General features: G+C 43.8%; 1 protein-coding gene across 1 annotated transcript; it reads left to right on the forward strand.

Annotated features, from left to right (window-relative positions):
• Positions 1-19645: 19645 nt before the first annotated feature.
• LOC120930716 (olfactory receptor 154-like) lies at positions 19646-32569 on the forward strand. Its single transcript, XM_040341892.1, has 2 exons — positions 19646-20215; positions 32438-32569. Exons 1-2 carry the CDS (start codon positions 19670-19672, stop codon positions 32567-32569), a joined length of 678 nt encoding a protein of 225 aa, XP_040197826.1. The 5' UTR covers positions 19646-19669.
• The last annotated feature ends 39520 nt before the right edge of the window (positions 32570-72089 follow it).

Consider the following 72089-nt stretch of genomic DNA (forward strand, 5'->3'; position numbering starts at 1 on the left):
TGGCGCCATTGGATTTGACCTTCCCCTTTATAGTGCCATTGTACGTGGTTTAAGTGTCCGCGTTCTGACATGATCGCTTATTTAACCAATGGTGTGTAGGCGCGACCGACCATCAGTCAGCTTCATCGGTTAACCGATGAAAACGGTCCATCGGTCCGTTGTCATCGGATGGACTGATCGTGTGTACGCGGCATAAGTCCATGAACATTATTCCCCATTATATATTCTTACTTAAAGCGGGGGTTCACCCTATTAAAAAAAATATATATATTTTTTTTATTCTAGCATAAAATTCGGCATCGTAGCGCGAGCTACAGTATGCCGGTCTTACATTTTTTATCCCCGTACTCACTGTTTAATCCTACCTAGACGATTCCGACTGCCCACGGGTGTTTCCCTGGGTGAATTGTTAATGTCTAATCGCCATTATTGTACATAGGTATAAATATATATTACGATAACAGTATATGTGTGGTGGGGGAGAAGTTCTGATATTTTAAATAGGCTGACAGTTAGGGATTGAATATATCTAATTAACACCCTCCGTTTGATATGCATGAAGGCAAATGGATAATGTCGCAAGAGACGGCCCATCCACCTCACCTTTGTGATATACAAACAACCCAGGAAGAGAGATAACAGCAGGAGGCTAGATGACACCTAGACACCGTAAATGACTCTTCCTGTACATGAATGGCCATGGAAGGGATGTTAATGAAACATGAGTTAATTAACTTGTCTTCAAATCTATTTCATTCCTCAATTTAAGGTGGAAGGAAGCTGTGACCATATTAGGAAAGGATAGTAATGTCCAATCAGAGTGGGCCTCAGGGACAAAGTTAAGGTGGAAGGAAGCTGTGACCATAAAAGGAAAGGCTATTTCAGCCAATCAGAAGTGACATCAGGATTATAAAGTCAGGGGGTCTCATCAATAGAATTAGAGAGAGATGATGAGAACTTCCCGGGCCCGGGATGTCAAGGTAACATCAGAATCTATCTTCTCCCCTGCACTTATATACTTTGTCATAATTTGTTTTCTTAATACTTTTAGTGTGATGTGCTTATCTTGTATTTGAAACTAACTTTTATTTCCCTTACTTTAAAACTGTAAATGTAGGCAGTATGTTAGATAGCTAATATCTTTTCTCTAAATAAATGTGTTATGTTAAAGCTTTTCACTCTAGTCACAGAACCCTTATTTTAACCATATATCGTATATATTAGATATTAAATCATAAATAATTATGATATAAAGTTACTTGGTAACAGTGGCGACCACGACGTTGTGAACAAGACTGAAAGTATTTAATAATAACAAATATCTAAGGAAAAGATAAGTAAAATATTTTTGTTTTTTTTAGTGGGTATTAGGAGAGATAATACACCAAGTTTTTTTTTTAATTAAGGGATTCAAGCTGAGTCAGCTTACCCACAAGTTATTTTTTTTAAGGTTAGTAGGAGTTCAAACTGAGTCAGTTTATCCTATCCTAGCTAGGGAAAATATATGTTAATATTTTCTAAGGTTATTTGATTATTTTTTTTTTTTTTTGTGTTTCATTAATATCCCAAAATCATAATTGATAAAAAATCTCGGATGTACCATTATAACCGGTCAATGTAATGGGGAGAGATAAGGAAGGGATCACACATTTTTGTTTAAATATCATTTATATTGACACACTGAAAGGGTTGTCAATTGGTTTTTGTGGAAAAAAATAAATGTTTATTGTTTTTTTGCAAATTACACAATTTTTGCTGTTAAGATTTTTTTTTTTGTTCTTGTTTTTTTTTGTATTAGTTTTAGCTTTTATTTTTATGGATTGTTTTTTTTTATATACAAAAAAACGTGCTTATTTTCTGTTGTCTGCAGAAAGACACTGAAAAAAAAGAAAAAGCTGACTAGACTTTGATGTTCAAAAAGTTCAATGAGTTTTTGTTAGTTGAATTATATGTCCACTAACATTGAAATCAAATCTACAAAAGAGTTGGTTCTAATTTTATGTAGTTTTATTTGACTTTTTTTATTATGAGGAAATTTTACAAGTAGTAACATTCTCATTATTGTTAGTTCAGTACAACACAGTGGATGTTTAATACTGAAAGTGATATCTTGCATTTTTGGTTTATTTTTATTTATTTTATTTGATTTTTGGGTAGGTCAGTTTTTACTGAATTGAGTGTTACACAGTGTAAACACTCCGTTATTTACCTTTGCTATTGATAGCTTAGAGGTGTTCATCCTAATTGATCCTTGGGGGCTTCTATTGTTTCCTTTGTCTACTATTCAGACAAGATAGGCACAATGCTTTTTTAAGGATAATTAGGTTTCCACTCTAATCTAAAAAAATAAAAAAATAAAAAAGACTGTGTTAGGGACAGCTGAAAATATTATTTTTTTTTAAACTGTATTTTTGGGGAATATATTTTATTTGGTTGTTTTTCTCTTGGCCTTTTTCTCCTTTACTGTAAATGACTTTATAGTAGAAGGTCACAATTAATTTAATTCAGCTCACAAATTGTGCATACTAGCTGTTCGTAATGGATTCCTGGCTAGAAAGTGTTGTAGCAACGTTTACGCATAAACATGAGAACAAGGGGCCAAATTCTCAAAAGAGATACGCAGACTTAACTCCATTTTTCTAATTTTACACGGCGCGTATATTTGCGCGCGATCGTCAAAACGACTTAAGCAAAGATTTCCGTATTTTCAGCCGTACTTAAATTAGTTACGCCTGCGCATTCCCGGGCGCAAATTACGCTAGGCTCGCCGCTGTTTTTGATAGGCAAAGATGCAAATGAGGGAGTTAGGGCGATTCTCAGAATTAAGTGTGTGTGTCGTATTTTCCGCCCTGTGCGCACCTGTTAGTTTTTCTGACTAAATTTCCACATTATAAAACCAGCCCTAATTTTACACATGCTGTGGAAGGGTTTGCAGAAGGGAGTTACAGCTCTAGTTGTGAAGGTTGTTGTTGAAAAATGCCAGGACCAGCAATGATTTTGACGGCACTTGCTGCCTTACAGGCACAAAGGAGGAGGAGGGCACAGAGGAGGAGGATGAGGGCACAGGCGCGTGTTTATCGGCCACGCCGTGATATTTGGCAAATGCCAGTTTATGAGGTCATCGGCAACTACCGATTTGATAGGGAGGCCATCCTGGAGATCACCCAACTCCTTCATGAGGATCTAATCGCCCCAACCCTACGTTCCCATGCCCTGACACCTCTTGAAAAAGTTATGGCAACCCTCCATTTTTTATCGAGTGGCTCATTCCAGCGAGCATCTGGAGGTGTGGCTGGCATGGTGCAGTCAACCATGAGTAAATGCCTACATCAGGTGGTCCCTGCCATACTGCGGCGCATGAGCCACCAGTTTGTCATGCCCACCCAGGAGGACCAGCGTGTGCAAGCAATGACAGACTTTTACAATATTGCTGGCTTTCCTAAGATCATCGGGGCGATTGACTGCACCCATGTGGCACTCCAGCCCCCCCATGATACTGAACACCTGTTCAGAAACAGGAAAGGCTGGCATTCGATCAATGTCCAGATGATCGTAGATGCACATGGCCTCATCTGGCACGTTTGTGCCAAGTTTCCCGGCTCGTGCCATGATAGTTTCATACTAAGGCAGACCAAGATCTACAGAGACTTTGAGATGAACGTGTATGGAGACAGCTGGCTGATTGGTGAGTGACATTGGTGTCAGGTATGCCCCCCCCATGATGGAGACATCACAAGGGGCACATGCATGACTAATATCCTCCTGTCTTTTCCCTTACAGGTGACTCAGGATATGCATTGGGACCCCACCTGATGACCCCCTTTAGGAACCCCCAAACACCCGGAGAACGAAAATACAATGAGGTGCACAGCCAGACCCGGGCTATAGTAGAGCGGACTTTTGGCATGCTAAAGTCACGATTCAGATGCCTGGACAAGACTGGGGGTACACTATTGTATTCCCCAGACTTTGTATGCAAAATTATTGGTGCATGTTGCATACTGCACAATTTTGCATTAAGAAGGGGCATGCATGTGGAGATATCTCCTGACCTAACCCCCCACCCAGGCAACCCCCCCCCCCCCAAACCCCTCTACCCGGTCTGCTGAGGGCCAGGCAATCAGGAGACAACTGTCTGAAGGCATCTTTGCCCAGTAAATGCATCCTAATACTATTTTTGTTTTTGATTTGCCAAGACCAAATCACAGAGATTATGTGACGTTTAAATCTTTATTTTGGTAAATAAATGCACATTACTTATATGCCAAAGAGAATGTTTATTTTTATTTACAAAACGCACATTAATTATCTCACAATGAGAATGCATGAATGCACGTCACTGTGGTCCCTAGCACAGACACATCACATGCACATCGAATTGGATTAGATCCAAGTACCCCCCCCCCCCCTTTGGTACTTGGGAGCAGTAACGCCCCGCCACGGCTCCAATTATGTCACTGTGCATTCATACACCATTCAGGAACCTAGGATGACTTCTCCCTGGTCCTGGGGATCCCTACTCCACCAAAACTGAGGGTGACACCCTTATGTTTTCAGGAATGCCATCCCCCCACATTCACACATCATTCACACACATATACCAAATCATAAGTACAGTGTAAAAAAAAAAAAAAAAAGTACCCCTGCAAATTAGGGATGTTGCCGAGTGCTCCTTCTGGGCTGCCCACGGGCACGGGCACGGTCACGGGGACGGGCACGGGGACGGCCACGGCCGACTGGGGGATCTTCACGGGGGGGGGTCTGTGCAGGGGAGGGAGTATTTTCAGGGGGGGGGACTGTGCAGGGGAGGGAGTATTTTCAGGGGGGGGGGACTGTGCTGGGGAGGGAGTATTTTCAGGGCGGGGGGACTGTACAGGGGAGGAAGCAGCCTCCCCTGGTGTCTGTCCTCCTGCTGGCCTTCCCTCCAAGGCAACGGCTATCCTTGTCAGACAGGAAGTTATGTCAGCCGTATTGGCCTGCACAGCCCGGGTATTGGCCTGCACAGCCTGGGTGAGGGCAGTCACCTCCTGGGCCACACCTGTTGTGGCATTCCTCAGGTCCCACAAACAGGTGATGACCCCCACGGAGTTGGTGGCCACGTCACCCAGTGACTCCCTCATTGCACCCAGGCTGCGCTCCACCTTGCTCATTGTTTTTTGTATTGCAGACAGACTGCGGGTCTGCCGGACATTGTCCCTCAACAGACTGACCGGCAGACGCACCAACCCCCCCCTGTTTTCAGGGGTCGGCATCCTACTTGCCCCTGAGGCTTGTGGCCTTGGAGGAGGAGTTGGAGTGAGCCATGGGTGCTGCTGCATGTTGGAGGAGGGTTGGAAGGGGCGACCCATGATGGTGGCCTGACTTCTGGGCGCCTGTGGGGTTCCCTCAGGGGATGATTCAAAGGTCATATCTTGGCCCATCATTATTTCCTGCCCAATCAGAATATTGTCATCTTCCTCCCCCTCATCCTCCTCCCACTCAACATCCAAATTAGGGGAGTTGTGGGCACTCCCCTCCCATGGCGAATCCTGCCCTTCTTGGGACTCTGCATGAGCCTGTCTTGGGGGTGGTGCAGCAGCCTGCCCTGATGGGCCTGCAACCTCCTGACCTGATGGGCCAGCAACCTCCTGACCTGATGGGCCAGCAACCTCCTGACCTGATGGGGCTGCCACCTCCTGGGCTGATGGGGCTGCCACATCCTGGGCTGATGGGGCTGCCACCTCCTGGGCTGATGGGGCTGCCACCTCCTGGGCTGATGGGGCTGCCACCTCCTGGGCTGATGGGCCAGCAACCTCCTGGCCATCTGGGGAGGACACAAAACAATCACAGGTTGTTGGATCCATACACTTGGCACATCTTCCCTTCCCCCACCCACACATGCTAATCACCAGATAGAAATTCAAAAAAATTACCTGTCCTCATAAGAGGATCATTGTCAAAGCCAGGCAGGCCCACCACCTGCTGTGGGTGGAAACACTGGGCCACTGCCCATTCCTCCTCACTCATCCTGACTGGGCAGGGTCCCCCTCCTCCAGTGCCCCTGGTATGGGCATGCAGCGTTGCCAGCTTGTTCCGGGACACGCTCCTCAAGTCATTTATTTTTTTTTGAACTCCAGCGATGGTCCTGGTCTCCCCCCCCCCCCGCCGCATTGATCCGATCGGTGATCTTTTGAAGGATCTCCTTCCTCCTGGCCGGGGTGGTGGTGTGGCTCTCAGGGCCATGGAGAAATCGCCCAAATTTAATGACGCCCTGAGCAAGTATATGCTTCTCTGCCGGTGAAAAATGTAGCTTCCTGCGCTTGGGAGCCATGACAGACAACACCCAGCAACAGGGAACTCACCCAACAAACAAACAACAATACACACACACACCAAAGAAACTACAAACAAGCCTAAATAAAAAATAGACAGACAGCTACCATTAATTCGAAAACAAACAGGCAAAAAAGGAAAACAAAAAATATAAACAAAACCCAAAAAAAACTATTAGGAAAAACAAACAGGCAAACAATCAAAACAAAAAACAAATTAGCAAAAACAAACACCAACTATACCCTCCAACTCCACAAACACTTTTCTCACAAAACAATCTTACCAACAAACACTGACAAACGTTCAAAGCAGAAGCAACTTGCTTTAGGAAGGGAACACAGGGAAATACTTTTGCAATTGAAGTGTGTTTGACTGGGGCTATTTAGACACAGGGCGATCTTCAAACTAAGTACGCTTGGCCTTTTACCTATCTCACTGATTGCGCTGACCAAAGTTCTGCACATGCGCATTGAGGTCCAGATTCGTGCGCGCATGCGCAGTACGGCCGGCACTTCATTTGCATGGGGTCACGGCTCATTACAATGAAGCACGCCCACTTCATTCCCACTTGCCATAACCACGCCTTACGCATTGAAACTTAAGTTAAGGATGGCGCAGTTTTGTGCGCAAATGCACTGAGAATACGGTAGTTACGACACCAACTTAGGGCGCCGTAACTTAAATGACATAAGTTAGATAATCCTAAATTTACACATGGTTTTGAGAATTTGGCCCAAGGATTTTGCCTGTGATACTAAAGTATTGGAAGAACAAGCAAAAGCAACCAAAAATAACAAAAAACTTAAAAATCTAGCCTTAGCAGGCATGTATGCGGCTTGCATGTCTATGCATACTAAAATAAAGAAATTGGAAGGTATAGTCTGTAATAAAAATATTACAATTTCTGAAAGAGAAAAGGAGAATACAGCTTTAAAAAGCCAAGTACAATCCTTATCTACCCTTAATCAAATACTTAATGCCTCACAGGAGGAAAATTTAAAAAAGTACCAATTGGCCCAAAAAGAACTGGTACAATACAAAAGCATGCTAATTAAAGTTGAAACACAACTGGACCATGTAACTATTGCATACAAAGTGTTGCAAGATCAGTTACATGAACCTAACAAAGAAAAATTTAAAGGACAGGCTGTGGCTAGCATACGAGAACACAGTAATACCTGTGCCTTTGAAATTGAGGAAGATATGGATCTTAGTTCAACTTTGCCTGTGGCGAGGGGAGAAATCGCAAAGCCACAGGAAAATCGAGAAGGCCCCATTGTCATGGACTCACCAGACCATGGGGACCAGCTATCCAGAAATGAGGAGAAGGACAAGCTCCCCAGCATGGGTACTCCCCAGATCCTATCTTCCAATGAAGGAAATCAAACATTTTTAGGGTTTGATAGTGAAGGGAATGAGATGATTTCCAATGTATACCCCATTCAACCGGTACAAATCATTATGAGTATGGCTGATGTCATTAGCAAAATTAGATCCCATGACCACAGTACTTCACATGTAACCATGATAGATATTTTAACTGATTTTTCTGCTACTAAGAATCTTTTTCAGTACAATGACAATTTGCTTATAGCCACATGCGACAAAGAAAAGCATTTGCGGCTATTGGAGGAACTCCGACGAATCCTAGGAAAAACGGGACAGACGTGTAACCCCATTAACGCACAATTGTCGCAGGAATCTGTGTCTTTTGTGGGGATTACAGTGGCAGCAAACAGTAGTAAGATAGCCACGGAGAAGGTAAAAATCATCCTACAATTCCCTCTAACAGTGAGTATGCCCACTCTCAGATCTTTCCGAGGAGTGGTAAATTATTTGTGGGATATCATCCCTGATGGGGCACATAAGTCCGCACCACTGTATGTTTGGGGGAAAAAGGAGCAACACACCAATCCAGTGCAGAAGCTTAAAGAAGCGTTAGCACAAGTGCCAGTATTAGCCAACCCAGAGTACCAACTGCCCTTTCACATTGAGACTGCCATATCAGAGACAGCCCTGTCAGCTGTTCTGGCACAGGAAATCCATGGGCAACAAAAACCCATATTATATGCTTCTAAAGCATTATTTCCTGTGGAAAGGAAGTACTCTCTATGTGAAAAACACCTTCTTGTCACGTTGTGGGCAGTGAAATACTACACATACATCATAAGACTTAACACAGTCATTCTGCACATGCCCACTAAGTGTCTACTCACAGACAGAGTGGAAGATGGCAATGTATTCAATGCCAGACAGGCCCATTGGGCTCTGTTGCTCCAAAATCAAGACATTAAAGTCAAACAAACAAATATTCGTTCCACTATTGCCCATGGCCTCCTTTTCCAAGGAACACCGCATGAATGTGCTATCACCCCACAATCAGCGGCACAACATTTCTCTAGACCTTTGTCAGCAAATGAAAAGGTCCCGGAAAAGGCAGTCCCAATTTTCACAGATAGATCATGTTTTTACGTGGAGGGTTCCCCACATGCAGGATTGGGAATATACATTATCGATCCGCATGCAAACACCCAAACATCAATCTTTCGGTCATGTCAAGTCAAATCAGCAAAATTCACTGAGATGGCTGCGATTGCTCATGCCCTAGAAATTATGAAAGGGGATCAAGAAATTGTTTTATACACAGATTCTGCATGGGTCTGTAAGGCTCTTACAGAATTTCGGCCCTTCTGGCACACCCACCAGTACATGTCCTCAGATGGGTCTCCACGTAAACACGTATTCCTGGTGAAATATATTGCAACATTGGTGCAAAAGTTGCCAGTCAAAACATGGGGGTGCAAAGTAAAAGGTCATATAGGCACTGCCCCATACTGGGAACAAAATGACGTAGCAGATTGCTTGGCCAAACAAGGAGCACAAGGGGGGGAGATCTGGGAAATTCCTTTGAATTTACTGGGCTCAGTTTTGTGCCCCATTGTTTGTGCCTTCACAAAATTCTGCAACTAAAATGTTTTGCTTTCTTCCCTTTTAGAGCCATGAAGTCGATGTGGATTGTGATCCTGCCCCATCTGATCGAACATACCAAGGGAGAGAAGACTGGACCGCTCATCAGCGTGATCGTTGACCAGAATACGGTCTACTGTCTAGAGGGGGAATCCGTCTTATTGCCTGTGGCCATTGTAGGGACTGTAGGGAAGCAAGTTTATTGGTGGAGTCCCATTGATAATCATCTAGTTTGGATGAATGGCGTGGCTGGGAAGATCACGGACTACCAGAACAGAGCCATGAGCTTTCACAACGGATCTTTATTGTTTATTGATTCAAGAGACACGGTTGAGGGATGCCGGAGAGTGGAAATATTCTTTCGTTATCTCCATCCTCTTGTCCAGCAACACTCATGCATCCACTCTTCAGTACGTCCCAGGGAAAATTACCTTGCAGGTGTCCCCAAAGACTAACACCCCTACTCCTACAACTTTGTCCAAAAATACAGCTGCAATCCCCTATTACAAACCAACCTCCTTGGAATGCCCAACACTGCAAGAGGAACCACCAAGTAGCCTAACGGAAAACTCAATCCCTGGAATATTGTTTAATAACGTTAAGTTTATTCATGTGCAGGTGGTACTTAATTTGTCCCAGTGGAACATGGCCGAATTCGGCTCATGTGCCCGGACAAATGTATCTTTGTTTTACTCTTCCTTGCTAGTAGATTTGTATTACCTCCCAGGCAAGCAAACTCAGGATCCATTGGCAGAACCACAGGGGCATTTTCAGATCCAGAAAGTTAAAGGGCACGGACAGCATACTAGCATCCAACCCATAACTTTGTGAAACTGACATGTCAATTTGGAACCAAGCCGATTTGACAGCGATTCGCCGGCATATCGGAAATGGTGAATAGGAAAAAGGTTCGGCAAGTGCTGAAACCAGTTCTGCAGGGTGTTGAGGGGCTTGCAGGGGAGGAAAGGTTTTTGTTATTTTATTTTTTTTTACGGTTTATAACATAAAGCTAGAGAGGATGGTATGGGCCAAGAGGTGATATGCACCGCGTATGGAAATTTTATCTTAAAAGACACAGATCTTACACAATGGTATTGTACTCACACTAATACTAGTGGTGGAATGAATGTACATTTTGGAGACACGTGCAAACCTTTGCCAGTTTCCACAATTTGAAGCATAGGGATAGTGACACCACACCCAAATAGAGGGCCATTTTCTTGCAAGAAAAGCCAGTCACTGTGCACCTACCGTGACCTAATGTACATATCCTTCACAATGTCGCTGCCCTTGTTCCATCCACAAGAGGACTACTTTTTACACAATGGCGTCCATACACTCCCTCGGATACCTCGAGAATGACGTGTACATGGAAAGGCTGCACCTCCCCGAAATGCTCATTCAAGTTCAAGGGCGATCGAAAACACCGCACACTGCCTGCTGCACTGTCAAAGACAATAGATACGTATGCCGTTGTGATGTGTTTGAAACTGACACCCCAGTCTGTGGTCTAAACAATGACCCGGATCCCACAGCCAACGTAGCAAGGGACCCCCAACTGGAAAGTCCACGCCAACCACCTCAAGAAACCATTCCACGTGAAATGGAGGCTAACTGCCCAGTGAAGTGGTCAAAATGGAGAACACCAAGCACAAGGGTCACCTACCACATGGATGGACTGTACTGTGTCGTTACCAATCACCAGACATTCCTCTATGGGGGTCAGTCGTGTCCAAATACCCTATCCAAATTTTTGCTTCATTCCACATGAGTACAGTACTATTGGGCAAACTATAGAAACCCCATACCAGTGTTGACATCATTGAGAGGACCCCTGAGGTCCCAGATCCTAGCACATACATACCCCATGTTGATGTAAAAATGTATACTTTGTCAGTAAACCTCCACAATCAAATTAGTAATGATATGGTTAAAACCGAGGAAAGGTTAAATGAACTTTTACATGATGGGGATTTTAGCTTAGTCACCACTAGAACCTGGAGGGAAATGGGATGAAAAGGTTTTCTCATATTGCAATGTGGGGTATTGATTTTTATGACGGGCATGGTGATATATCTTGGCTGACTTCTAAAAAAAAAAAAAAAAAAAATGGCAGAGGGAGAAACTTAACATTCTAATGGATATCAGACATAAACAATTACTCCCTTAAAGTGTGGCCTAGTCTCATCTGTCTCAACTGGCCACAAGGGGTCATCTGTTGCCCTGGGTGAATTGTTAATGTCTAATCGCCATTATTGTACATAGGTATAAATATATATTACGATAACAGTATATGTGTGGTGGGGGAGAAGTTCTGATATTTTAAATAGGCTGACAGTTAGGGATTGAATATATCTAATTAACACCCTCCGTTTGATATGCATGAAGGCAAATGGATAATGTCGCAAGAGACGGCCCATCCACCTCACCTTTGTGATATACAAACAACCCAGGAAGAGAGATAACAGCAGGAGGCTAGATGACACCTAGACACCGTAAATGACTCTTCCTGTACATGAATGGCCATGGAAGGGATGTTAATGAAACATGAGTTAATTAACTTGTCTTCAAATCTATTTCATTCCTCAATTTAAGGTGGAAGGAAGCTGTGACCATATTAGGAAAGGATAGTAATGTCCAATCAGAGTGGGCCTCAGGGACAAAGTTAAGGTGGAAGGAAGCTGTGACCATAAAAGGAAAGGCTATTTCAGCCAATCAGAAGTGACATCAGGATTATAAAGTCAGGGGGTCTCATCAATAGAATTAGAGAGAGATGATGAGAACTTCCCGGGCCCGGGATGTCAAGGTAACATCAGAATCTATCTTCTCCCCTGCACTTATATACTTTGTCATAATTTGTTTTCTTAATACTTTTAGTGTGATGTGCTTATCTTGTATTTGAAACTAACTTTTATTTCCCTTACTTTAAAACTGTAAATGTAGGCAGTATGTTAGATAGCTAATATCTTTTCTCTAAATAAATGTGTTATGTTAAAGCTTTTCACTCTAGTCACAGAACCCTTATTTTAACCATATATCGTATATATTAGATATTAAATCATAAATAATTATGATATAAAGTTACTTGGTAACACGGGGAATGGGCGTTCCAATCCAGACGGAAAGTGATTGACGGCCGGCTCTGGTGCGCCACGCTTCTCCGGAAATAGCCGAAATAGGCTTGGCTCTTCACGGCGCCTGCGCATAGCCTGTGCGCAGGCGCCGTGAAGAGCCGAGACCTACTCCGGCTGTCTTCGGGGAGCGTGACGTGCCAGAGTCGGCCGTCAATCACCCTCCCTCTTGCTAGGAACGCCCATTCCCCGCGGCAGACGGAATCGTCTAGGTACGATTAAACAGTGAGTACGGGGATAAAAAATGTAAGACCGGCATACTGTAGCTCGCGCTACGATGCCGAATTGTATGCTGAAATGTTGTTCAGCAGGGTGAACCACCGCTTTAAGTCCATCAAAAAAAGGGGGTGCAACCTGTGTACAAAACTTAATAAGGTGCAAATTGTGCAAAGTGTAAATAGGTACCCACCCTGCCTTAATCCTAGCCAAGCCATACCTTATATAAATACCAATACATACCTCCATACATTTAAATACCTCTATACATACAATGGGCCAAATTCCCAAAAACGTAGCCTAACCTAACTTTCAGCAGTTAAGTTACACAGGCGTTAAATTTCTACCTAAGTGCCCGATCTTCAAAGCACTTACCTAGAAATTACACGCCGTGTAACTTAAGTGCCTCCGTCGCAAGGCGGTCCTCCTCTCCGGGGGGCGATTACAATTTAAATGAGGCGCGCTCCCGCGCCGGCCGTACTGCGCATGCATGTGACGTAATTTTCCCGACATGCAGCGCGCGAACGTAATTTACGCCGGGCTTTGTGGATTGCGATGGGACAATAAAGTTGCGACGGGTGAAAAAAAAATACGCGCCGGGAAAAAAAATTCTAATTAAAAAAAAAATTGCGGCGATCGAAAAAAAGGTCTGGTTTTACATGGTGTACTAACTTTCCACATTGTAAAACCAGCCCTAATTTTGCGCAAGCAAATCGGAACTTACGCAGAAACCACAATGCTTAAAAGCTTTGTGGATCTGCTTAAGTCCTCATTTGCATACGCAAAGCGGCATTTCAATGAGAAATGCCCCCAGCGGCGGATGCGGTACTGCATCCTAAGATCTGAGGGCCTGATTCCCAAAAGAGATACGCAGACTTAACTGCTGTTCAGTCTGTGCCTAACTTTGGAAACAATTCTCAAAAGGCTTTTTCCAAAGTTAGGCAGAAAATCTGACATGTGTAAGACACTTACACGGTCAGATCTTAGGATGCAGTACCGCATCCGCCGCTGGGGGCATTTCTCATGGAAATGCAGCTTTGAGTATGCAAATGAGGACTTAAGCAGATTCTCAAAGCATTTCAGCATTGTGATTTCTGCGTAAGTTCCGATAGGGCTGGTTTTACAATGTGTAAAGTTAGTCACACCTTGTAAAGGCCCATTCAAGCGACGGCATTTGGTATGCATTCCTGAGGGAGAACTCCACGGCAATTTTTAAATTCAAAACCGGCATGGGTTTCCCCCCAGGAGCATACCAGGCCCTTAGGTCTGGTATGGGTTGTAAGGAGACCCGCCCTACGCCGAAAAATCGACGTAGGGGGTCCCCCTACAATCCATACCAGACCCGTATCCAAAGCACGCTACCCAGCCGGTCAGGAATGGGAGTGGGGACGAGCGAGCGCCCCCCCCCTCCTGAGCCGTGCCAGGCCGCATGCCCTCAACATGGGGGGGTTGGGTGCTCTGGGGCGCACTGCGGGCCCCCCCACCCCAGAGCACCCTGTCCCCATGTTGATGAGGACAGGACCTCTTCCCGACAACCCTTGCCGTTGGTTGTCGGGGTCTGCGGGCGGGGGCTTATCGGAATCTGGGAGTCCCCTCAAATAAGGGGGCCCCCAGATACCGGCCCCCCACCCTAAGTGAATGGATATGGAGTACATCGTACCCCTACCCATTCACCTGGAGGCAAAAAGTAAAAGTTAGTAAACACACAACACAAGGGTTTTTAAAATAATTTATTATTCTGCTCCGGAGGCCCCCCCTGTCTTCTTTATTAGCTCTATTACCAGGGGGGCTTCTTCTTCCACTCTCCGGGGGTCTTCTTCCACTCTCCGGGGGTCTTCTTCCACTCTCCGGGGGGGTTCTTCTTCCGCTCTCCGGGGGTCTTCTTCTATCTTCGCCGCTCTCAGCTGTTGACTCGGCGAACCCCGGTTCTTCTGCAGATGTCCGGTGCCTTCTTCTTCAGCGCTGGCTGCCTGCTATCTTTGTGTGTTAGCTCAATTAGTAACAGGCAGCCAGCGCGGTCTTCTGTGACGTCAGGTTCTTCTCTTCTGTTCTTCTCCCCTCTTCCGATGTTGACTCGTCGCCTCTTGACACTGCAATGATGGAAGCGCGCCTTGCATCCCATTTATATAGGCATCACCGTCCCATCATGCTCCGGCAGGTACCCACGTGGTGGGTGCCTACCCACGTGCACCCACCACGTGGGTACCTACCGGAGCATGATGGGACGGTGATGCCTATATAAATGGGATGCAAGGCGCGCTTCCATCATTGCAGTGACAAGATGCGACGAGTCAACATCGGAAGAGGGGAGAAGAACAGAAGAGAAGAACCTGACGTCACAGAAAACCGCGATGGCTGCCTGCTCGTAATTGAGCTAACACACAAAGAAAGCAGGCAGCCAGCGCTGAAGAAGAAGGCACCGGACATCTGCAGAAGAACCGGGGTTCGCCGAGTCAACAGCGGAGAGCGGCGAAGATAGAAGAAGACCGCCGGAGAGCGGAGAAGCCCCCCCCGGAGAGCGGAAGAAGAAACCCCCCCCGGAGAGTGGAAGAAGACCCCTGGAGAGTGGAAGAAGACCCCCGGAGAGTGGAAGAAGAAGCCCCCCCTGGTAATAGAGCTAATAAAGAAGACAGGGGGGCCTCCGGAGCAGAATAATAAATTATTTTAAAAACCCTTGTGTTGTGTGTTTACTAACTTTTACTTTTTGCCTCCAGGTGAATGGGTAGGGGTACGATGTACCCCATATCCATTCACTTAGGGTGGGGGGGCGGTATCTGGGGGCCCCCTTATTTGAGGTGACTCCCAGATTCCGATAAGCCCCCGCCCGCAGACCCCGACAACCAACGGCAAGGGTTGTCGGGAAGAGGTCCTGTCCTCATCAACATGGGGACAGGGTGCTCTGGGGTGGGGGGGCCCGCAGTGCGCCCCCCTGCCCCAGAGCACCCAACCCCCCCATGTTGAGGGCATGCGGCCTGGCACGGCTCAGGAGGGGGGGGGGGGCGCTCGCTCGTCCCCACTCCCTTCCTGACCGGCCGGGTAGCGTGCTTTGGATAGGGGTCTGGTATGGATTGTAGGGGGACCCCCTACGTCGATTTTTCGGCGTAGGGGGGTCTCCTTACAACCCATACCAGACCTAAGGGCCTGGTATGCTCCTGGGGGGGGGAACCCATGCCGTTTTTTTCTTTGAAAATTGGCATGGAGTTCTCCCTCTCAGGAATGCATGCTGAGCGACGCTGTCATTTTTTTTATAATTATTTGTTTTCCCGGCGCGTATATTTTTTTAATTACGTTCGCGCGCTGCACGTCGGGAAAATTACGTCACAGGCATGCGCAGTACGGCCGGCGCGGGAGCGCGCCTCATTTAAATTTTAAACGCCCCCCGGAGAGGAGGACTGCCTTGCGACGGCGGCACTTAAGTTACACGGCCTGAAATTTCTAGGTAAGTGCTTTGAAGATCGGGCACTTAGGTAGAGATTTTAAGTCAGTGTAACTTAACTGCTGAAAGTTAAGTTAGGCATCTTTTTTGAGAATTTGGCCCTGACAGTGTAAGTGTCTTACAGATGTCAGATCTTCTGCCTAACTTTGGAAAAATCCTTTTGAGGATCGTTTCCAAAGTTAGGCACAGAGATACGCAGGCTGAACAGCAGTTCCGCCTGCGTATCTCTTTTGAAGATTTGGCCCAATATTCATAACATTTACCAATCTGGAGTACCCAAAAGTAATCAAAAACAAAGATAAACAATCCATAACGTGAAAAAAATTTAGCTAAACAGTGTCACATCTATATTTATATACCCATATTCCCCACAAAAGAAAAAAAATTCCTGGGCCAAATCCTCAAAGATCCTGCCTAACTTATCTTTTCCCATTTAAGTTACACTGCCTTAAAATTTCTACCTAAGTGCCCGATCCACAAAGCACTTACCTAGAAATTTCAGGCCGTGTAACTTAAATTCTCCCGGCGCAAGGCGGTCCTCTTCTCCAGGGGGCGATGACAATTTAAATGAGGCGCGCTCCCGCGCCGGCCATACTGCGCATGCTCGTGACGTCATTTTCCCGATGGGCAGCGCGCAAAATTACGTTACGCCGGGCTTTGTGGATTGCGACGGGACAATAAAGTTGCGTCGGGTAAAAAAAAAGTTACGCGCCGAAAAATAAAATTCAAAATTTAAAAAAAACTGCGGCGATCGAAAAAAGGTCTGTTTTTACAAGGTGTAACTAGTTTACACTTTGTAAAAGCAGAACTAATTTTACGTATGCAAACGTAAACTTACGCAGAAAACACAAAGCTGAAAAGCTTTGTGGATCTCCGTAAGTCCTCATTTGCATACGCTAGGCGGAATTTCGACACAAAATGCCCCCAGCGGCGGATGCGGTACTGCATCCTAAGATCCGACAGTGTAAGTCTCTTACAGATGTCGGATCTTCTGCCTATCTTTGGAAAACTGCTTCTGAGGATCAGTTCCAAAGATAGGCACAGGGATACGCAGGCTGAACAGCAGTTCCGCCTGCGTATCCCTTTTGAGGATTTGGCCCCCTAAAAAAATATTTGGCCATGCAAATTGACTGCGAAAAAAAAAAAAAGTGTAAAAAAAAGGGAGGATTGCATAGCCAAGCCAATTATTACTGTGCAAAAAAAGTAGTATACATATCTGTTATACATTGACTCACATGGTCGACTGTGTGGGTTGTTATAAAATCACTGGGGTAGAGAAGCTAAAACCATATTTTTGAATTATAGGGTGACATTATGTAACTAGAACAGGGTGATTCTATAATTTTCGCAACTCCCATCCTGTCCCTTAAATATTAGAACCTGTCTTGACACATTTCAGGGTGATTGGATTAAGGCATCCCTTCTACCTATATGGATATAAATTCTGGGGATTCATATCACTCATTACAGCTGAAGAAGTGGCTTGGAAACATGAAACAAAAAAGATCTTCAATGGTACAGAACAATTCCAATGAAATGTCACTAACTACTACTAGCTTTACTATGACTTGGATCAACGAGAACCTTCACAGACAATGTTGATGGTACTAACAAACCGATAACCCATAGCAAAAAGAAATAACTACATTCCATATCTATAGAGGAAATTTAAATATTAAAACATGATACAGTAAACAATCGATATTGTCCTTGTAGTTTCTGCATGTAGTAATGTGCAGAAACAATGGTAGAAAATAGGTGATTGGATAAAAGTTGAAATAACAAAAATGGAGTTTCCTACTGCTTTCAAATTAAGATTAATAAAGGGTGTGTGTCAGGAGAAATACAATCTAAAAAAATAATTCCTAAAAGATTATAGCAATCAGATAAATTAGCAATGCAAAAAACAGCCCACCAAGGAGGAGTAAATGTATAAAAGGGTTTCATATCAACTCAATAAATAACAGAGACTAATAATTCCCTGTAAGTGATATATTATTTCCACTAAAACATTTGATGGCTGATCTTACACTGTTTGCCGGGGATTTTCAAAGTGAACGGTCACATCCAGATGTCATCTCTAAAAATGCACATGGAAATGAGGTGCAGTATGTTTGTAGATAAATGAAATTATAGACACATCATAGAATTCCTGTTTTGTGTTTCCATACAGATGAAGAACTGTAGATGTACAAGTATAGGATTTATAACAGTTTTATCTGCTTCAGAGCCTCTCTCCATTACCTAATTTAACCAGAGATTTTCCAATATTTATACTGCAATTTGCAACTCAACTCAACTCAACTCAGTAAAAGCCTACACACAACGTGAAAAACGACGTGAAAATTTAGAGCATGTTCTAAATTTTTAATGCCCATTTTTCACGTCGAGAAAAATGCTCTTGACTTGAGCCCACACACAATCATTTTTAATGATAATTTAAAAAAATTGAATTTTTCACGTCATGAAAAGCGGTCGCGTGTACGCGGCATTAGGCATTGTGTGCTTTTTGACTACTGTTGGGAAGTGTTCTCTAGTAGATAGAGCAAAAGTTTAAATGTTAGGGGTTCTGAGTATTTACTTCACCCAGCAATTTACTAGGGGGGTTGTTGACAATCATGAGGGCTGAAGAAGGAGATACATATATACAGAGAGTAATTCTAGAAGAGCCTTTGCCTCTCAGTCTTGGCCTGAAGATGATGTCGGTATAAGAGCTCTTTCCATAGCTTCCCAGGTCTGATGCCTGGAGAGGGTGTGAGGAGTTCAAAGTCGGTTTACCTTCCAGACCTGTTGCCTGTGGAGGAAACGGTTCCAGTGTCATATCTCTCTGCAGATGTCTAATATGTCCACTGCTGTGACATACGGTACATATAGCTCCACATTCATCAAAACTCAAGCTCCTTTCTGGCTAAAAAGCACCAGCCCTAGCATAAACCTATTATGAACAGGTCTATACTAGGGCCTGGAAAACAAGAAGGTAGGAGCATGTTCAGGAATCAAAGATTGCCCAGTCCATTGCCAGTTTTGTGTGATAGTGCACTAAGATAAAGGTTGGGGGAGTCTGTCAAATCCAAAGGCTCATTAGGGTGTCTTCAGTATAGTACAAAAGCTCAGCCAACCAGCCAAATCTCAGCTGGGTAGTAACATATTGAAGAAGGATCCTAACAAAATGTAATAGATGAATGTCAGACTTTTTGTTATGCCATACATTTTCTTATTCTTGCAACCTAAATGATTATGCATTTTTATATTCTCTTACCAGATGGGCTATCACAATAACATCACCTATATTGTACTAACAGGTTTCCCAAATATAAAAAGCATAAAAATGATATTCTTCTTGGTGCTGTGTTTCATATACTGTGTTACTATTTCTGGAAATCTCTTCATTGTGATTTTATATCATCTGAGTAAAACACTCCAGTCTCCCATGTACCTCTTCATCACCCAACTATCATTGCTTGATATCATTCTGTCTACAGATATTCTTCCCAACTTTCTTTATATCATCTTACATGATGGATGTACCATGTCTCTTGCTGGATGTATCATCCAGTTCTTCTTCTTTTCCCATGCTGAGGCCTCAGAGTTTTTTCTACTGGCTGTGATGTCCTATGACCGGTATTTGGCTATTTGTAAGCCTCTGCATTACAACTCTATAATGAACCAATCAAATTGCATTAAATCAGTGATTATCATTTGGTTACTGGGTTTTACAATGACATTGATTGATTCTATATCTTTGTGCACTCTATACTACTGTGGACCAAACACCATTCATCACTTCTTCTGTGACTTAGAACCCATACTTGAGCTTTCCTGCTCTGATACTTCATGGATCCATATTCAGACCTATGTAATAGGTTTCTTCTGTGTCGTAGCACCTTTTATATTAATTGTTATATCGTATATCTATATTGTTATAACCATCCTCAAAATTAAATCAATTACAGGAAGAAAAAAAGCCTTCACCACCTGCAGCTCTCACTTGACCGTAGTTTGCATTTTTTACGGGTCTATAGCCGCTGTGTATTTGTTTCCAACAAAAGGACAACTAGATATTCTGAACAAGGTCCTCTCTCTCTTTTACACTGTAATGACTCCATTGCTTAATCCAATCATATACACAATCAGGAACCAGGATTTTAAAAAAGCCACAAAAAAAAAAAAAAAAAAAAATTAAATAAAAAATGCAATTGTAAGAGAAAAAAAATCTGCGCATAAGCATATCATTGGTGTCAGAAGAATACATACCGTAGGTGGTATACACTGAATCATATAGCTAAAGGTCTACATTTCAAAATAACAGGGACAGAGATGTTGAAACCATGTTATGGGGTTATAGGATGGCATTAACGTGGTTGTAAACCCTTACAGACCACTTAGACCTACAGGTGAGCCTAGATTAAGGCTTACCTGTACTGTAGGTGCAAGAAATATCTCCTTAACCTACACGGAGATATTTGCAAGAAAGACGGCACCGATGTCTATGGCGCATGTGCGCCATAGACAACGGCGCAGGTGCACTGAGCGTGCCCTTTCTGAATGGGACCCTGCCATCCCTGACGGCTCCATTGCACATGCACAGGAGTGAGGTCATAGCAGCTCCAGCCAGTCACAGCGTCAAAGCTGCGATACAAGGAAGTAAGATGGCGGTGGTGGAGGAGAGGAACGAGGGCCGCTGTATATATCTTTTAATGAATACTGTATTTCTAATAAAATATTTTTTCTACTTTCATTTCATTGGATTTCCAGTCACTTATAAAGTCCCATCTGTAACAGAATAGCCCGTGACACCCAGAGACTTTTGAAGGATGAGGGGTACTCCTGTGCCAGCGTCACTAATGACTCTTGGGTCTAGGGTCATCCTGTGCCCCTTTTGGGCAAAGGGTGACTGAGAAATATTAATTATAAATTACATGAGATGGGACATTACTGATAATTCATGTTTTGCAGGATATCTTGGAATTTTACAGGTTGTTAAAGTCTGACTCCAAATTGAGTGGTTTCATTCAATGGGGGGGACATGCTTTTGAGGTGTTAATTGCATCTGCTCCTAGACATTCCATTGTGTGATGCTAATGACACTGTTTTGTATGTGGAATGTGACTTGTCAAGCTGTAGTAATTACCTCCTCTAATTGCGGAGACGGTACGTCTGGGGGGATGACTAATGATTAGCTCAACTGGATGTCATTGTCTAAGAGAAGGTGTATTGAAGCCCCCATTGTGTGATGTGTGGGTGGAGAGTTTATTTGTCCCTGTGATTAACTTTAACATGCTTGTACTGTATATAAGAAAGCTAAGATACCATTAAAAGTGTTCATACATTTTGAAACCAGAGCTAGAGCTTGTGTCTCGGTTATTCTGGGAAATGGGATGGATCGTGTCTGCTGGCTTGTCGGACTGTTGTATAAGCTGACGTGGGCAATGAAATGGGAATATTGTAAACGGTGGTGACCGTTACACCATCATATACACATTCAGGAAAAAGGACTTTAAGAAAGCTATTAAAAAAATAAAACCATTTTCTGAAATAAAAAAATGCAAATGTGATAGAAAAGTAAATATTTAAAAAAAAAATGTGCATAAGCATATCCTTGATGTCAGAAGAATACATAGGTGGTATACATTGAAATCTATGGCTAAAGTTATAAAGGCTAAAGGTATAAATTGTGAAGTCACTGGGATAGAGATGTTGAAATCACATTATGGGGTTAAAGATTGGCATTAAGCACCATGTAAAGAAAGGAGCTACTTCTTAAAAAAATGAGTTTCCGTATATACTCGAGTATAAGCCAAGTTCTCCGGGTCCCTTCCATTTCCCAGAAGACACTGTGTTCAGTGTTTCCGCATATCACGGACGTTCTCTCATCCTCGGACTCAGTTTCCCAGCAGACACTGTGTTCAGTGTTCCGCCAATCACGGACGTCCTCTTGTCCGAGGATGAAAGGGCATCCGTGATTGGCACGGAACAGGACCAGGAGGAGACCGTGACTTTTAAACAACGAATGGATGCCCGCAGCCTGTCAAGAATTTCAGGTACACTGACTCGAGCACAGCGAGGCTGAAATGGGCACAGTGAGGTTGGGCAAAGTGAGGTTGCAATGGGCACAGTGAGGTTGCAATGAGCACAGTGAGGTTGGGCACAGTGATATTGGGCACAGTGAGGTTGCAATGGCATAGTGAGGTTGCAATGGGCACAGTGAGGCGTGCAAATGGGCAAAGTGAGGCGTGCAAATGGGCACAGTGAGGCATGCAAATGGGCACAGTGAAGCTGAAAATGGGCATTGTTGACCCTCTTTTCCACTTACAGTAGCTGCTGCATTCTCACCCTAGGCTTATACTCGAGTCCATACGTTTTCCCATTTTTTGTGGTAAAATTAGGTTCCTCGGCTTATACTCGGGTCGGCTTATAATTGAGTATATACGGTAAATAGAAGGTAAGTCTCCACATCTTCTTACTGAGAGGAGGTGATGTAAAAAGGGGATTTTTATGTGCCACATGGATTACCACACAGATACAATCTGTTCTAAAAATGACACGTTGTATTTATACAAAAGTCCTTAAGGCTTCATTTCCACTGGCGTTTTTACAGCCACTGTTGTTAGGCTTTTTTACAGCTTAAAAACGCCTGTCCATGTTTATTTTGTAAAAAAAAAAAAAAAAAAAAAAATTTGTGAGCTGCAGCTTTAAAAATGCTGCGGTCGCGTTTTTTGAGCGTTTTTGCGCGTTTGTGGGCGTTTTCGCACGTTTTTTAGCGTTTTTTAATGTCTGGCGTTTTTACAGCTCTACTCTGGAGCTTCAGAACGCCCTGGCCCTGCGTTTTTTTTACAGCTCAAAAATGCCTATGCCATTTGCAGCTCAAAAACGTCTATGTGGGCATGATGCCATAGAATAACATGGACAGGCGTTTTTAAGCTGTAAAAAACGCTCAGAAAAGTGGCTGTAAAAACGCCAGTGGAAATGAAGCCTAAAACATGTATAACAGAACATACAGTGCCTTGAAAAAGTATTCATACCCTTTGAAATTTTTTCACATTTTGTCATGTTACAATCAAAAACTTACATTTTATTGGGATTTTATGTGATAGACCAACACAAAGTGGCACATAATTGTGAAGTGGAAGAAAAATGATAAACGGTTTTAATTGTTTTACAAATAAATATGCATTTATATTCAGCCCCCTTTACTCGGATACCCCTAACTAAGATTTAGTGGAACCAAATTCCCTCAGAATTCACTGAATTAGTAAATACAGTCCACCTGTGTGTAATTTAATCTCAGTATAAATACTGCTGTTCTGTAAAGTCCTCAGAGGTTTTTTAGAGAACCTTAGTGAACAAACAGCATCACAAAGGCCAAGTAACACACCAGACAGGTCAGGGATAATTTTGTGGGTAAGTTTAAAGCAGGGTTAAGTTATAAAAAAATATCCCAAGCTTTTAACATTTTACGGAGCTCTGTTCAATCCATCATTTGAAAATGGAAATAGTATGGAACAACTGCAAACCTACCAAGACATGGCCGTCCACCTAAACTGACAGGACGGGCAAGGAGAGCATTAATCAGAGAAGCAACCAAAAGGCCCATGGTAACTCTGGAGGAGCTGCAGAGATCCACAGCTCAGTTGGGAGAATCTGTCCACAGGCAACTATTAGTCATGAACTCCACAAATCTGGCCTTTATGGAAGAGTGACAAGAAGAAAGACATTGTTGAAAGAAAGTCATAAAAAAAACTCCTGTTTGCAGTTTGTGAGAATCCATGTGGGGGAGGGGACACAGCAACCATGTGGAAGGAGGAGCTCTGGTCAGATAAGACCAACATTTTACTTTTTGGCATAAAAAAACACAATGTGCGGCAAAAAACTAGAACTACACATCACCCAGAACACATCATCCCCACTGTGAAACATGGTGGTGGAGGCATCATGTTGTGGGGATGCCTTTCTTCAGCAGAGACAGAGTTGGTCAGAGTTGATGGAATGATGGATGGAGCTAAATACAGGGAAATCTTACAATAAAACGTGTTAGAGTCTGCAAAAAAGGATCATTCTCTTGGACTAGAGAAATTCCTCACTCTAATAGATAACTGGATGACAAACAGTTATCTTAAACTCAATGGTTCGAAAACAGAACTTCTCCTGTTTCACGCTAACCAGAAAAATCACCCCGCGTCAACATGGACTCCCCCACCCATTCTGGGTAAAACTATCACCCCTAGCACCAAAGTCAAAATTCTCTGAGTCATTTTCGATATCTACATGACAATGGATGCACAAATAGGGTCAGTAGTCAGCGGATCCCACATCTGCTGAGCCTACTACGCAGACTCACGCCCTTTATCCCGAAAGAGGACATTGCAGTCGTGGTGGGAACAATCATCAATTCCAGACTCGACTACGCAAATGCCCTCTATCTAGGACTCCCCAAATACCAAATCACTCGTCTGCAAGTCGTTCAAAATACGGCCACTCGACTATTGACTAGGAAAAAACCATGGGAATCAATCTCACCTTCACTGAGATCCCTTCATTGGTTGCCAGTAAAAGACAGAATCACTTTCAAGGCACTCTGCCTAATACATAAGTGTATTCAAGGCAACGCCCTGCAATATCTATGCGAAAAAATAAAAGCCCATTACCCCAATCGCATTCTGCGATCCACCAATCAAAACCTCCTCCAGATACCCAAAGCCAGATACAAGTCCAAAGGAGATCGAAGATTTGCAGTCCAGGGACCTCGCCTGTGGAATGCACTACCAACCACCATTCGACTGGAGTTGGACCACTTGGCCTTCAGGAGAAAGATTAAAACCCATCTCTTCTGAGGTCAAGGGGTTCCTTACCCATGAAATGGATACAGCGCCCAGAGGCGATTCAGTTTGCATGTGTTGCGCTTTACAAGTCTCTCTCTCTCTCTGCAAAAGACTTGAGACTGGAGTGGAGGTTCACCTTTCAGCAGGACAGTGACACCAAACATACAGCCAGAGCTACAATGGAATGATTTAGATCAAAGCATATTCATGTGTTAGAATGGCCCAGTCACAGTTCAGACCTAAATACAATTGAGAATCTGTGGCAAGATTTGAAAATTGCTGTTCACAGACGCTCTCCATCCAATCTGACAGAGCTTCAGCTATTTTGCAAAGAAAAATGGGCAAACATGTCACTTTCTATGGTGTCCTTTTATAAAAGTGAGAACAGTGGCGATCCCGAGTCTCAACGCTGATCTCAGGTCATAAACAGTTTATGAAGCTGAGGTAATCAGTGGAGAACATGTTCTCCACTGATTATCGCAGCACAGTGAGAATCTGTAACTGACTGTCACAGATACTGGCGATCTGTGACAGAATTCTCACTTTCTGATTCACCATCTCAGAGGTGGAGAATCAGAGAGAGAGAAGCGCAAAGCTGGCTGAGTATTGTGGAGGAAGAAGGAAGTAATTTGACTTCTACAGTACCTGCCGCCGAGAATGTGTTTTTAGCACGACGGCATCGCGCTGATTCTCGGCGACAGGGTGCCGACATCTCGCACTCGCTTGAATAGTGACAGCACATTTCAGCAAGCGTGTCATAGAAGCGACGGGGGATCCGACTTGGATTCCCGCCAATTCTACACGTGTGCGGCGTGTTATGAATCCTGAGGGGGAAGTCCCCGCCGGATTTTAAATAAAAATCCGGCATGGGTTCCCCCCTCAGGAGCATACCGGGCCCTTAGGTCTGTTATGGGTTGTAAGGAGAGCCCCCCTACGCCAAAAAAATGGCGTAGGGGGTCCCCCTACAATCCATACCAGACCCTTATCCAAAGCACGCTACCCGGCCGGCCAGGAAAGGAGTGGGGATGAGCGAGCACCCCCCCCCTCCTGAGCCGTACCAGGCTGCATGCCCTCAACATGGGGGGGTTGGGTGCTCTGGGGCAGGGGGGCGCACTGCGGGGCCCCCCCACCCCAGAGCACCCTGTCCCCATGTTGATGAGGACAGGGCCCCTTCCCGACAACCCTGGCCGTTGGTTGTCGGGGGTCTGCGGGCGGGAGGCTTATCGGAATCTGGGAGCCCCCTTTAATAAGGGGGCCCCCAGATACCGGCCCCCACCCTAAGTGAATGGATATGGGGTACATAGTACCCCTACTCATTTACCTGGAGGAAAAATGTTAAAGTCAATAAACACAACACAAGGGTTTTTAAAATAATTTATTAGTCTGCTCCGGAGGCACCCCCTGTCTTCTTTAGCTCTTTTTACCAGGGGGGGCTTCTTCTTTGACAACTTCGGGGTGGGGGGGCGCTCTTCTTCGCCACCGTCTGGTTCTCTTCCACCGCCGGGGGGGGTCGCTTTTATAAACTCGCCCACCCCCCGGCGGGTTTCCTCTGACGTCTTCGGCGGGGGGTGGTGTGCTTCTCAGGGGGGGGCTTCTTCCGCTATCCGGGGGGGGTCTTCTCCACTCTCCGGGGTCTTCTATCTTCGCCGCTCTCCGCTGTTGACTCGGTGCACCCCGGTTCTTCCTCCCGCTGTCCGGTGCCTTCTCCTTCAGGGCTGAGCGTCTTCTTCTTCTTCCGTGCTGTGAAGTCTTCTTCTTCTTCTGGGCTGTGACGTCTTTTTCTTCTTCTCTTCTCCCGATGTTGACACGTCGCCTCTTCTCGCTGCAATGACGGGTGCGCGGCTTGCATCGGACTTATATAGGCCTCACAGTCCCATCATGCTCTGGTACCTACCCATGTGATACCTACCCACGTGGGTCTGGGTAGGTATCACATGGGTAGGTACCAGAGCATGATGGGACTGTGAGGCCTATATAAGTCCGATGCAAGCCGCGCACCTGTCATTGCAGCGAGAAGAGGCGACGTGTCAACATCGGGAGAAGAGAAGAAGAAGAAGACGTCACAGCACAGAAGAAGAAGACGTCACAGCACAGAAGAAGAAGAAGACGCTCAGCCCTGAAGGAGAAGGCACCAGACAGCGGGAGGAAGAACCGGGGTGCGCCGAGTCAACAGCGGAGAGTGGCGAACATAGAAGAAGACCCCGGATAGCGGAAGAAGCCCCCCCTGAGAAGCACACCACCCCCCGCCGAAGACGTCAGAGGAAACCCGCCGGGGGGTGGAAGAGAACCAGACGGCGGGGAAGAAGAGCGCCCCCCCACCCCGAAGACGTCAAAGAAGAAGCCCCCCTGGTAAATAGAGCTAAAGAAGACAGGGGGTGCCTCCGGAGCAGACTAATAAATTATTTTAAAAACCCTTGTGTTGTGTTTATTGACTTTAACATTTTTCCTCCAGGTGAATGGGTAGGGGTACTATGTACCACATATCCATTCACTTAGGGTGGGGGGCCGGTATCTTATTAAAGGGGGCTCCCAGATTCCGATAAGCCTCCCGCCCGCAGACCCCAACAACCAACGGCCAGGGTTGTCGGGAAGGGGCCCTGTCCTCATCAACATGGGGACAGGGTGCTCTGGGGTGGGGGGGCCCCGCAGTGCGCCCCCCTGCCCCAGAGCACCCAACCCCCCCATGTTGAGGGCATGCAGCCTGGTACGGCTCAGGAGGGGGGGGGCGCTCGCTCGTCCCCACTCCTTTCCTGGCCGGCCGGGTAGCGTGCTTTGGTTAAGGGTCTGGTATGGATTGTAGGGGGACCCCCTACACCGTTTTTTCGGTGTAGGGGGGCTCTCCTTACAACCCATAACAGACCTAAGGGCCCGGTATGCTCCTGAGGGGGGAACCCATGCCGGATTTTTATTTAAAAACTGGCGGGGACTTCCCCCTCAGGATTCATAACAGATGCCGCACACGTGTAGAATTGGCAGGAATCCAAGTCGGATCTCCCGTCGCTTCTATGACGGCTTTGTCTCCATCGCGGCAAGCCAGCTCAGCGCTGGCTCCCGCGATGGGACTCGTAGGTGGTCAATCTCGCCGAGAAAGGGAGCGAGATTGACACAATATCGCGTGCACCTACTGTATCCTTCACACATGAGCAGCCATACAGTCAGAACACATCTTCCCCACTATTACACACCCCAAAAAGAGCAGGTTAGGAATTTATAGTGAATATCTATATGTTTATATATATATATATATATATATATATATATATATATATATATATATATATATGTATATATATATACGCATCATCATATAGCATATATAAGTGTGTGTGTGCGTTTATTTATATGTGTATATATCTATATATAAAAAAATAATGATTATAAATGTATTATATATATATATATATATATATATATATATATATATATATATATATATATATATATATATATATATACACAGTACAGACCAAAAGTTTGGACACACCTTCTCATTCAAAGAGTTTTCTTTATTTTCAGGACTATGAAAATTGTAGGTTCACACAAAGGCATCAAAACTATGAATTTGTGAAACAACTGAAAATATATTTCATATTCTAGGTTCTTCAAAGTAGCCACCTTTTGCTTTGATTACTGCTTGGCACACTCTTGGCATTCTCTTGATGAGCTTCAAGAGGTAGTCACCTGGCGCAGCACCCCATCACACTCCTTCTTGCTCAAATAGCCCTTACACAGCCTGGAGGTGTGTTTGGGGTCATTGTCCTATTGAAAAATAAATCATGGTCCAACTAAACGCAAAGCGGATGGAATAGCATGCCGCTGCAAGATGCTGTGGTAGCCATACTGGTTCAGTATGCCTTCAATTTTGAATAAATCCCCAACAGTGTCACCAGCAAAGCACCCCCACACCATCACACCTCCTCCTCCATGCTTCACAGTGGGAACCAGGCATGTAGAGTCCATCCGTTCACCTTTTCTGCGTCACACAAAGACATGGGGTTGGAACCAAAGATCTCAAGTTTGGACTCATCAGATCAAAGCACAGATTTCCACTGGTCTAATGTCCATTCCTTGTGTTCTTTAGCCCAAACAAGTCTCTTCTGCTTGTTGCCTTTCTTTAGCAGTGGTTTCCTAGCAGATATTCTACCATGAAGGCCTGATTCACACAGTCTCCTCTTAACAGTTCTAGAGATCTGTCTGCTGCAAAAGGTGGCTACTTTGAAGAACCTAGAATATGAAATAGATTTTCAGTTGTTTCACACTTTTTTTGTTATGTATAATTCACATGTGTTAATTCAAAGTTTTGATGCCTTCAGTGTGAATCTACAATTTTCATAGTCATGAAAATAAAGAAAACTCTTTGAATGAGAAGGTGTGTCCAAACTTTTGGTCTGTACTGTATATCTATCTATCTATCTATCTATCTATCTATCTATCTATCTATATATATATATATATATATATATATATATATATATATATATATATATATATATATATATAAATATAATCATTATTTTTTTTTATAAAGTATACAAATATAAACCCTATATAACTGTAATAGAACAGTCAATGGGTAAAACCATAATTTAGGTTTACAATTATTTATTTTTTACTAATAAATTACAAATTATATAAACATTTATTTAATAATAGCATTTTAATGCAGGTAGAATAATATATATATAATATACATATACACATATATATATATATATATATATATATATATATATATATATATATATATATATATATATATATACTATCCTACCTGCATTAAAATGCTATCATTAAAGTCATGTCATTTTTATATAATTTTTCATTTATTAGTAAAAAAAAAAGGAAACCCTAAAATATGGTTTTACCCATGGACTGTTTATATTTGTATACTTTATAAAAAAAATGATTATAAATGTATTTTTCATTTATATGAATGGTGTATTACATATGCATTACACATGTGGGATTCCATTCATTTACTATACACCATTCACATTTAAATAGGCACATGTATGAGCTTTAAATATTGATAAAAATAATAATTAGGTTAATGTATATTGTTTGGTGGGAATGTAACTTTATTATTTTCTTAATATGTGGTGTATAATGTGTGCTGATTCGTGTTCAACTTTTGTATTTTTCACTACCTCATGCTGTAATCCCGCTACATCACACGAGATTACAGTGAGAGGAGCCGTTCTCAGGAGTTCCCGGCGTTTGTAGATCGCTTCTCATCTCAACATGAGAAGTGATCTACAGAGCTTCATAAACAGGCACTCAGGCCTCGTACAGACGACCCAACATGTCCGATGAAAATGGTTCGCGGACTGTTTTCATCGGACATGTCCGCTGAGATCATTTGGTCCGATGGCTGTACACACCATCAGACCAAATTTCCCACGGACAGACGACGCTGTGACGACGCGGTTACGACGTGGTGATGTGGCGGCGACGATGACGCGGCGACGTGCGTGAACCCGGAAGTTTAATGCTTCCACGCATGCGTTGAATCACTTCAACGTCATGCGCGGGTTCTCGGGCTAGCGGACATGTCCGGCGGACATGGTTCCAAGGGACATGTTTCTTAGCATGCTAAGAAACAGTCGTCCACAGGAAACCTGTCCGGCCGGCCGTAAAATTGTCCGGTCGGCCCTACACACGACCTAACATGTCTGCTGAAACTGGTCCGATGGACCAGTTTTAGCGGACATGTTCGGTCATGTGTACGAGGCCTCAGAGTAGAGCGATCTCCTCTGAGAATGCCTGAGAACTGAATAGCGGTATTTTACCGCAGTTTTTTAAAAGGACACCTTTATGTGAAAAGCTGGTAGAGACATCCCCAAAAAGACTTGCAGCTGTAAGGCCCCTTTCACATTGAGGCGTTTTTCATGCGGTACAGCATGAAAAAATCATGCCCTGCAGGCTTTAATGTGAAAGCCCGAAGGCTTTCACACTGAAGCGGTGCGGTAGCAGGAACGCTCCAAAAGTCCTGCTAGCCGCATCTTTGGAGCGGTATAGGAGCGGTGTGTTTACCGCTCCTATACCGCGCCTTCCCATTGAAATCAATGGGAAACCGCGGTAATACCGTGGTAATACCGCCCGCAACGCGGGCGGTATTAACCCTTTTTTCGGCCGCTAGCAGGGGTTAAAACCTCACCGCTAGCGTCCGAATATTGCGGTAAATACGACGGTATAGCGGCGCTACAAATAGTGCGGCTATACCGTCACCGCGGCTCCACCGCCCAATGTGAAAGGGGCCTAATTGCAGTGAAAGGAGGTTCTACAAAGTATTGACTTAGGAAGGCTGAATACAAACGCACACCACACTTTTCACATATTTAATTGCAAAAAAAAAATGAAAACCATTTATCATTTTGCCTTCACTTCACAATTATGTGCCACTTTGTGTTGGTCTATCACATAAAATCCCAATAAAATACATTTAGGCCCGGATTCACAAAGCACTTACGCTGATGTATGTCAAGATACACCGATGTAAGTACAAATGTGCGCTGTCGTATCTATGCGCCGACCCACATACTAAGATACGCCTGAAAATAGGCTTCCTACGTCCGACGTAAATTGCCTAAGCCGTCGTATCGTGAGCGCATATTTACGCTGGGTACATTTTCCGCTCCCATTGATTTTCTATGCACATATGCATATGAGGGAGATACGCCGATTCACGAACGTAGTTGCGCCCGGCGCATAATATAGGCGGTTTGCGTAAGTTGTACGTCCGGCGTAAAGTTATTCCCCATATAGGAGGCACAACTCATGCAAAGGCATGGACCAGGGAACACAAGCCGTTGTATCTTTTGTCGTTTATGTTGTACGTGAATATGACTAGGCGTAGGTTACGTTCACGTCGTAGGCAGTGATTCGACGTATCTGCGGCAGATTTTTCAACGTGATTCTGCAAATGCGCACTGGGATGCGACCAGGGGACAGCGCATCCGCCGTTCGTTTTTAGTACTTCTATGGCGCTTGGCCCATCATTTGCATGAGGTCACGCCTCATTAGCATTGCCCATGCCCACTTCCACCTATGCTGGCTTACGCCAAGGAAACCCAGCGTATCTTTAACAGTGAGTGGGAGCGAGTGCTTTGTGAATCCAGTGCTTGCCTCTGTGCGCTGCTTCGGCATAGCGTATATTAGATACGCTACGCCCGCATAAATATGCGCCGATGTATGTGAATCCGGGCCTTAGTGTTTTTGGTTGTAACATGACAAAATGTGAAAAATGTCAAGAGGTATGAATACTTTTTCTAGGCACCATATCAACAAGTACAATCAACATGTTTTATGACTATTTTGTGCAGTCAAAGAGTGGTTTTGATAGATATGGATCGGCTATGGATTGACTTGTTTCACCCAAATGAGGGGCTTCCTCAGGATCCACGTTTAAATATAATTAAATCTAAATACTGATAAAAAACACACGCAATACATTATTCAAACAAAATACATAAAACATAAGCCTATGCAGTACATATCAAAATAGATTATATTATTTATGTTATTATAGTATAGCTGAAAACAACCATGTCTGATAGGGAAAAGAAGGGAGGGAAAAGAAAGGGAAAACAAATAAAAATCTTAAACAGGGGCGTGGCCTGACACCGGACTCAGATGGCCGCTTGAACTGCGAGCTCCGGCAACCAGGACTGACACACAAGCCTTCTTAAGCCTGACAGCCGCGCCGCGAACACACAGAGATGGCCGGGAGGAGTAGCTCACTCACCCGCTCCCAGACAGAACCTCCGACACAGTTCAGCCGGACCATCCCGGCGCTCTTCCGCTCGCAGCTGGCAGACGCTCAGGCCTCTACACAGGCCTCAATGCAGGCCTCCAACCACGATGTCGCCAACCAGAGCAGCCTGCCCAGTGCATCGGAGCATGGGGGAAACCCGATCACCGCCGGACACCCTCTTCTGACGCCCTCCTTCATCAGCATGACAGATCTACAGATGGTAGCAATGGACATTAAGTCAACGCTGACCGCTGCAATATCGGATCTGAAAACTGACATCAGGGCCGTGGCAGCACGTGTGGAGATAGTGGAGTCGGCGGCCATGACGCATGGAGCAGCCATACAGCAGGTACAGCGGGTCACTGACACACATACCAGGCACCTCATCAAGATCCACCGACACATGGAGGACCTCGACAATAGAGGTAGGAGGCGGAACCTACGCATTAGGGGGATCCCTGAAAACATAGAAGGCCTCCAATTACAACCAGCAGTATGGGCAATATGCAACACGCTCCTGGGCAGGCCTCCAGATGCTCTCATAGAAATGGAAAGATGCCACAGAGCTCTGAGACCGAGGGGCCGAGAAGGTGAGCCACCTAGAGACACGGTCTGCTGCTTGGTAAGCTACACACAAAAGGAAGAAATACTGAGATTAGCACGCAACCAGGGACAATTACAACATGAAGGCTCTCCTATACAAATCTACCAGGATCTCTCTGCCATTACGCTCCAGCATAGAAGGGAGCTCTGTCCCCTTCTCAATGCCTTGCGGGACAGACGTAGTGTGTACCGCTGGAAATTTCCATTCTGCCTATCCGCGACCGCTGTAAACTGCACAGCCTTTCTACGTACGCCAACATATTTGCAGACATTCTGGGACATCCTGGGCATCCCTGTGATTGCTGTTCCAGAGTGGTATAGCGCCTTCATGCACCCTGATCCCTGGATCAACACACAGCAGGAAATGACCCCACGCTCGCAACGCAACCGTCAAAGGCGCCGCAGATCTGCCTCCAACTCACCGAGAAGAGGCCCTGATGACATCACGGACCGGGACCCGAGATCATCACCCTCATCGGCTCGCCGAAAAACAGATCACTGAACCCGAGTCAGCGGACTAAGTAAGTGATGATATGCTCCCCGACTCCCACATTCCTGTTGGCATGTTCGCCGCCATGTTTGACTCCCACTCACCAGCCAATGTTCTGGCACCTACCCAGACTGAAACTGCTGCAGACACTTGAAAACTAACGACGTCCCCCCCTCGCTGGCACTTCATAAGCGACTGATGTACAGCAGACTTTCTAGCATAACCCAGATTGGTCCCCATCCTGCTGATGCCTCCTGAAGATCACCCCCTCGTGTCAAGGGCCAGAACCACTACACATTTGAGAGACTTTACTACCATAGCCTATTTTTTTATTTTTGGCTCAGAAGTCGCATTTGAAAATTTTTCAACCTCCATTACCCCTTTTTAATTCATGTCTCTACACAATTTTTATTTATTTCTTACTATTTTTCTTTTTTTTTTTTCTCCCCTTATGGGGTAACATTGCTCTCATGCTCTAGGGTCAATGGACCGGTTCAAGGTAAAAAACTGCCTTTTTAAAAAAATGTGTGCCTGAGCTGGGCCATGCCCGAGGGGATTGCAGGTTCCTCCAAGGGGGGTGTTTGGGATTCCTTTGGCTGTGGCCCTGCTTTACGCCTAAGCTACACCATTACTTCCGCAGAATGACTGCCATCTGAAACCATACATAATGTTGGCCTCGGTTCAGTTTGATAGCACAGAGGTAACACTGCACACGTGTTGATTAGATGAATTAGATAGCTGAGCTTGAGTTTGTTTAGTATGGTCCAGAGCAAACAGTGAGACGTGCGAGACAATAAGCGAGAGGCTATCAGGATTAACAGGGGATACAACATCTGTTGGTGGTGGGGAGGTAGCTGCCCTGCCCGAGGCCGGGCTTCCAGAGGGGTAGGATGGCCAGAGGGGTAAACGATCCTCAGCAGTCTGATGGGCATTGGAATCCCTGTTTTATGACCCCGATATAGAGGAGGGCGGATGGGTAAACCAGCTTAGATTGTTAAGTTATATGCACTGTTTGTTAGCAATACTTATATTGATATCCTTATTGTTATACAGGATCTGTTTGGCACCAGCAGTTAATGCAGCGCTTTATATGTGTACTGATCTCCAAACTTCCTATGATGCGGCGCAAGCTTTATATTTCTTTACCGGGCCCAAGAAGACCTGGGAACTAAATATATGCTTCCTAGAGAGGGCTCTTCCCGGCCCGCGCTGCTCCTCCCTATTGAGGCTGTTCTATATGTTATGTTTTTTTTCTAAAAGTGTGTTAGTCCTGGTTTGTCGACACTACCTACTTCCCGTTGCTAGACTACAACCCCGCTTTAGAGTGGCTAGTTACTCTCTGAAAATAACGGGCTTCCTCTCCCTTACCCTACTATAACCCTTCCCTGACCCTTCTAGGTGAAAGAGCAGGCCTGTCTCCGCATCCGGTAGTATTCTGCGAGGTTCCGCTCCTCGCCCCTACTAGGGGACTCCTCCCCATCTTTCTCACCCCTCCCCCTTTCTCTTTCTCCCTTTGTTTTTTGTTTTCATTTTTCTTCTTCTCTTTTATTTTTTTATTTTTTTGGACAGGTCACATTTATGCGGGAAGCTCTCGCAAAACTCACACTCTTTCAAACGGGGCTTTTGATTATGGGAGGTGACCTTAATGTCCCTCTTGACCCCCTGCTGGATAGCTCTACCAGTACCTCCTCCCTCCCCTACTCTGCCCTTCGCCAAGTCAAACTTCAGCTTGCGTCCCTAACGTTGCACGACACATGGAGGACTCTCTACCCTAAAGACAAAGACTATACCTTTTTTTCAGCCCCGCACAACCGATATTCAAGATTGGACTACCTATTTATAACACAAGCAGACTTGCCCTTCCTACACTCCGCATCGATCAAACCCATGACGCTATCTGACCATCACCCTGTCACGATCACCCTGCAATTCCCTGACATAGTCCCTTCCACAACGACACACCAGATACATCCCCCATGACACAATGGGAGGCCCACAAATGTGCCATTAGAGGCCAGTTGCTCTCGATCTCGGCCCAGAAAAAAGAAGAACGACAAGCCCTGGTGCTAGCACTGTCCACCAAAATATGCACTCTAGAAGCTCAACATAAATGTACATTAGCTCTTAAAACGTCACGAGAATTGGCGGAAACGCGAACAATGTTAAGGGAGGAACTATTTAAAAAAGCACACCGATGTAATGTATTATCCCAGAAACTTTTCTTTGAACAAGGTAACAAACCAGGCAGGTTACTGGCCAGAGCCACCCAGCAGTGTAAATTGGCAATCCATCATATCGTAGATGCCATGGGTAGGACACACTCCAAAACCGAGGACATAGCACAACAGTTCCATTGCTTTTACAGTAACCTCTACAATCTGCGCCCAGGAGATGCGAATCCTGCCACGTTGGAGAAACGCCAGAAGTTAATCAGGGACTTCCTTAGTAAACACAGCCCTGTAGCTCTGTCAACGGAGGACTCCCTGGCCTTAGAAGCCCCCCTGACCCTAGGGGAATTTCTAACGGCACTTAAAGCCACAAAACCTGGCAAAAGTCCAGGCCCAGATGGCTTTACGGCCGTATATTACAAAACCTTTGCAGACGTCATAGCACCAAAATTTCTTAAAGCATTTAATGCTCTCCCTACTGACTCCTCTTACAGATCAGACAGATTGCTTGAAGCCTATATTTCTGTTATTCCCAAAGAAGGGAAGGATCCTACTAATGTCGCTAGTTATCATCCAATATCCCTGCTCAACGTGGACGTCAAGCTCTTTGCCAAAATTTTTGCGACTCGCCTGTCTCAACATGTACCAGCCTGGGTGGGCCTGGACCAGGTGGGGTTCGTCCCTGGAAGAGAAGCCAGGGACAACACCATTAAGGCCCTGAACCTTCACAACTGGCTTACTACATCCGGACAAAAGGTTTTTTTTTCTGGCAATGGACGCGGAGAAGGCGTTCGACAGGGTGGCCTGGGACTACACAGCAGAAGTCCTAACCATGCTGGGACTGGGGACCCGTATGCGGTCATTCATTTTCTCGCTATACGCTAACCCAACGGCCAAAGTAAAAGTCAACGGCCACCTGTCGGACGCCTTCTCCATCCACAATGGAACTAGACAGGGATGCCCCCTTTCCCCCCTGCTCTATATACTTACACTAGAACCTCTTCTCCATTGCATCTGTGATAATCCTGACGTGAAAGGCATAAAGATACAGGAACGTGAATTTAAGATTGCGGCATTCGCAGATGACGTCTTGCTGTTTCTTTCCTCGCCGCTCCCGTCCCTCCCAAATCTCTTGCAAATCCTGGAACACTTCAAATTGCTATCGAATTTAAAAATCAATTACTCTAAATCATTTGTGTTAAATGTGTCCCTACCCACGGCACTGGCGAAGCAATGCCAACTTAACTTTTCTTTCCAATGGAAAATGGATGCCATACTATGTCTGGGCATCCAACTGCCTGCCGATTTAGCAGAACTTTACAGCAGGAACTTCCAAACGGAATTACAGAGCATACGTAGTGACCTCCAAAAATGGGATAAATCCACCATCTCCTGGTTTGGACGAGCGTCCATTGTCAAAATGATAATCCTCCCCAGGCTGCTTTACAAAATCCAAGCACTACCTATTCGTCTGCCGCCTTCCTTCTTTGAACTTTATAGGTCCATATGCAGAACCTTCCTGTGGTCCAACAAATCCCCTCGGATAAGTTGGAAGAAGCTGGTGCTTCCGAAGGTGCGCGGGGGAATAGGCTTACCTGACCTACAACGCTATTACCGGGCAGTACATTTAGCGCAAATTGTGGACTGGAAGGTACATAGTCGATGCAAAGACTGGGTGACTATCGAATATATGACACCAAAATTTTATCTTACTACATACCCCGTGGCTCCCTAAGTCACACGTATCTCCAGTTGCCTTAACCCACCCTCTAGTTGGTACCACCCTTCAGGAATTTAATAGGGCTTGCGCTGTTCACGCAGTCTCAGCTAAATTTTGCCCAATCACTCCGGTAAAAAACAACCCAGACTTTACCCCAGGCCTTTCCGGTACTTTCTTGCGATCTGAATGGCCGCATTCTGAAATGTTGGCCAAACACTTTTTTCAAAGGGGTCGCTTTTTGCGGAAACTGAACTTGCTAAACACTCTGACACTGGCTCATTCCCATTCTGGTCCTACCTCCAGCTTAAACACTTTTTAGATGACCCTTCCCGAAGAAAGGACTTCACAAGGATACCTACAGTTCTAGAGTCTCTATGTTCTCGCTCGACACCCCAAAATCATGTCATATCCATGCTTTACACCTCTTTATTTGGGGAGTCCTCCACACTCTTAAGCTCAGAACGCTCATACTGCCTTGGGCTCAGAGATAGACGAGGAGAATTGGGACCGTATACACTGGTACATTCACAAAGGATCCTTGAACGTCTCTATCCAGGAAAATGGGTACAAGTTGAAAACCCGCTGGTATAGAACCCCAGACCTGCTCCATAAGTTCTCCCCATCGGTCACGCGGCACATTTCTTCACATCTGGTGGGAGTGCCCAATGCTCCAACCCTTCTGGCACACAGTACATGACGTGACAAAAATGGTGTCTTTATTCCCTCTGGAATTTTGCCCAGCACAATACCTTTTACATTTCTCTAAAATCTCCAGGGGGGGGGTACTTCAAGTCGGTGGCAATGCACATGATTAATGCTGCTAGGATGTGCATACCAGAACATTGGCGATCAACATCCCTGCCCTCCATGGCTGAATGGGCATCTCGAATAAACCGTGACGCTGAGATGGAGGAACTGATCTACACGGCCTCAGATAATATATCTAAATTCAGTGCTATATGGAATACATGGACAACCTTTAAAAACTCTCAATCATACAAAGATCTCTTTAATAATGCAGATTAGTATCGCTTTGTGGTATTACTGCCCTTGAACCTGGACGCAGATTCAGACTCACACTACTGGCCTGACGCACAGTAGCATTCTGACCACTGGATGCTGGAGCGGGTAATTGGTGACTTGTGTACCCCCTCTCCTCATTAAGCCTCATTCCCCCCTCATTTTCTTCCCCCCCTCCTACCCATGCATCCCCTCCCTCTCCACCTACCACTCTCCTATCCTTAACGTCCCCCCCCCCCTTTTTTTTTTCTTCTCTCTCTCTCTTCCTCTCCCCTTCTCTTCCTCTTTCTTTCTCTCTACGTCTCAACCCTCCTAAGATATGCCCACCCAAACAAATCATTGCACCCAGGAACCTAGTTATTGTGCAAAATTGTTCAGATATACTGGGCCAAATCCTCAGCCAGGCGGCGTAACTTAACTTTCAGCAGTTAAGTTACACTGACTTAAAGTTTTTACCTAAGTGCCTGATCCACAAAGCACTTACGTAAAAATTTCAAGCCGTGTAACTTAAGTGCCGCCGTCGTAAGGCGTTCCTCCTCTCCGGGGGGCGTTTACAATTTAAATGAGGCGCGCTCCCGCGCCGGCCGTACTGCGCATGCGTGTGACGTCATTTTCCCGACGTGCATCGCGCGAGCGTAATTGACGCCGGGCGGCTTTGTGGATTGCGACGGGACACTAAAGTTGCGACGGGTGAAAACAAAGACGCGCCGGGAAAACAAATAATTTTAAAAAAAATGACAGCGTCGCTCAGCATGCAGTCCTGAGAGGGAGAACTCCATGCCAATTTTCAAAGAAAAAACCGGCATGGGTCCCCCCCCCCCAGGAGCATACCAGGCCCTTAGGTCTGTTATGGGTTGTAAGGAGACCCCCCCTCCGCCGAAAAATCGACGTAGGGGGTCCCCCTACAATCCATACCAGACCCGTATCCAAAGCACGCTACCCGGCCGGTCAGGAATGGGAGTGGGGACGAGCGAGCGTCCCCCCCCTCCTGAGCCGTGCCAGGCCGCATGCCCTCAACATGGGGGGGGTTGGGTGCTCTGGGGCAGGGGGGCGCACTGCGGGCCCCCCCACCCCAGAGCACCCTGTCCCCATGTTGATGAGGACAGGACCTCTTCCCGACAACCCTTGCCGTTGGTTGTCGGGGTATGCGGGCGGGGGCTTATCGGAATCTGGGAGTCCCCTTTAATAAGGGGGCCCCCAGATACCGGCCCCCCACCCTAAGTGAATGGATATGGGGTACATCGTACCACTATCCATTCACCTGTAGGCAAAAAGTAAAAGTTATTAAACACACAACACAAGGGTTTTTAAAATAATTTATTATTCTGCTCCGGATGCCCCCCCTGTCTTCGTTATTAGCTCAATTACCAGGGGGGGGGCTTCTTCTTCCGCTCTCCGGGGGTCTTCTCCGCTCTCCGGGGGGGGTTTCTTCTTCCGCTCTCCGGGGGGGGCTTCTCCGCTCTCCGGGGGTCTTCTTCTATCTTCTCCCCTCTTCCGCTGTTGACTCGGCGAACCCCGGTTCTTCTGCAGATGTCCGGTGCCTTCTTCTTCAGCGCTGGCTGCCTGCTATGTTTGTGTGTTAGCTCAATTAGTAACAGGCAGCCGGCGCGGTCTTCTGTGACGTCAGGGTCTTCTGTTCTTCTCCCCTCTTCCGATGTTGACTCGTCGCCTGTTGACGCTGTAATGATGGAAGCGCGCCTTGCATCCCATTTATATAGGCATCACCGTCCCATTATGCTCCGGTAGGTACCCACGTGGTGGGTGCACGTGGGTAGGCACCCACCACGTGGGTACCTGCCGGAGCATGATGGGACGGTGATGCCTATATAAATGGGATGCAAGGCGCGCTTCCATCATTGCAGCGACAAGAGGCGACGAGGCAACATCGGAAGAGGGGAGAAGAACAGAAGACCCTGACGTCACAGAAGACCGCGCCGGCTGCCTGTTTGAAATCGAGCTAACACACAAACATAGCAGGCAGCCAGCGCTGAAGAAGAAGGCACCGGACATCTGCAGAAGAACCGGGGTTCGCCGAGTCAACAGCGGAAGAGGGGAGAAGATGGAAGAAGCCCCCCGGAGTCCGGAGAAGCCCCCCCCCGGAGAGCGGAAGAAGAAACCCCCCCGGAGAGCGGAGAAGACCCCCGGAGAGCGGAAGAAGAAGCCCCCCTGGTAATTGAGCTAATAACGAAGACAGGGGGGGCATCCGGAGCAGAATAATAAATTATTTTAAAAACCCTTGTGTTGTGTGTTTAATAACTTTTACTTTTTGCCTACAGGTGAATGGATAGGGGTACGATGTACCCCATATCCATTCACTTAGGGTGGGGGGCCGGTATCTGGGGGCCCCCTTATTAAAGGGGACTCCCAGATTCCGATAAGCCCCCGCCCGCATACCCCGACAACCAACGGCAAGGGTTGTCGGGAAGAGGTCCTGTCCTCATCAACATGGGGACAGGGTGCTCTGGGGTGGGGGGGCCCGCAGTGCGCCCCCCTGCCCCAGAGCACCCAACCCCCCCATGTTGAGGGCATGCGGCCTGGCACGGCTCAGGAGGGGGGGGGACGCTCGCTCGTCCCCACTCCCATTCCTGGCCGGCCGGGTAGCGTGCCTTGGATACGGGTCTGGTATGGATTGTAGGGGGACCCCCTACGTCGATTTTTCGGCGGAGGGGGGGTCTCCTTACAACCCATAACAGACCTAAGGGCCTGGTATGCTCCTGGGGGGGAACCCATGCCGGTTTGGAATTTACAAATTGCCGTGGAGTTCTCCCTCGGGAATGCATACCAAATGCCGTCGCTTGAATGGGCCTTTACAAGGTGTGACTAACTTTACACTTTGTAAAAGCAGCCCTAGTTTTACACCAGGCAAACTAACACTTACGGCGAAAAAACTAGGCACAAAAGCTTTGAGGATCGCCCTAAGTGCTAATTTGCATACTAGAAGAGGCATTTCGACTCGAAATGCCCCCAGTGGCGGATGCGGTACTGCATCCTAAGATCCGGCAGTGTAAGTCCCTTACAGATGTCGGATCTTCTGCCTAACTTAGGAAAACTGCTTCTGAGGATCAGTTCCAAAGTTAGAACCAGAGATACGACGGCTTACGCCGGAGTATCTCTTTTGTGGATATGGCCCACTGTATCTATGTTTTGCTGAAATCTACCTGTACGACTTTTTTGTTTGGGCTCATGGAGCCGATCCATTTTATGTCATATGCAAATCTTTTCAATAAAATTCTTTATGGTTAAAAAAAAAAATCTGAAACAATATGGAGGACAATATAGAGTACACAGATTGGGGAAGTAGAGCTTTATTAGATGGTGATCATTTAGTAGCAACTCTTCATTTGGTTTTAATGAGCATGGGCATATTGGTGTACATATATCTCATGTGTGACTGTGGCCATATAGTGTGATGAATCGGTCACATTTGGTGATCTATATCGAAATAATTTTACCAATTTTTTGTTGTGATGATAACAGCCTTCCTCTCTCTTTGTTTGCCTCTCCTTCCCCCAATCTGTCGACAATATAATGTCCTCCATATTGTTTCAGATTTTTATTTTTGTTTTCCCCTTCTTTCTCTCCCTTCTTTCCACCCTGTTTTTTTCCCCCTATTAGACATGGTTATTTTGATATGTACTATATAGGCTTATGGGTTATAAACTGAAACAATAAAAAATAAATATTCCTTTAAATATTGTGCCTGGGGGTCCCTTTAGTCTGCCTGTAAAGTGGCGCATCTGTGTGAAAAAATGTAATTTAAAATTGCTTGCGACTTCCGGTTCCGGCGCCGCATGGAGTAGCTGCTTCTCTCCTCAGCTCCCGCAGCACGACATAAAACTACCTAAAAAAATGGCCTGAGATGCCCCCCGGTCTCAGCCTACTCGGCTCCACACGCGGCGGCGCTGCAGACAGCAATGGAGGTAAGCGGCAGCCCAGCCCCCCCTCCTTCCCCTCACACCTCGGGGACATTGCAATCTGGGGACAGCACTACAGAGCGCATAGCCCAGGCAGTGGCAGCACTTTTAACCCCCATGATTGCTGCATCTGTAGAAAAGGCAGTGAATGCTGGGATGGCACAGATCAAATCACAACTGAGTGAACATGGTGCCAGACTAAATGAGCTAGAGCACCGCTTATCTAATGCTTAAGAGGAGCTATATAAGGCACATGCTACCAAACATGCACAAGATAAAACAAACCAGTATATACTACAAAAGCTGGATGATTTGGAAAATAGGGCTTGAAGGAGTAACTTGCGTTTCGTGGGTGTCCCGGAATCGCTACAATCATCCGCACTCGCAGATTTCTGCGCGAAACGCATACCAGAGGCTTTGGGCCTCCCAGGTCCCTGCAAGGTGGAAAGAGCTCACCGCATGGGCGCTTTCAATTCTGAGCACAAAACGCCTCAGCCTATCATCGCTAAATTTTTAAATTACTCCGACAAGTCCCTTATACTACAAAAGTTCAGGCAATCCCGACAGGTCCAAATAGATGGTATAAGGATTCAGATTTTTGCTGACTATTCGATCGAGGTCTCAAAGAAAAGAAAAGCTTTCCAGCAGGTCTGCATGTAACTCTTTAAACAAAAAGTCAAATTTACTTTGGCCTTTCCAGCCATTCTCCGCCTCAGGGCCCCAAATGGCGATCAATTGTCGTTTCACGATCCCTCTGAGGCTGAAGCCTTCCTAAGATCTCACAACCCAGGTCAGCTCTCCCAAACCCCCTCCAAAGCTCCTCCACTCAATCGTCCCTTGGACCAAAGAAGCCCGCGGAAGGACTCCCCCAAACGCTTCAGAGCCACGGTCTCGGACCCCACCCGGACCACCCTAAATCTAAACTGATCCAGCTCTTGTGATCCTTGGCCTCTCTTTATCTCACGACCGCACTTGATGCAATGCTCCGGTTATTGACTATACCAGGTGACTCGCTTCTGCCGGTCTCCCCTCGGTCCCCCCGCTTGCACCGGTGTTGACCCTCTGTGGCCACCCGGTCGAGGTACCACCTTCTATCTTATTGCTTTATTAATATGGCTCGACCATTTTACCTTGATTACCTAGCATATGGTTTTACTCTAACTTCGCCCAACTAGTGTTGGCTGTATTTGTTATTATTCATGTTATTCTTTTTATTAAAATGACATTGTGACACTCTCCTTTTACATGTGCCTCCTGGCCTCACTGAGAACAGCCGTGTTGTTTTCTTCCCCTTTCGTGATTCTTTCCAGCCGCATGAACACATTTACCCAATCACGGGCTCTCAGGTCTCATGCTGGCAGGGTCGTGACATGGGAACCGGCTCTCACAGTGACTCCATGCGGAAAAAAGCAAAGTTTTCGCATTTGCTGTTGTTACTTTTGATGTTTTTGTTACAGGTTTCCCCTATGCCCCCTCCCCCTCCTTCGTTACCTCCCTTTTCTCTGGCACTTGCATACTAATATGTCCTCTGACACCAGTCCTCCGTGGCGTAATTAACGCTCCTTTCCTTGACCAGGTAACCCCCCACGATCTGAACAACGCAGTGACGTATTTGTAACTTCCTCTCAAACCCCCCCTTTTTCTAAACCAATAACATGAAAGTAATCTCTTGGAACGTAAAGGGCCTTAGATCCCCTAATAAGAGAATGAAGGTCCTCCGCCATCTCAAAAGAATTAAAACTGACATTGCATTATTACAGGAAACCCATTTGTCAGCCCCTGATTTCCAACGCATGCAAAAGCTTTGGGTGTGTACAGTTCTGGGCTCAGAAGCCATTGGCCGTAAGGCAGGGGTCCTCCTGCTGATCCATAAAAATCTCCCATGCACGGTCCTCGCGGTGAAGTCTGACACCCAAGGGCGCCTTTTGTCAGCTCATGTCAAACTAGGAACCAAGGAATTGGTTATTTCGAATGTATACGCCCCTAACAGCCCTGGCAGGTATTTTTATAGCGAATTGTCTACCTGGCTATTACAAAACACGCACCTTCCCCATCTAGTCGGGTGGCGATTTTAATGACATTTTACACCAGATTGACGACAGATCCTCCCCTAAACGACACAGGCCAGGGACCGACCTCCTCAGCCCCTCACTTTTTGCATCCACTATGGATTCCCTCCACCTCCGGGACCTCTGGTGCCTACAACATCCCGCAGACAGGGAATTCACCTTCTATTCCAACCCACATACCGTTTTTACTAGAATTGACTATTTTTTTGGCTCTGATGACCTAATCCCTATGCTTTCGGGTACTGACATCTTAGACATTGCCATTTCAGACCACGCCCCGGTTCTAGTTCACCTTGACAATCTCGACCTACCCCCCCACCCCCGGATTTGGCTCTTTCCTTCCTATCTTCATAACCTAGCTGACTTCCAACAATTTATAGAGAAGGCATGGCTGGAATACTCTTCAGCAAATGCCCCCCATTTTTATAACCCAAACCTCTTCTGGGATGCTGGCAAGGCATTCCTTAGGGGTCAGATCATTTCTTATGCCTCCTCTTTTAAGCGAAACACCCTCTCCAAATACAAACTGGCCAGTTCCCGACTACACCAGGCACAGAGTGCTTTGTATTCCTCCGACTCCCCTAGCAACAGACGAATGGCTTGCAGCCAAGATCTCATTCGATATTTAAACGCCACTCTTCACAGGTTCGGAAATAAATCGGGCAAATTACTCGCCAGACTTTGCAAGGGCTCCTTCCGACCCACTCACATTATGTCCCTAAGAGACTCTAAAGGTACCGTCAACACCACACCTCAAACGATAAATAGGGAAATGCTACAATATTACTCGGCTCTGTACGCCCCAGACCCTATTGACCAGCAGGCAGCAAACGCCTTCCTAGAAAACTTGGCCATCCCCACGGTCACTCCCTCTCAATTAGAGACACTTAATGCCCCCATCACCCTCTCCGAAGTCTCGGACACCATCCGCAAGCTCACCCCCTCTAAGGCCCCAGGCCCCGACGGATTCACGGGTGAATTCTACAAGACCCTACAGAAAATAGTGGAACCCACCCTTCACAAGGTGTACGTTGGCATGTGGTCCGGCGGCCCTTATTTACCATCAGGGAATCAGGCCATCATTAAATTGCTATCAAAAAAGGGAAATGATCCCCTGGAATGAGGGTCCTATAGACCCATCTCCCTACTGAACCTGGATGTCAAGATCATATCAAAAATCATTGCCAATAGACTCTCTGACATCATCCCCTCCCTGATTCATCCAGCACAATCGGGTTTTGTGAAAGGCAGAACGGCCACCCTAAATATACACAAAGTTATGTTGGCCTTAGAACACGCTAGACAACACCCAGATGGCGACTTTGCCATCATCACGTTAGATGCGGAAAAAGCCTTTGACAATGTCAGCTTCGAATGGCTCGCCTTGTCCATGACGAAGATGGGCTTCTCGGGTCCCTTCTGTCATCTCATTAGCGCCATGTATACAACCCCCCGCGGCAAAACTGGTGGCCGCGGACCTACTCTCACAAGAATTTTGCTTGCACAAAGGCACACGGCAAGGCTGCCCATTGTCCCTAGAACAGTGCCCTAGAACCATTGTCCAGACACCTCACCCAGGTAGCTCCCCTTCATGGTATACAAATCGGTAAGCATGATCTGTATTCGTCTCTCTTTGCGGACGACATTCTTATTTTCTCAGCGGATCCCTCTTCCAATATGTCTACCATCAAACAGGTATTTTTTTTTCCAGTCCTGTTCGGGTCTCCGTATAAACTATGGCAAAAGTGAGATTATTCTATTAGGGATTATGCCTGCCCCCCCCCCTGGACCCTTAACTCCATCTTCTCTGTTGCTAAGACCCACATCACCTACCTTGGTATCAAAATTGGGAGGATGCCTTCTTCTTTATATTATTTGAACTACCCCCCTCTGATCACTAAAATATCACAGGAACTGGTAAACTGGTTGGATCTGCCCCTTTCGCTTCTGGGAAGATGTCACCTCGTCAAAATGGTTAGTTTTGCTAGGCTGTTGTACCCGATGCAAACCATTCCTCTGCTCCTCCGCCACAAAGATGTTAAACTGATTGAATCAGCCATCTGCAAATTAATATGGCAGGGCAAGAGACCACGTATAGCCTTAAAGAAACAATTTCTTCCCAGACGCGAGGGGGGTGTTAGTCTCCCAAATGTTAGGACTTATAATTTAGCATGTTTACTGAGAACTGGCTTAGATTGGATTTCACAATCATCACGATATTCGAACTACCCTTTGGAATCTGCTATGGCTCACTCTTTCTCCCTAGTAGCCCTTCCCCACTGCAAATGGAAGTCGGTTCCAGCCTTATACCAACACAACCTGCTGCTAAGAGACACAGTTATCGCCTGAAATCAGAAAAGCCTCAGGCTGTCTCCTTTCATGTCTCGACACCTACCAATACAGGGGAACACGAGTTTACCCCCAGGCCTAGATCACAGACCCTTTAAAACCTGGCAGGACAAAGGCCTCACAAAGTTCTCATACCTATGTGACACCTCCTCTGGCCGCCCTCTACCCTTTGAGACGGTTGCCGCAACCTTCTCGCTACCCCAATCTCATGTCTTTCACTTCTGGCAATGCACCAACTATTTGAAGGCTGCCTGCAATGAAGCCGACAAACATTTTTCGCCTAACTTCACCGACCAACTACTTTTGGAAGGTTCCTACAGAATCTCAGCCGTCTACAAACCACTACTCCTAAAAACTACCCCCTCTCTGCATTCCTCATCTGCAGCCAACTGGGGAAAGGACTTCCCGGACGATGACCTAGTGAACAAAATGATCCAGGGCTTCAACAAAGTCCAACGATTGACACCCAATGAAATTTGGAAAGAAACCTAACTGAAAATCCTCCACAGGGCCCACATACCCTTCCTACACTCCACAACGGACCAAACCGCAGCCGAATGCCCCCTATGCCACCAACCGAGACCCTCTCTAACCCATCGCTTCTGGGCGTGCTCTTACATATCATCCTTCTGGGACCAGGTACTAGCCTACATTTTTGGAATTATGCTGCTAAAACTACCCAAGGACCCTCTGCTCCTCATTTTTGGATACTGGGACCCCCTTTTGCTGCAATGGTCCCGGCTGGCAAGCTCAACTTCACCTGATTCCCCAAACCCTTCTCATATCTACAAAGACTGGTCTCCAATCTGCTTTCTGGTCGCACGAAGGGCTATTTTGAAAAATTGGACCTCTTCTCACTGTCCCTCTGTGACCCAAATACAACGAGAGCTCCTACTTCTCCTCTTCAAGGAAAGAGCCACCACGGATTTCAACCGCGATGCCTCCAATGCTCGCTTTCTATCAATCTGGGGACCTTTCATGCACTCAGCCTTATCTCCGGGGCAATACACCAACTTCGAAAACTACTCCTTCTCATACTTTAAGTCCCCCCCGCCGTCCGTGCCTCAGAGGTGCCTCTCTCCTGATGCTACTTTAAAAGCACTGTTTCTCTTGTCTAACAATCCTCTACTTGCTACCGGAACTGCTTTCTTGTTATTGCCAAAACTGCTACGGCTTCCAGGTGCCCCCCCAATAGCATTTTCTATATAACGTTTTTTTTTTTTAATTGCTCTATTCTTATGGTAATCCTAGGACCTTTGAATAAATGTAAAAATATAAGTACTACAGCGCTAATTAAATATCAAATTATGAAGCATTAACAAAATTACCAAATAATAAACGCAGCAAAAAGTGATGTAGGTCAAACAAATTAGTGCAATGTATATATAAATTAATTTGCGCTGAATATTAACTTAGAAAATGCAAATCGTGCTGATAGGTGATTTAAAGAAACTATTAAGTGTCAAATTAATAGGCAAAATGATACAAATAAAGTCCAATTGCATAAATATACACCAGTGGTTTTCAATGAAACAACACCCAGATCAGTGTGATGATTAAAGGAAGGTGTGATGTGATCTCAAACAACGTGCTCCTGCTTCACAAGTAGAACGCCTCTTCCACATTAACCACAGCTCATGGAAAACAAAAGAGAGAAACTCTCATAGCGCAGCTGAGTATTAAACAAATACAAAGAGGATAGATGGTCTCTAACAATGGCACACTCACGAATCCACCGATAAAAAGCCGCATATAGCAACAATACACCGATCCTTCATTAAGCAGCTCAGCTCATATGATGTTTCCTCTCCTCATTCGAATCCTAGATCGAATCCTAGATCCGTCCCGCTCGTAACTCCTCCCCCACGCGTTACGTCAATAGTCACTTGACTTAGTCATGGGTCACTGCCTGTCCACTCTCCGCTGATGTTATTTATAGTCAGCGTGGGAATCAGGCAGAGACGGGATTGGTAGTGAGGGAGTATTAGACATCTTACATCATTGCAAGCATAAACGAAGGATCATACACTGTTCATTAACATAGTGCATGTAGGCAATTTAATACAAAGAATAATCATTATTAAAATAATTCAAAACATCATTTAAAAATATCCAAGAACATCTAGTGGCATTATTAAACTGAGGATATGCTTATATGCATAGCAGCCTCTAGTGGCCACAGTAAATACAGCACTTAAAACTCCAGCAAATGCTGCACTACATCAATCCATGAGCAGATATAGTTGTAATATAACAATGTATATATAAAAATTATATGAAAATAAATACAATTATAAATAACATACCATTTAAAAATTCTAGAATTAAAATATTTAAAATATTAAAATATTTCAAAGATAAAATCATCACGTGAGGAATCATCTTGTACACACTTAATAATCAGAGATGAAACAATTGAGGTCAAATTCAATATTTAACCCATTGGGCGATAGGGATCTCATCTCATGAATCCATTTTGATTCAGATTGGCTTAATGTCCGTACCATATGGCTACCCCTCCAATGTGGGTTGTATTTGGCAATGGCCCAAAATTTTAATTCTTTGGGGTCCCTATTATGGCACAGGTCAAAGTGTCGTGACACATTATGTTTAGGGAAGCCCTTTTCAATATTTTGCACATGCTCCCTAAGACGTTTCCACAGGGGCCTTTTAGTGCGGCCAATATATTGGAGGGAGCATGAACATTGTAAGGCATACACTACTCCCTCCGTCCTACACGTTGGGCTTCCCTAAACATAATGTGTCACGACACTTTGACCTGTGCCATAATAGGGACCCCAAAGAATTAAAATTTTGGCCCATTGCCAAATACAACCCACATTGGAGGGGTAGCCATATGGTACGGACATTAAGCCAATCTGAATCAAAATGGATTCATGAGATGAGATCCCTATCGCCCAATGGGTTAAATATTGAATTTGACCTCAATTGTTTCATCTCTGATTATTAAGTGTGTACAAGATGATTCCTCACGTGATGATTTTATCTTTGAAATATTTTAATATTTTAAATATTTTAATTCTAGAATTTTTAAATGGTATGTTATTTATAATTGTATTTATTTTCATATAATTTTTATATATACATTGTTATATTACAACTATATCTGCTCATGGATTGATGTAGTGCAGCATTTGCTGGAGTTTTAAGTGCTGTATTTACTGTGGCCACTAGAGGCTGCTATGCATATAAGCATATCCTCAGTTTAATAATGCCACTAGATGTTCTTGGATATTTTTAAATGATGTTTTGAATTATTTTAATAATGATTATTCTTTGTATTAAATTGCCTACATGCACTATGTTAATGAACAGTGTATGATCCTTCGTTTATGCTTGCAATGATGTAAGATGTCTAATACTCCCTCACTACCAATCCCGTCTCTGCCTGATTCCCACGCTGACTATAAATAACATCAGCGGAGAGTGGACAGGCAGTGACCCATGACTAAGTCAAGTGACTATTGACGTAACGCGTGGGGGAGGAGTTACGAGCGGGACGGATCTAGGATTCGATCTAGGATTCGAATGAGGAGAGGAAACATCATATGAGCTGAGCTGCTTAATGAAGGATCGGTGTATTGTTGCTATATGCGACTTTTTATCGGTGGATTCGTGAGTGTGCCATTGTTAGAGACCATCTATCCTCTTTGTATTTGTTTAATACTCAGCTGCGCTATGAGAGTTTCTCTCTTTTGTTTTCCATGAGCTGTGGTTAATGTGGAAGAGGCGTTCTACATGTGAAGCAGGAGCACGTTGTTTGAGATCACATCACACCTTCCTTTAATCATCACACTGATCTGGGTGTTGTTTCAGTGAAAACCACTGGTGTATATTTATGCAATTGAACTTTATTTGTATCATTTTGCCTATTAATTTGACACTTAATAGTTTCTTTAAATCACCTATCAGCACGATTTGCATTTTCTAAGTTAATATTCAGCGCAAATTAATTTATATATACAATCCTAGGACCTTACCACACTACAAGATCCACCCAGTTGCCTGATTGATGTAGGTAAAAATTATTTGTCAACACTGATTTTAAATCTGACTGATATGTTCCAGTTGGCTCATTGTGTGGTACTTGTAATGTACATTCCCTACCCCTATTCCCCCTTTTACTATGATGTTGCTACATTCACTTTTATTATGCTATCTGTACTTTATTTGTACCATGCTGATACATCCACCACTATCCCTTCCCTCTCTGTTATGTTTTTCTCTACCTTTTGTATGACCTTTTAAAATCAATAAAAATTGTTTGAAAAAAAAAAAATGTGCTTGCGGCTGTAATGTATTGCCGACTCCCTTCGGGTCTGGTATGGATTTTAAGGGAAACTCCACGCCAAAATTAGAAAAAAAAACAGCATGGGGGTTCCCCTCAAAATCCATGCCAGGCCCTTAGGGTCTGCCATTGATTTTAAGGGGAACTCCATGCCAAAAAAAAAAAAAATTGGCCTCCTGAACCAAAGCATCTTGTCCCCGTGTTGATGGGGACAAGGGCCTCGTCCCCACAACCCTGGCCTGGTGGCGGGGGGCTTATCACAATCTGGAAGCCCCCTTTAACCACTTAAGGACCTTGCCTGTTTTTAAGAATCAGTGTTTACACGTTAAAAACACCTTAGAACCCCCAAACATTATACATTTTTTTCTAACACCCTAGAGAATAAAATGGCGGTCATTGCAATACTTTTTGTCACACCGTATTTGCGCAGCGGTCTTACAAGTGCGCTTTCTTTGGAAAAAAATTGATTATTTTGAATAAAAAAATAAGACAACAGTAAAGTTAATAAATTGATACCCAAAATGTCACACTTCAAATCTGCATTTTACAATTTACAACTCCATCCACAGCTCTGCCCCCAACTACATTTTAACCTAGTCTCAAAATACCAACCAAATTGTTCTCTATTTCCTCCCAAGATCTTCTGCTCTATAGTTCCCTCTTCCACTCCCCCCATGCTCACCTCCAGGACTTACATACAGATATACTGGGGCAGATCCACAGAGATCTGCACCCGCGCAGCGTATCAGAGATACACTACGCCGCCGTATCTTAATTGGCTTTAGTTCGAATCCTGGAAGAATTTTGTGCCGTAAGTTACCGCGGCGTAGTCTATCTCTGGCGGTGGAATTCAAATCGGCGATTAGGGGGCGTGTTTCATTTAAATGAAGCGCGTCCCCGTGCCGAATGAACTGCGCATGCTCCGTTTCTAAATTTTCCGCCATGCATTGCGCTAAATGACGTCGCAACAAAGTCATTTTTCTTAACTTAGACGTGAATTACGTCCATCCCGATTCACAAACGACTTACGAAAAAAAAAAAAAAAAAAAAAAAATAAACGCGGGAACGACGGCCATACTTAACATCGCAGGTCTAACTATATGCGACAAAATACCAGCTTTAACTATACGCCGGAAAAAGCCGACTAGAGACGCCTTAAAAAAATGCGCCAGCCGCTCGTAGGTTCGTGGATCGACGGAAATAACTAATTTGCATACCCGACGCGGAAAACAATGTGAACGCCACCCAGCGGACGCCAAAGTATTGCATCTTAGATCCGAAGGCGTACAAGGACGTATACCTGTCGGATCTAGCCCAGATGCTGTTGTATCTTGGTTTGAGGATTCAAACCAAAGATACAAGGCGGGTAATTTGAAAGTACGCCGGCGTATCAGTAGATACACCAGCGTACTCGCTCTGTGGATCTGCCCCACTGTATCTAGGATTGCACAAATATTTATTTGGCCAGGATGGCTCATTGCCAGCTAATGCATATAAGTATATCCTTCCTGCCAGAAGTATACATATCTGTTATACAGGGTGGCCCATTTATATGCATACACCTTAATAAAATGGGAATGGTTGGTGATATTAACTTCCTGTTTGTGGCACATTAGTATATGTGAGGGGGGAAACTTTTCAAGATGGGTGGTGACCATGGCGGCCATTTTGAAGTCGGCCATTTTGAAATCCAACTTTTGTTTGATGTGACACATCAAACTCATTGGGAATTTCACAAGAAAAACAATGGTGTGCTTGGTTTTAACATAACTTTATTCTTTCATGAGTTATTTACAAATTTCTGACCACTTATAAAATGTGTTCAATGTGCTCTCCAGTGACATGTGGCGAGTGCTACGCGGTGGGCTCTTGCTGAATGAAGCTAGGACAGCCACTGATGTTTCTTCATTAGACCCCTTTCACACTGGATACGCCTATAGCGGAGCATTAAAATTACGGTAAATTCGCAGTAAAACACCGCTATTTTACCACAAATTTACCGAATTTACCGCGATGTTAACGCTCCGCTATAGTTGTATCCAGTGTGAAAGGGGTCTAATGAAGAAACATCAGTGGCTGTCCTAGCTTCATTCAGCAAGAGCCCACAGCGTAGCACTTGCCACATGTCACTGGAGAGCACATTAAACACATTTTATAAGTGGTCAGAAACTTGTAAATAACTCATGAAAGAATAAAGGGCCAGATCCTCAGCCAGCGGTGCAAATTTAGTTTGTCCTAACTTATGTCATTTAAGTTACGTTGCCCTAAGTTGGTGTCGTAAGTGCCGTATCCACAGCGCATTTGCGTCTAAATGTGCGCCAGCGTAACTTAAATTCAGAGGCGTAAGGCGGGGTTTTTGCAAGTGGGAAGGAAGTGGGCGTGCTTCATTGTAATGAGCCGTGACCCCATGCAAATGAGGCGCCGGCCGTACTGCGCATGCGCGCACGAATCGGGACCTCACTGGGCATGTGCAGAACTGGTCTCGGCGCAATCAGTGAGATAGGTAAAAGGCCAAGTGTACTTAGTTTGAGGATCGCCCTGTGTCTAAAAAGCACCACACACACACACTTCCCTTGCAAAAGTATATCCCATTGTTCCCCTTCCATGAGCAATTTGCTTCTGCTCTGTTTGTTTGTGTGTTGGTAAGTTGTGTTTGTGAGAAAAGTGTTTGAGGAGTTGGAGAGTCTAGTTGTTGTTTGTTTTTGAGAAGTGTCTTTATTTATTTTGTTTGTTATTGTATTTGCTGATTGTTTTTTGGTGATTGTTTTTTGGTGATTGTCACTCACCAATCAGCCAGCTGTCTCCATACATGTTCTGGTCAAAATCTCTTGAGATCTGGGTCTGCCGGTAAATATAACTATCATGGCAGGATCCCGGAAATTTAGCACAGACGTGCCAGATGAGGCCATGGGCATCTACGATGACTTGCACATTGATGGAATGCCAGCCTTTACGATTCTGGAACATGTGCTCAGTATCATGGGGTGGTTGTAGTGCCACATGGGTACAATCAATGGCCCCGATGGTGCGTGGAAATCTGGCAATGTGATAAAAGTCGGTCATGGTCTTTAAACGCTGATCCTCCTGGGTGGGTTTTTGAAACTGATTTCCCATGCGCCGCAGGATTGCAGGGACCACTTGGTGCACACACCTGCTGATGGAGGATTGTGCCATCCCAGCCACGCCTCCACTTGTGCGTTGGAATGAGCCAGTGGCCAGAAAATGCAAAGTGGCCAGTACTTTGGTGAGTGGCTGCAGTGCATGGGAGCGTTGGGTTGGGCTGGTAAGATCATCCTGAAGTATTGTTGTTAATTCCAGGATGGCCTCACGGGTAAATCTGTAGTTGCGGTAAACTTCAGAAGCAGGCATGCCAAACAAATCTTGCCGTGGACGGTATACCCTCTCCTGTGCCCTCCTCCTCCTCCTCTGTGCCCTCCTCCTTCTTTGTGCCTCTATAGAGACTAATGCAGCTAGTATCATTGATGGTCCTGGCATTTTGGCAGAGAGATTTCAGTCCTGAACGTGTGTGTGCTGAGCTCTTCAGCAATGGTGTTGCTTCAGCAGACATTCAGACGGCATGTGTAAAATTAGGGCTGCTTTTATAAAGTGTAAATTCCCACCAGAAAACTAACAGGTGCGCACAGGGCGTAATCTACGGCGCACACACTTAATTCTGTGGATCGCCCTATCTCCCTCATTTGCATCTTTGCCTATCAAATAAAGCGGCGTGCCTAGCGTAATTTGCGCACGAGAATGCGCCGGCGTAATTTTTTTAGGTAGGACGGAAAAGCCAGAATTTCAGGCGCTTCTCGTTTTGAGGATCGGGCGCAAAGATACACGCCGTGTAAATTTAGAAAAATCGAGTTAAGTCGGCGTATCTCTTTTGTGGATCTGGCCCAAAGTTACGTTAAAACCAAGCACACCATTGTTTTTCTTGTGAAATTCCCAATACGTTTGATGTGTCACATGACCCTCTTCCTATTGAAAAAAACAAAAGTTGGATTCAAAATTGCCGACTTCAAAATGGTCATGGTCACCACCCATCTTTTTTGTTTCAATAGTTTTTATTGGTTTTTCAAGTTTAATGCAGAAGAATGTCGTACAAGTGAATCATTTGAAACAGAAATAAACAACATCAACCGACATCAGTGAACTATGTAGAGATACTATAAATCAATTAGTCTGTAACAATTCGTAGGGAACAGAAAATTGTGAAGTACCTAGGTAACTCATCTATTCATTTGCTTTTCAAGAACTAGTATTCTATTAAAACAGTAAGCATTCAAGATAGAAACAAATCAAGCAATAATTATCATCATGACTATTTTTCAAAAGTCATACATCAAAATTAAGTACTCAGTTAAAAAGAAAGTTTCCAGGAAACAAAAACCAGCTTCGATATTTAGTCAATATGGTTGAACCATAGTTTCCAAGGGGCCCATTTAATCTCATGTTTATGTAAAGTATTCTGGGATATGGCCAATAAACGTTCATAGGTCATATGAAGATTTGTAAGATCTATAACTTCAATCACAGATGGAGGACAAGAATCTTTCCATTTTCTGGTGATCGATAATCTGGCTGCATGTAACAGGTGGACAATCGAATTGCGTTGGTTGACCTGAAAACTGTCTATACCCAGGGATAGCAATGCTAAACCTGGATTAGGTTTTATCTCAGTTTCTGCCATAATTGATAAAATCTCGAATATTTGTTTCCAGTAAACCCTCAATTTAGGGCAATTCCAGAAAATGTGGAGTATGTCTCCTTTAGCTCCACATATTCTCCAGCATTTGTCCGAGTGCTGATTACCAAATTTGAATAAAATATTGGGTGTGTAATACCATTTTAACGTTATTTTGACTGACAATTCCCACAAGGAGGTGCAATTGGAGGCTGATTGGTTCAATCTACAAGCAACCCTCCATTGGTCGCATGTGTATTGACGTCCCAAATCCTCCTCCCACTTTAAGTGGGAAGAGGATTTAGAAAAGACCCTTTTGTCCTGTAGTAAATTGTAAAAGAGTGAAATTCCTTTAGTTTTTACCATTTGAGACTTTAAAAAATTCCATACATATGTACAAATGTAAAGGTCGTAAGATTTTAGGTTAGTCAAACAGCGTATTATTTTTTTATATTGACTGTGGCATGTCTGGGGGATAGAGTATTCGGACTTAATATATTCAAAAGATTTAATATCATTACCATTGTAAAGATCTTGGATAAGTACAATACCTCTAGATTCCCATTGATCTGGAGATATATTGTCTAAAACAAGCTGTAAGACACTAAAAGGGATAATTATTTTAACCCTGGGATTACAGTTTTCTGTGGACTTTAAGAATTTAAGCCAGGTTGAGATGGAAACCCTCATAGTTGGTGGAAGATGTGAAGGGATTCTAAATCCTATTTGTGCACCAAATAACCAGAATTTAGTCGGTGTACGGAGGCAATAGGAGGATTCAATCGACCCCCATGTCGTATTCGGGGATGAGCGAAACCATTCCTTTAATTGTGTTAACACTGAGCTATAAAAGTAGTCCTGGAAATCAATGTAACCAACACCACCCCACATTCTATGCTTTATCAGTTTATGGTGAGCACACCTGGATCTCTTTCCTTTCCAGATAAACTTTGAGAGAATCGATTGAAGCGTTTTAAAAAAACTTAAGGGTATCGGAATGGGTAGACATCGAAATATATATAAGACCTGAGGGAGATGGATCATTTTAAACGCCGAAAGCCTACCCCACCATGAGAATTCATGTTTTTCTAATTTTATCAGATCTAGGTGCAGTTTTCTTCTAAGTGGTATATGGTTATGTAGAAATAACAATTTAGTAGACCTGGTCAAATGTATACCTAAGTATGGGATGGTAGAATCCGCCCAGGAATAGGGAAATTGGTGTTGCAAAAGAGTATTTGTTACTGCGTCTATGCCTATATCAAGGATTGAAGATTTAGCAACATTAACTTTATAATAAGATATCATACCGAACTTCAGTAGTATCTTCTGAACTTCAAGTAGGGAAGTGAACGGACATGTCAGCATTAAAATCACGTCGTCCGCAAATAGACTTATCTTATGAGTATGAGATCCAATAGAAATTCCCGATATTTTGGCGTTAGATCGTACGTGTTCCGCTAAGGGTTCCATTAATAAGTTGAATATTAAGGGGGACAAAGGGCAACCTTGTCTAGTACCATTGGAGATTGAAAAAGGTTGAGATAACAAATTGGAAGCCAAAACTCGCGCATTTGGGTTTGAGTAGAGGGCTAATACAGATCTTAGAATGTGTCCCTCAAATCCAAATTTTTGAAGGGTTAACGACATATAATTCCAATTTATCCTATCGAACGCCTTCTCTGCGTCCAAAGAGAGAAGCAGAGAAGGCGTTCCCGTAATATTCACATGATGTATGATATTTATCAGTCTCCTGGTCGCATCAGAAGCTTGACGTCCTCTGGTGAAACCAGTCTGATCCATATGAATGAGGCTAGGAAGTATGTCTACCAATCTATTTGAAATTGCTTTAGCGTATATTTTGACGTCGATGTTAAGTAGGGAAATAGGACGAAAATTCGAGGGAGATGTCAAATCTTTACCTGGTTTGGGGAGTGTTATTATGAGTGCGGATAACATTTCACTCGGGAATGAAGATATAGAGGCAGAGTGGTTAAACACATCCCTTAAATGAGGAATTAGTATTTTTTTAAATGATTGGACGTATTCACCAGTGAAACCATCTGGACCGGGTGCTTTGGCTTTAGGGAGTGAATCAATGGTGTTAGATAATTCCAAGTCATTAAAGGGAGCATTAAGCATATCGAGTTTTTCTGCCGATAATTTGGGTAAATCAATTTGAGATAGGAAAGATTGAATTTCAGCAATTGATGGTTGATGGGTATTGCTATCCCTATCAAGATTGTAAAGACTGCCATAGTATGTGCTAAATTCATCTGCTATTTTTTGAGGATTTAATATCCTATCCTGATTGACAGGGTCAATTAGATAAGGAATTGTAGTCTTAGATCTAAAACCTTTAATACGACTGGACATCATTTTTCCAGCTTTATTACCAGTGGAGTAAGCATTTGCTTTCAATCTGCGGAGCTTGAAGTCGTAAGATTCCATAAGCATGGAGCGTAGGTCATGTCTTAATTTGAATATTTCAGCTTTGAGGGAGGGAGAGGGGCTATTTTTATTTAATGCATCTAACGTCGTCAGTTTATCAGTAATATCTTCAAATTTCTTGTTACGTTTCTTTTTTGCCTGCGACCCTAGTTGTATAAAAAGACCCCTCACAAAAGATTTATGAGCGTTCCAGATAACCGTCGGGTCAGATACCGAACCCACATTGTCTAAAAAAAATTCATTAATTTTCTTACGTAAATACTCTATATTATCAGGTTGCTGCAGAATATAATTATTCATGCGCCACAGATAAGACTTTTGAGAAGAGTTTGTATTTGTCAGTTTTACACTAATTGGGGCGTGATCCGACCAAGTAATATCATGGATACGCACATCTATCACATTTTGAAGTAGCCATTTGTCAGATATAAAGAGATCTATCCGGGAATATGTGTTGTGGCGCGAAGAATGAAAAGTAAAATCTTTCTCAGCCGCATGGTAACATCTCCATATATCATGTAAGTCATTGTCAGAAAAAAATTTAGACAGTGGGGAAGTAAACCTTTTAGCGCCAGATGAGGAATCAATATCCACATCTGGAACCAGGTTGAAGTCGCCACATATTAGTAGTAGACCCAGCTGCAATTCTCTGACCTTTTTCAGAACTTTCCTATGGAATTGCATTTGTCTTACATTAGGTGCATACACGTTCACAATGGTATAATTAATATTGTTCAGGGTACAAACCAACACTATATACCTACCTCCAGGATCTGTGTAACAGTTGAGCAAGCCAAAATTCAGCGAGTCTCGTATCGCAATCAATACCCCTCTTTGCTTGCATGTAAAGTCTGCCCTAAAAATGTGGGGAAAACTTTTATGATTACACTGAGGAGCATTATCAACAGTAAAATGAGTCTCCTGAACACATAGAATGTCACATTTACTTGAATGAGCTGTTTTCCACAAGGATGACCTTTTGGCTGGATGATTCAAACCATTGGCGTTAACAGAAAGGAAGTTGATGGACATGGTGACAAAAAAAAATTCAGTTTTTAGACAAAAAAATACTCACAGGTGAATAGGTTCACAGTGGTAGAATGCGGAACTTTATGAAATCGTGGGTTGATACGAAAATAGAAACAATTGACACCGATGGTATCTGTCGATCTTTGTGTTGAAAATAAAATAGAGAAACTAAAATAAAACAAAAAACAAAACAAAATAAATAAACAAATTAATTAAGTAAAAGGAAATAGAGTCAAATAAATAAACAGTGCTAACAAAACAAATAAAGAAGTATATAAAGAAATAGATAAATGACCAATAAATTAAATAAATAAATAAATAAATAAATATATAAATAAATAAATAAATAAATAAATAAAGTATTATAACCCCTATTAAGGATTAACTCAATAGGGTCTACACAAGTCGGGTATATAGTTCATCCGACTAATAGTGGGGAAAAGTTTTGGACAAGAAGAATGACAAGGTGCACTACAGACACCGGGGGTTGTAAGTAGATATTTCCTAAAGAGAAGGCGTAGTATTAAAAGTAAGGATGCATAGACAATTCAGACAGAGTAGCCTCCTGCAATCCTCATCTTCTTCTGGGAAGTAGGTAGTTGTCGCGTACATTGTTGTTATCAGGTCTAGACCTTTCTTCATTCCTCCGCACCTCATGAGCAAGCACAGGAGCTAGCCCCCAAGAATGTAAAAGTCTCATTCCTTCCTGATGTTTTGACACGGCAATTGTCGTTCCATCTTTAGTAATTAATAGCGTTGCAGGATGTTTCCATTTATAAGCTATATTGTGGTCAAACAAAGTTCTAGATATAGGTTTCAGCTGCCTCCTCATAGCCAGAGTGTGTTGAGACAGATCGGCATATAATTGAACATCCTTATATGGTTCAGGCAAATTTCTCAGGATTCTGGCTTTAGCAAGTAGCTTTTCTTTAGTAGGAAAGAAATGGATTCTCATTAGTTTGTCTCTAGGAACTGAGGCATCTAAATGCCTGGGTTTAGGTATACGATGTATCCGGTCCACCAATCTTTCAATGTGTGAAATTTCCGGCAATAAAGTGGTGATCAAATCGTCTGCATATTTGTGCAGATCAATTGGGACAACAGACTCTGGGACCCCTCTGAATTTCACATTGCAACGTCTTGATCTGTCCTCCAGGTCTGCTAACTTAGCTCTGACCCACAGATTTTCCTCCATTTGGTCCTTACAGGTCCCAACTAGGTCACTAACCACCTCTGATTGATTTTCCAGTGTATTTTCCACAACATCCACTCTGTCATTTAGTCCCTTAAGTTCTATAGAGAAGTTGTTCATCATAGCTGACAGGTTAGACATAAGGGATGATTGTAAAGAAATAAGCATTTCCTTCATTGTCGTATCCATTACTGGCAGTCCAGCTGTGGGGTAGCTAAATATTGATGACGCAGTTATGGGGCCTGATACTCCTTGGTTAGCTACTGTCATGACTGATCGCTGACTCTGTACTGTGTCATCTATCCTCCTCTTTGCTTTAACCGGGCTTTGAGAGGAAGGGCTGCTGTGAGGAGAGTCTAGGGCTCTATCATGAGGCATCATAGAAATCTGAGGGCTAGGGTCACTGTCAGGCAGGTCTGTGTATGGCGCAGTTTTTATTTTGACTGCGTCACCTCCGCCATCCTGCGCCATGATCCCTGCTTGCTCCGGCACTGCAAAGAAGTCTACTAACTTCTTCGTTTGTTTCTGTGGCTTCTTTTTTTTGCGCGGTAACATCGGCACCGATCCTAGCTACACGATCGTACCTTTCTCTCTTCCCGAAGTCGCCGGTGAACCGATCAGCTGGCCGATATCCCCGGGAGTCTGACGGAGCTGCACACTCAAGCGGCCATCTCGGACTCGCGCCGTCACCACCCATCTTGAAAAGTTTCCCCCCTCACATGTACTAATGTGCCACAAACAGGAAGTTAATATCACCAACCATTCCCATTTTATTAAGGTGTATCCATATAAATGGCCCACCCTGTACTTTGAATCACATGGTCGACTGTGTGGGTTGTTATAAAATCACTGGGGTAGAGAAGTTAAAACCGTATTTTTGAATTATAGGGTGACATTATGTAACTAGAACAGGGTGATTCTATAATTTTCACAACTCCCATCCTGTCCCTTAAATATTAGAACCTGTCTTGACACATTTCAGGGTGATTAGATTAAGGCGCCTCTTCTACCTATATGGATATAAATTCTGGGGATTCATATCACTCATTACAGCTGAAGAAGTGGCTTGGAAACATGAAACAAAAAAGATCTTCAATGGTACAGAACAATTCCAATGAAATGTCACTAACTACTACTAGCTTTACTGTGACTTGGATCAATGAGAACCTTTACAGACAATGGTGATGGTACTAACAAACCGATAACCCATAGCAAAAAATCCTACATTCCATATCTATATAGGAAATGTAAATATTAAAACACGATACAGTAAACAACCAACATTGTCCTTGTAGTTTCTGCATGTAGTAATGTTCAGAAGCAATGGTAGAAAATAGGTGATTGGATAAAAGTTGAAATAATAAACATGGAGTTCCCTACTGCTTTCAAATTAAGATTGATAAAGGGTGTGTGTCAGGAGAAATACAATCTAAAAAAATAATTCCTAAAAGATTATTAGCAATCAGATAAATTAGCCATGCAAAAAACAGCCCACCAAGGAGGAGTAAATGTATAAAAGGGTTTCATATCAACTCAATAAATAACAGAGACTAATAATTCCCTGTAAGTGATATATTATTTCCACTAAAACATTTGATGGCTGATCTTACACTGTTTGCCGGGGATTTTCAAAGTGAACAGTCACATCCAGATGTCATCTCTAAAAATGCACATGGAAATGAGGTGCAGTATGTTTGTAGATAAATGAAATTATAGACACATCATAGAATTCCTGTTTTGTGTTTTCATACAGATGAAGAACTGTAGAAGTATAATATGTATACCATTTTTATATGCTTCAGAGCCTCTCTCCACCACCCAAGATTATTCTACAATTAGCAACTCAACTAATGCCAAAAAAGATTGTATTATACATTTGGAATTTGAGTTTTCCTGGTTCAGTGAAATATTCCTCGCATTTTATACCTGCAATACTGTTAATTTCCAATGTCTAATTATCTAACTTCCTGACTATCCACTGTCTTTTCTTCCTTCCTTTAAGGGAAATATCACGTCTTCTTGTATTTAGTGTTGTTATTTATGCCCAGAAATACAAATTAACAATTTAAAAGTATGTTTAAGTTTTAGTCAAGCAAATTAGAAATATTGCACAGTAATATTTCTTATTTCTTAATGCCCAGTTCCAGTTTATTTTTAAATCAGTTAAATACTTTCCAGGTATATGTGAAAGAATAAAAAATAGATTGGTTTCCTTTGGTAAGAAGCTGCAGTCTATTTAGAAAAGCTTTTCCCATACCAATTGTCTCTCTGCAAAGGTCCAACTGTAACTATAGCTCCACATCGGGAAAGGCTCATTCTCTTTGCTGGCTAAGAAGTACTAGCTCTCACTGTCTGGGGGTGTACCAGACCTCTGCAGAGAGACCATAGATTCCAAGTATAAGGCAAGGATCCTTGTATACAGCATTCTGTCAGAGGACTGACATTTCTACTCTGGCTTTCTAAAGAAAATGTATTGCAAGACTTTTGTTTTGATGCACTGAATTTAGCTGATTTACAGGGTCTCTCCTATTTTTATGTTGGCCCACAGGCTCTTCATTAACTTTCCATACCAATAAAATTATTATTTTTCCTCTCAGATGATCACTTCGGTTTTGCTCCTGATGAGTGACCCTAAAGGCCTGGAATGCATAGAGCTAATATCTACCGATAAGTGTATACATTCATCAATTTTTATGGACGTTCCTTGAAATATACCTTTAACCTCCCTCTACCTATTTTATTTAAAATATTTATCTATCTGTACAGGTATCAACTGTAATGTATGTAAAATATGTATCAACTATTCCATGTATGTGTAAATATATATCCTTATTGGAATATTTATCTATTGTTGACTATCATGCAACACTTGGTTTGGATGAAATTAAAATATTGATATATAGAAGAATGCATAGAATGTAATTATATACCGTATTTACCGGGGTATAGCGCGCTCCCGCGTATAGCGCGCACCCCTAAACTTGACCCGGATTCAGGTGAAAAAAATATTTTTTGTACTTACAGTTTTGGTGTCTTCCGCGGCGTCCATCGGCGGCCTCGTCGGGTCCGGCGTCCGTCTGCGGCTTCGGGTGTCCTCTTCGTCGGGTCCGCCGTCCTTCTGCGGCGTCCTCGTGTCCTCCCCGCTCGTTTCCCGCGTATCTAGTTTTGTGGGCATGGCGCACAGATACGATGGCGCATAGTTACACTTACGCGACGTATCTCGAGATACGTCAGTGTAAGTGCTTTGTGAATCCGGGCCATAGTTGGTAAGTACAACCTGTGTATGCTCTTTTATGTCAATATTACATTGTATATCCCTGTATGTTTTGGTCGTTTAGGTGCCTCTCGATTAGCTCTTTGAAATGATCTATGCTCCATGCTGAAACCACTGCTTGTGGAAGAGAATTCCACATTCTTACCACTCTTACAGCAAAGAATTCTCTACGCAGTTTCCGGTTAAATTGATTTTCCTCTACTTTTAGTGAATGGCCACGAGTCTTTTTAAATGCCCTTTTGTGGAAAAGTTGTATCCCTATTGTTGGGTGCTTGTAATATTTCCTCATAACTAAGATCCTCCAGACCCTTTATTAGCTTTGTTGCGTATCTCTGTACTCTCTCTATTTCCAGCACATCCCTCCTGAGGGCCAGAGGTCAGAACTGGATGGCATACTCTAGGTGCGGCCAGACCAGATTCTGGTACAGTGGGAGAATTATCATTTTATCTCTGGAGTTAATTCTCTTTTTAATGCATGCCAATATTCTGTTGGCTTTGCTTGCAGCAGCTTGGCATTGCATGCAATTGCTGAGCCTGTCATCTACTAGAACCCCCAGGTCCTTTTCCATTCTAGATTCCCCCAGAGGTTCTCCCCCAGTGAGTAGATTGCATTCATGTTTTTGCCAGCTAAATGCATAATTTAAATTTTTTCTACATTAAACCTCATTTGCCATGTAGCTGCCCACCCCATTAATTAGTTCAGGTCTTCTTGCAAGGTTACCACATCCTGTGGAGAAGCTATTGCCCTGCTTAGCTTATTATTATTCACAAATACTAAGATTGAGCTGTTTATCCTATCCTCCAGGTCATTTATAAATAAATTAAATAGGATTGGTTCCAGAACGGAACCCTGAGGGACCCCACTTTCCACATTGGACCATTCCGTGTACTTCCCATTTTTCACTAACTCATCTTGTAGCCAGTTTTCAATCCAGGTACTCACCCTTTGGTCCATGCCGATAGACCTTAGCTTGTATAGTAAATGTTTTTCTAGGGAACTGTATCACATGCCTTTGCAAAATATATATACACTACATCTATGGGCCTTCCTTCATCTAGATGGCAGCTCACCTCCTCGTAGAAGATTATTAGATTTGTTTGGCAAGAACAATTCTTCATGAATCCATGCTGATTAATGCTAATGATATTGTTTTCATTACAAAGATCTTGTATATATACCCTTATAATGCCCTCCAAGAGCTTGCATACTATTGATGTTAGGCTAACTGGTCTTTAGTTCCCAGGGATATATCTTGGTCTTTTTTTAAAGTTTGGTGCTACATTAGCTTTTCTCCAATCAGCTGGTACCATACCAGTCAGTAGACTGTTTATAAACTTAGGAACAATGGTCTGGCAATTACTTGACTGAGTTCCTTAAGGACCCTCAGGTGCAAGCCATCTGGTCCTGATGACTTATTTATGTTACGTTTTTCCAAGTCTGTTTCTGATTTTATCTACTGTTAACCATGGGGGTGCTTCCTGTGACGTGTCATGAGGATAAACATTGCAGTTTTGGTTACTCAAGCCCCCTGTTTCCCTTGTGAAGACGGAGGAGAATACATTCAAAACCTTCTCCATCTCACCATCCTTTGTAACCATAATTCTTTCATCATTCTTTATGGGGCCAATATGACCTGTCCTTCCTTTTTTTTTACTATTTATGTACTTTATTGGAATTGTTTTCACTTTCCTCTGCTATGGGCCTTTTGTGTTCTATCTTAGCCGCCCTGATTACACCCTTACATTTCCCTTTGCATTCTTTGTATTGTTGGAATGCTGCTGATGATCCCTCAGCCTTGTATTTTTTGATAGCCTTCTCCTTTGCTTTTATATTAATTTTTACATCAGAGTTAAGCCACCCAGGGCTTTTATTAGCTCTTTTAAATGTATTAAACTTTAGGATGCACTAGCTAATACCCTTATTTAATATGCTCCTACAAAACACCCATTTTTCCTTTGTGTTCTTTGTTCCTATTATTTTATTCCATTTAGTATCTTTTAGCAAGGAGCGTAGTTTCTGGAAGTTGGTTCTTTTTTAAATTTAGTGTCTTTGTATTCCTCATGTTTCCTATTTGTGTGATTTATGCTTAAAGGGGTTGTAAAGGTAAAAAAAATCCTAAATTGTTTCCTTTACCTTAGTGCAGTCCTCCTTCACTTACCTCATCCTTCGATTTTGATTTTAAATGTCCTTATTTCTTCTGAGAAATCCTCACTTCCTGTTCTTCTGTCTGTAACTTCACACAGTAATGTGAGGCTTTCTCCCTGGTGTGGAGTGTCGTGCCTTCCCCCTCCCTTGGACAATAGGAGAGTCAGGACGCCCACTAACACACAGCTCCTTTCTCTGTCTGCAACGTAGAGAGCGTCCAGACTCTCCTGTTGTCCAAGGGTGGGGGCGAGCACGACACTCCATACCAGGGAGAAAGCCTTGCATTACTGTGTGGAGTTACAGACAGAAGAACAGGAAGTGAGGATTTCTCAGAAGAAATGAGGACATTAAAAAGCAAAATCGAAGGATGAGGTAAGTGAAGGAGGACTACACTAAGGTAAAGGAAGCTATTTAGGAAAAACATTTTTTACCTTTACAACCCCTTTAAACTAATTGACCTGTGATCACTGTTTCCTAAGTTGCCTCATATTTCTACTTCTATGACCTAGTCTGTATTGTTAGTAATCAGTTTGTCTAGTAACGCATTGTTTCTTGTTGGTGCATTTACCATTTGACCCATCAATTTGTCTGGTATGGCATTTAGGAAATGGCGAGCCTTAGATGAATGTGCAGTTCCTTCTGCCCAGTCTATGTCTGGATAATTAAATTCCCCCATTATTATGACACTTTCCATCCTTGCCATCATTCCATACTATAACGGGAGGTCCGTCTTCCCCTCCTCCTTCAGGTTAGGGGGCCTATTGCATACTCCCAGTATTACTTTATCCTTGGTTTCCTCCCTTTGTAACTTTACCCATAAGGATTCCACCTCATCCCCTGCTCCATTAGTGATGTCATCCCTCACATTCACCTGTATGTAATTTTTTTATATACATGCATACTCCTACCCCTTTTTTACCCTGCCTGTCCCTGCGATATATAGAAAACACCCTTGAATCATTGCCAGACAATCATGAGTAGGGATGTGCTGAACACCCCCCCATTCGGTTCACACCAGAACCTTCGAACGGACCGAGCGTTCGCGCGAACATTTAGAAACCCCATTGATGTCAATGGGACTCGAACGTTCGAATTCAAAAGTGCTCATTTTAAAGCCTAATATGCAAGTTATTGTCGTAAAACATCTTTGAGAACCCGGGTCTTGCCCCAGGGAACATGTATCAATGAAAAAAAAAAGTTTAAAAAACTGTCGTTTTTTCTGGAGCAGCGATTTTAATGATGCTTAAAGTGAAAACAAAAATGAAAAATTCCTTTAAATATTGTACCTGCTGGGTGTCTATAGTATTCCTGTGAAAACGTTGTTGAGAACCCGAGTCTTGCCCGAGGGAACATGTATCAATGGAAAAAAAGTTTTAAAAACGGTCGTTTTTTCTGGAGTAGTGATTTTAATGATGCTTAAATAAAAAAAAAAAATGAAAAATTCATTTAAATATTGTACCTGCTGGGTGTCTATAGTATGCCTGTGAAGTGGCACATGTTTAGAACTGTCCCTGCACAAAATGAGATTACTATAAGAAAAAAGTAATTTAAAACTGCTTGTGGCTTTAATGCAGTGTTTCTCAATTCCAGTCCTCAGGCCCCCCCAACAGGTCAGGTTTTCAGGATTTCCATTATTTTGCACAGGTGATTTGATCAGTTTCACTGCCTTAGTAATCACCACAGCCTTTTCATCTGAGGGAAATCCTGAAAACCTGACCTGTTGGGGGGGCCTGAGGACTGGAATTGAGAAACACTGCTTTAATGTAATGTCTGGTCCCTGCAATATGGATGAAACTCATTGAGAAAAATAGCACAGACACAGACAGTACACACCACATAGATTTAGGTGCAAACTACAGAGAACATGTGCAGTACACACCAAGCAGCTTTAGGTGAAAACTACAGAGCACATGTGCAGTACACACCAAGTAGCTTTAGGTGCAAACTACAGAGCACACAGCCAGTACACACCAAGTAGCTTTAGGTTCAAACTACAGAGCACACGGCCAGTACACACCAAGTAGCTTTAGGTGCAAACTACAGAGCACACGCCAGTACACACCAAGTAGCTTTAGGTGAAAACTACAGAGGACACAGGCAATAAACCACGTAAGAATACTGCAGCAAGCACAATCACCTGCCTGACAGTAAATTAGGAAGTACTGATCTAGCTAAACTATACAGTGTATAAATATATGTACAACACCTGGGATGTATATATATCCTCTACACACTGTAACTTTAACTGACTAGCCTGCCTGCCTGCCTGCTCTATCTACCTGCAAAAAGTGACACTCTCTCTTTCTGTTCTCTCTTAACCACCGCAACACACTACACAAGTCTGACCTGCAGGCGGCCTTTTATAGTGTGGGACGTGTACTAAACCCCCTGAGCCATAATTGGCCAAAGCCACCCTGGCTTTGGCTAATTATGGCTCTCCGTTTTTTGCAAGCTGTGATTGGCCAAGCATGCGGGTCATAGTGCATGCTTGGCCAATCATCAGCCAGCAATGCACTGCGATGCCGCAGTGAATTATGGGATGTGAAACGTAACTCAAATTTGGCGCGAACGGTCCAAAACATTCGTAATTCGACGAACGATCGAACATACGATGTTCGAGTCGAACATGAGTTTGACTCGAATACAAAGCTCATCCCTAATCATAAGAGCTATTGAACCAGGACTCTGAAATTCCCACAAAAATATGATTCCTCCTCATACAGCAGCAGATCTAGTTCTCCCATCTTGTCCACCAGACTCCTGACATTAGTGAACATGCCTTGTAGTTTTGTCCGGACACATACAATCTTCTTATTGAGTGTTCTGAGGTTGAAAATAGGACTTGTTACTATACTTACCCTGGGTTTAGGTGTTTTAGTCAACCAATCGCTAATGCCCTCAATACTACCCACTGAAATACATTCCACACTGGCTACCTCTATGTCTGGACCCTCCCCCGTCGTCTAGATGAAAATCCCCTCTAACTTTTTGGCCATCTTCACTCCCAGCAGATCTGCAACCTCCTCATTTAGGTGCAGTCTGTCCCTTCTATAGAGCTGGTAACAGACTGAAAAGTTGGCCCAGTTTTCCAGGAGCCCAGACGCCTCCTTACTACACCAGCTCCTCAACCACTGGTTTACTGTCCTAATCTCCCACTGCCTTTCCAATGATAATTGAGTTCCTTACCACCAAAATCTTCCTTTCCTTCTGCTTGGCTTCCCCCCACTCTCACTGGAGGAGTTCTTCACCTGGAAGCTAGCTGTGCCACTCTGCTCCAGCAATGCTGGCCCCTGACTGGTTTCACCAATGTCATGCAAAGGGGCATACTTATTGGGATGTTCCAGATCAGGATTGGCCTCCCTAATGCTTTCCATTCTACCCTTCCTGACTGTCACCCATCTACTATTCTCTAGTGACTTAAGAACGTTGTCTCCACCCGCCTCTGTGCTGGCCCCTGCCAGCACCTGCCGGGTATGTTCCCAGCTTTCCTTTGGGATGGAGATTTCTTTCAGTGTTTACAGTTTCTTCCCTAGATTCAGAACCTGGGCTTCCAGGGAATCAATGTGCTTACATTTTGCACAGCAGAATTCGCCCTCGATCAGATGATCAAGGAACACATACATGCTGCAAAATGTACACTGATTCGCATCTCCATGTCCGCCAGTCATTGTACCTACTAATTTAATGGGTATTGGGAATCATGCTCTGTCCAATTAACTAACAACTAGCTTTCTGACACTAATACGCAACAATACAATTCAGAGGTACTTACATACACAGGTACTCACATACAGTACACAGGTACTCACAGCACTTGTGAACTTGGGTACTCACAGCTCTCATGCACACGGTACTCACAGCACTTGTGCACTTGGCTACTCACAGCACTCGTGCACTCTGGAACTTACAGCACTATGAACAGGTCTATGCTAAGGCCTGGAAAAACAATAAGGTAGTAGCACTTTCAGGAATAAAATATTGCTCAGTCCATTGCTAGTCTTGTTTTAAAATCATACAACATCTACAAGCCTTTGAGAAGGACTGGACATATTTCCAGGCAGAGAGAATTCATTGCTGTGTTAAGTAACCCGTAAACCCTTACCTTCTCTTCACTTGACTTTGAGCTAATTGCTTCAAGCATAGGTTGACAGAGTTGATTTCAGCCATTCGGCCCCCACTGGTGGGTTGGTGAGGGAATTGGGGCAATAGACAGATAATGTACTAAGATAAAGGTTGGGCGAGCCTGTCAACCCAAAAGCTCATTAGGGGGTGTTCAGTATAATACAAAAGCTTAGCCAATCAGCCAAAACTCAGCTGGATAGTAACATATTGAAAAAGTATCCTAACAAAATTGAATTGATAAATGTCGTTTTTGTTTTGCCATACATAGAAGAATATTATGCTTGCAACCTAAATTATTATGCATTGTTATATTCTCTTACCAGATGGGCTATCACAATAACATCACCTATATTGTACTAACAGGTTTCCCAAAAATAAAAAGCATAAAAATTCTATTTTTCTTGGTGCTGTGTTTCATATATTGTGTTACTATTTCTGGAAATCTCTTTGTTGTGGTTTTATATCATCTGAGTAAAACACTTCAGTCTCCCATGTACTTCTTCATCACCCAACTATCATTGCTTGATATAATTCTGTCTACAGATATTCTTCCCAACTTTCTTTATATTATCTTACATGATGGATGTACCATGTCTTTTGCTGGCTGCATCATCCAGTTCTCCTTTTTTGTACTTGCTGAGACCTCAGAGTTTTTTCTAATGACTGTGATGTCCTATGACCGGTATTTGGCCATCTGTAAGCCTCTGCATTACAACTCTATAATGAACCAATCAATTTGCATTAAATCAATGATTATTATTTGGTTATTAAGTTTCAAAATGACATTGATTGATTCCATATCTTTGTGCAGTTTATATTACTGTGGACCAAACATCATTCATCACTTCTTCTGTGACTATGAACCCATAATTGAGCTTGCCTGCTCTGATACTTCATGGCTCCATATTCAGACCTATGTATTAGGTTTCATCTGTGCTTTAGCACCTTTTATGTTAATTGTTATATCGTATATCTATATTGTTTTAACCATCCTCAATGTTAAATCAATTACAGGAAGACAAAAAGCCTTCACCACCTGCAGCTCTCACTTGACCGTAGTGTGCATTTTTTATGGGACTATAGCCGCTGTTTATTTGTTTCCAACAAAAGGACAACTAGATATTCTGAACAAGGTCCTCTCTCTCTTTTACACTGTAATGAATCCATTGCTTAATCCCATCATATATACATTCAGGAACAAGGACTTTAAAAAAGCTATAGAAGAAATAAAACCATTTTTTTTTTAATTAAAAATGCAAATGTGATAGAAAAGTAAATATTTAAAAAAAATCTGTGCATAAGAAGGTCCTTGATGTCAGAAGAATACATAGGTGGTATGCATTGAATCCTATTGCTAAAGGTATAAATTGTGAAATCACTGGGATAGAGATGTTAAAACCACATTATGGGGTTAAAGAATGGCAAGAACCATGTAAAGAAAGGAGCTACTTCTTAAAAAACAAGTTAAATAGAAAGTAAGTCTCCACATCTTCTTACTGAGAGGAGGTGATGTGAAAAGGGGATTTTTAAGTGCCACAATGAGTACCACACAAATACAATTTGTTCTAAAAACCACACATTGTATTTATACAAAAGTCCTTAAAACATGTATATCAAAACATACAGGGCCTGATTCTCAAAAGAGATACGCAGACTTAACTGCTGTTCAGCCTGCGTATCCCTGTGCCTAACTTTGGAAACGATTTTCAAAAGGCTTTTTCCAAAGTTAGGCAGAAAATCTGACATGTGTAAGACACTTACACGGTCAGATTTTAGGATGCAGTACCGCATCCGCCACTGGGGGCATTTCTCATTGAAATGCAGCTTTGCGTATGCAAATGAGGACTTAAGCAGATTTTCAAAGCATTTCAGCACTGTGATTTCTGCGTAAGTTCCGAATTTGCCTGCGCAAAAC

The sequence above is a fragment of the Rana temporaria genome, chromosome 3, assembly GCF_905171775.1.
Source record: "Rana temporaria chromosome 3, aRanTem1.1, whole genome shotgun sequence".
Lineage (NCBI taxonomy): Eukaryota > Metazoa > Chordata > Amphibia > Anura > Ranidae > Rana > Rana temporaria.

Coding starts and splice junctions, on each gene's coding strand:
- LOC120930716 (XM_040341892.1), top strand. CDS start 19,670: ATGTCCTATGACCGGTATTTGGCTATTTGTAAGCCTCTGCATTACAAC. Junction 20,216..32,437: donor GGAACCAGGATTTTAAAAAA/GCCACAAAAAAA, acceptor CATGTCTGATAG/GGAAAAGAAGGGAGGGAAAA.